The sequence below is a fragment of the Nymphaea colorata genome, chromosome 13 (assembly GCF_008831285.2).
Source record: "Nymphaea colorata isolate Beijing-Zhang1983 chromosome 13, ASM883128v2, whole genome shotgun sequence".
Lineage (NCBI taxonomy): Eukaryota > Viridiplantae > Streptophyta > Magnoliopsida > Nymphaeales > Nymphaeaceae > Nymphaea > Nymphaea colorata.
This window is the reverse complement of record NC_045150.1, coordinates 880,001-952,014: the sequence shown is the minus strand read 5'-3', so window position 1 is coordinate 952,014 and position 72,014 is coordinate 880,001. Positions and strand designations below refer to the sequence as shown.

Below are 72,014 nucleotides of genomic sequence, written 5' to 3'. Positions count from 1 at the left end.
ATTTAAGCAATTCTTCAAGAACCTTTTCAAAAGTTTGAAACTTCAAACTTTCAATATTTTCTACACCGTATATAGAATCAAAAAGATGTTTAAGTTAAAACGAAATGCATCAATGATAAACATAGTCCTTGGGTTGATTACCGCCGGTAAAGGCACCGGGAACGGTCGATCCTCGTACCGACGGGCGAGTCCCTTTCTTTCCTCTTTCAAAACAAAAACCTCATTTTTTTGTAGCACTCCAAAACCAATGAAAATTTTGGGATGCAAACAGATGGCGACCGTGATTGGACCCGTCATCGTTTAGCTATGATTATAATTGATGCATTTTCACTAATTTGAACATCTCATATATTGCCAATGCTAAAGCATGTCCCCTATTTTGGCGTCGACCCAATTGGCATTTCATTGCATTGTTTGGTGATTGTGATTGTTTTCTTGCACATAGGACTAATTGAGGAGGATCAATCATGTTCACATATATCTATGATCACATACCACCCTTCTCAATTTAGGATTTGTTTGAAAACCATGTTTGCTCTTCTATTTTAATCATCAAACTTAGGCAACATTGCATTAGAGACAACTCATTTTATATGATTTTTCATATTTCAAAATTTCTCATACCTATTTGTCCCGGTCATCATGTTGCCGGGTTTGGTCTTTGACGGTAGCACAAGACTAAGCCTTACAACTAGACCACACCTTGGGCGGGAAAGCCCCATCGTTAGTACCATGAGTGGTAATTTATGGTATATCGATGAGTGATCAAGAAGAAGTTGATGAACTCTACTCTTAGTTGCATAAGAAAGATTCTATGCTCGTTCTAAGCCATTTGGCTAAGGTATATAAGCATAACTTGATATCGGATTATCGTGACACAAAATTATCTCAATTAGGTTCCTATACCCAATTTTCTAAAAAAAAAAAATTATTTCATGATAAATGTTGATGTGCGTGAAACCTTATGTGATGATTTACAACCTCATTCCACACATCTACCTCATATTGTCTTTGTCAACCTAGTCAATGTTTTCCACTAATTCAATCTTTATCTTTTAGAGTCATCATTCAAGATGTATTCTTTCTAACGTGGTGTCACATTCCCTTATGATCACATCCTCTTTGGGGAAGGTTCCGAACAGTCCACCTACATTTCTCTTGAATCTAAATCTTTGGCTCCCGAATGGTATCAGACTTGGCATCCCAACTTCTCTCGGATGTTTCCTTCTTACTTTGAAGAATGTGGGCTAGAGACAGTGGCAGCTGGAGGAATGCAGTCAGTTGATGGAAATTTGGTACATGCAATCGCCGAGCGTTGGAATCCATGGACTTCCTCTTTTTTGTTTCCATGGGGAGAAATGACAATATTACTAGATGAATTTGCCGAAATACTAGACCTCCCTACCCCAACTTGCGACCCAAATGATATATTGGAAAAACAATTCCTTATGTACCCAACTAAGGTCAATGCAAATGACCTCATTGGTTACTTTACTAGACGAAAACTTGGTCTTTAGTAGAAAACCATGAAAATCAAAGCATCAACATGAAAAATTTGTATGAAGAATTTGGAACCTATGTTGAACCTTCTACCCTACCTCGAAAAGCCATAGGAAGAATTAAACATTGTATGATGCTCTGCACAATAGGAGTGACCCTTTTTACCGATGAAAGTGACCTTTTAGATATCCATATTGCCCAACTTTATCGAGTATGGGGGCATAGAGAGACCCGACACTTGTCAGTAGCAATGACTGCCTTAGCCTTCCTTTACAGAGGACTCACCCGCTTTACCATTGGAGATATCAACTTCATAGAAGGATGCACATATGCTTTACAATTGTGGTTCCTCAAGCATACGAGACCCCAAGCTAGTCTATTCAGAAACACTGATGGATCATTGACAACTTTGGAGCAATACCGTCGTTTGATCGAGCAATTGAATGAAGGAGAGATCATTTGGGACTATTGTGATCGTCAACAGAACCTACCCCGATACACTCACCATCATCATGGGTGTACCACACTCTTGGGCCCTTACTTCATAGTTGATTATTGTGCTGATAGATGTATGAGGCAGTTCTCTCAAAGGTAGAAGATGGTCTCTGTGCATGCACCAATTGGAGCTATTCCCGAATTCGACCTTAGTTCTCCTCAATGGACGACATTGTTTACAGTATCTTGACAAGAATGGAAGACACAGATATCATACACTTGGTTCATAGGCCCAGTGGTGAAGAAGGAAGATGCTGAGTGGTGGGGTGCCAACCGACCACCATCCATCCTTCCCTAAAAATTTTATGTTGTCAATTTTGTATTCCTTCTATCGTTGTCATCTTTATTAGTATCTTTGGATGTAGCTTTTAAAACTTGTAATGCAATATGAACCTTCATTTTGTTATCATTTCCATCCAATAACTCTATTTTTTTGTGTCATAGAGGTGAATACTTGAAAGCCAACAAGATGGTTGAAACTAGATCGCAAGCTAAGCAAGCTCCTCAGAACGAGGCTTCATCTTCTGAACTCCGGCCAGAAACAGTTGGCCTACCAGCAATCGAGCCAGAAGCTTACCATATGTTCCGTTTGTTCATGGAGCGATTCATGAAAGAGCAGGAAGAGCAAAATGCCTTGATGGTTACTCCAGAGCCAGAGAATGAAAAGGCTGCCAAGTAGAAAAGAAAGAAGAAGAAGAACAAGTCCTCTCCTACAGATCAGGATGAAGATTATTTGAGTTCGGATTCGGCAATTAGTAAGGAAGAAAAACCCGAACTGCTTCCTCTCAAAAAGAAAAAGACAACAAAGAAAAACAAAAAAGGAAAAGAAATTATGATAGAAAACAGCTCACCTAGTCCTATCACCACCGAAAGTTTGGAAGAGAAGCCCAAAAAGAAGAGAAAGTCTACCAAGAAAGGCAAAAAGACCAAGAAGTACATCCCTAGCAGTAGCTCAGACAGTGAGAGTTCTGATGAAAAAGTAAAGGAGATAAAGGGCAAGAAGAAGAAGACCAAGCCAAAATTGGTCGAATCAAGTGATGATGAAAGTCTGACTAAGCGCAGATTCTATGAAATGGAAAAAAGAATAAACAATCTTGAGCTTAGGGGGAAGGAGAAACGTTCATATTCATGTGAGGACTACTACCTTGGCATTGAGGGGGACGAAGACGTGAAAGGCCTGCCCAGAGAATTCATCAGATATGATGGAACCACTTGCCCACACGTTCATCTTTCAACCTTTTTCAATGATTGCTACAAAATTTAGACAAATAACAGAGCTTTGTTCCGATATTTTTCAAGAAGTCTTGAAGGCATTGCTGCACAATGGTACAAAGAAAATATCAATCCAATCAAACTGAAGGAGTTTGACAAGTTGATTAACATGTTTGTTGAAAGATTTGAACAAAATGCTCCCATGGCTCCAACCCTCAGTGCCATTTGCAGTCTTCGTCAGAAACAGGGAGAAAAGGCTCGGGAATTCATCCAAAAATGGAGAATTCAATGCAATAAAATGAAAGAGCCCATTTCTGAGACACAAGCCTTATCACTCATTAGGAAAAATCTTGCCCAACCCTTGAAAAGTCTCATCCGCAACGCCCCAATCAAAACCTTTGCTGAGTTGATTGAATAAGCAAACTCGACAGAAGAAGGGATTGAGGAAGGAGATTTTGATGGAATTATTGCTCCTAAGTACAAAGAAGATGAGAAGAAAGGATGAAGGATACAGCTGCCTGCACACTTCATAGCCAATGCTGGCATTAGAAAGGACCATGGCAATAACTACAAGCATGACAAGGAAGTCAATTTCAAGAAGAACACGCAGTTTCTGAAAGACAACGATGAAAGGAAAAACAAACACTCAGGTTGGAGCTACTACCGAAAATTCACTCTTCTGAGCCAGTCTCGGGAGAAGATCCTAGAATACCTTCTCACCAAAGGAACTATAGTCTTGCCAAAAGCATCAGAGCCTCCGAAAATGATGGAAGGAAATAAAGAAAAACTATGCAAGTTTCATCGTACCCCTGGTCATGACACTGAGGATTGTTTTGTCCTCAAAAATATTATTCAAGTCTTCATCAACAAAGATCTCAAGATTTGTGATGATAGCACCCCTGAGATACTAAGGAATCCATTCCCTGACCACGGAAAAGCGGCAGTGGCCATGATCACTACAGGCACACCACTTCTGTACCATCCACAAGAGCACATTCGACCTTATATTGGAAGCAGTTCACACAAAGTCATGGTGGTAGACCAAAGAAAGGAAGCTCTGGATTTCATTGCTATGATGAATGGCAGGATAGAAAGTTTGCCCAAGAAACGTCCCATGATTCCGAAGACTTTTATCTTACAAGGCGACGAATCATCAGATGACTCCTCAGATGAAGATCCATTCTATTTGGACGTTCTCCCCTTGAAAGAGTGTATGGATGAGGAAGACTCGGTTCAAGCTTCTAAAAATCAGTCAATTACCTTCTCATAAAAAGACCTCTCAAAATGGGGATATTTTCATGAAGATGCTCTTTACATCGTTGTTCAGGTCAATGGGATGACCGTGCCACATGTTTTGATTGATGGAGGAAGTGGTTTGAATATTTGTCCTGATCTCACGGCTAAAACATTGGGGTTTCGTGAAAACAAATATCGCTCAAATGATATCAAGATCTACGGATATGATGGCCGAAGCATGAACAGCAAAGGTACTCTCGATATGAACGTGACCATCGAAAATACTAGCCATCATATTATGTTCCATGTGGTAGATGTGCCACAATCATATAACTTACTTTTAGGACGACTCTAGGTCCACCAAATACGAGGAGTCCCATCCACTCTTCATCAATGCCTCAAATGGAATTTTGGCACATCAGTCATCACTATACGTGCTGAAGATCCAACCGAAAGGCTAGTGCAACCAATGCTCCCTAGGACAATTGATCCAGTGAATGTACCCATCATAAGAACAACGAATGACAGATCTTTGAAAGAATGGATGCAGAACATAAAGATAGGCGAATCATTTGAAAGTGCCCATATTGTTTTGAGCAATTATGCAAGTTACCAAGAACATCATTTATGTGTTCATTTCACAAAAAATCCTAAAGGTTTTCAGTTGCTTCTGAAAGGTGGCTACCGTCTATTCACTGGCCTCGGAAAAAATGAAAATGGCATCTTGCAGCCGATTAGCATCCCTTTTCAAATGAACACGAGAGGACTGGGATATCATGAAGGAATTTGAAGAAGATCTTGGGGGTTAATAGTATTCACTTTTGTTTCAAATCCTCCCATGAATTTTGTAATTTTAAACATCTTTTTGTCTGGTCTCATGAGAGGACCCATTCTATGAACTAAGAGCTTTTTTTTTTTGTATACAGTGCGAGTAAACTTTTGTTGTCAATTTTAATTTCGTCCAACTCTTTCCTTTATCATCTTTACAGGATGTCAGAACTCAATATGTCTCAGTTTATTCTTTTTCCATGGAAGTCCCCACAGAAAGCATTTATCAAACAAGTAGTCGGTGAAAGGGATTCTATGACAATACCCGAGCCAGAATTGCCAGAATTCACTTAGGTTCAGAAACAAGAACATCCCTCATCTTTGGTTAATGATCCAATTGAAGAGATTAATATTGGAACCAGTGAAGATCCTAAAATTCTTCAAATTGGCACCAGTTTGTCAGTAGATGAAAAGAAAAGATTGGTGGACTTTCTTATAAGTAACCAAGAAGTTTTTGCTTGGACTTACGAAGATATGCCAGGTTTAGACGCCCAGTTGGTCGAACATCGTTTGCCTTTAAATCATAATTGCAAGCCGATTAAGCAAAAATTGCGCAAGCTTGACTCTCGACTAGAAGGCCCTGTAAAAGAAAGACTAAAGGACCTGCTAAAGGCAAAATTCATTCGTGCCATTGATTACCCCGAATGGTTGGTGAACATCATGGTGGTCTCCAAAAAAAATGGCAAAGTTAGGTTGTGCATCGACTTTCGAGACTTGAACAAAGCCACACCGAAAGATGATTATCCTCTTCCAAACATTGATCTGTTGGTCAGGCCATGCAATGTTTTCTTTCATGGATGGATATTCGGGATATAATCAGATCAAATTAGCAGTCAAAGATCAACCTAAGACCGCTTTTACTGCACCCTGAGGCACTTTTTGTTACACGGTAATGCCATTTGGGTTGAAGAATGCTGGAGCAACCTATCAAAGAGCTATGGCCGCCATCTTCCATGACCAGATGCATAAAATCATGGATGCATATATCGATGACATATTGATCAAATCCAAGACAAGAGAAGATCACATTGAAACTCTTGCCCAAGTATTCGAGAGGCTTTTACAGTACAAGCTTCGCCTGAATCCTCAAAAATGTATGTTTGGGGTTGAGTCAGGCAAAGTGTTGAGTTTCATGGTTAGTAAGAAGGGAATTGAAATGGATCTTACCAAACCTAAGGCAATAATCGATATGCCACCACCTACCAATATCAAGGAGTTGCGAAGCTTGCAAGGACGAATCCAATCCATCAGTCGATTCATTTCCAATCTGGCCATGAGATGCGAGCCATTCAACCAGCTGCTGAGGAAAGGTGTCGAGTTTGAATGGGGTTTTGAATGCCAACAATCATTCGAAAGGATCAAGAAATAACTTCTAAATCCACCAATTCTAAAACCACCAACATTGGCTAGACCATTACTGCTTTACATCACAGAGAATGAGTCAGCATGTGGCGGTTTTTTGGCACAATATGAGGAAGGAAGTCACATCGAACATGCAATCTATTACATTAGCAAGACTTTTGTTCAGTACGAAAAGAAGTACTCTCTAATAGAGAAAACTTGTCTGGCATTGGTTTGGATGTGTCAGAAGTTGAGACATTGTTTATTAGCTTGTGAGGTCAAGATACTCTCCAAACTAAATCCTCTCAAGTACATCTTGGAACAACCATTCCTTAATGGGCGTATCGCCAAATGGCAAGTTCTGTTGATGCAATGTGATTTTGAATATGTGTCTCAAAAGTCAATCAAAGGACAAGCAATTGCGGATCAATTAGCAGACTTCTCTCAGTACGAAGAAATCAGAACAAATGATGAGTTTCTAGATGAGCATGTACTAAGATTGGAAACGATTCCGACATGGAAGATGTACTTTGACAGGTCCAGAAATGTGATGGGAGCAGGCATAGGCATCTTACTCATCACTCCAGAAAGCGAAATGATCCCGTACTCTTTGAAACTTGATTTTCCATGTACCCATAACATGGCTGAATATGAAGCCCTCATACAAGGACTTCGTTCTTTATTGAGTTTTCAAGTGAAAAGAGTGCATGCCTTCGGCGACTCTCAGCTTATTATAAACCAAGTGAATGGAGAATGACAAGTCAAAGATGAAAAGTTGGTGCCATATCAAGAAATTGCTACCTCCTTAATCTGTCAATTCGAAGAAGTACAATTGGCTCACGTAAAGAGAGAAGGTAACCCTATTGCGGATGACCTCGCGAGCTTAGGATCGACCATCACTTTTTGAACCAATGAAGCAATCCATTCTTTTGAGATTGGAAGATTAGAACACCCTGCTTTTGAAACGATGGCACATGTTCATCATATCCAAAGGGGGAATACGCCTTGGTACCATGACATCAAAAGGTACATTGAAAGCGAAGAATTCCCGGCTGAAATGCCTAAAAATGAGCAAAAAGCAATACAACGTATGTCAGCGAGGTACTTTATCCTAGCAGGGGTATTATACAGACGTGGATTTAGCACTGAATACTTTCGGTGCCTTGAAGAAGATGAGGCCAAGGAAGTAATCGAAGAATCACATCTAGAAGATTGTGGAGGCCATGTTGGTTACCAAACGCTCACCAAACAAATAATTCGAGCAGGGTATTATTGGCCTACCATGAAAAAAGATTGTCACCAATTTGTCAAAAGATGCAAAGAATGCCAACTGCATGCTCCAGTAATTCATGCCCCAGCCTCTCACTTGCATTCTGTAACATCTCCTTGGCCATTTTCAATGTGGGCCTTTGACGTAGTCGGACCGATATCCCCTGCAGCTTCTAACGGCCATAAGTATTTTCTTGCTGCAACAGATTATTTTACCAAGTGGGTAGAAGTCGTCACACTCAGAACAGTGGAAAGACGTCATGTAGTGTCCTTCATTCACAAAAATCTTCTTTGCAGATTTGGAGTCACTCATGATATAATATCAGACAATGGAACTCATTTCAAGAATGAAAAGATGAGGCAATTGTGCCGCAAGTACCACATCACGCACTATTTTTCAGCTCCTTATTACCCCTAAGGCAATGGACAAGCAGATCCTGATCCGCATCTTGGAACAGACAGTAGAAACTAGAAGAGATTGACATGAAAAGATGCACAACGCTCTATGGGCATATCGCACCAGTATGAGAACTCCAACAAATGCCACTCCAGCAGAGCTAGTCTATGGTACAGAAGTGGTTCTACCATTACATGTGTTGAAACCTACTTTGAAGTTCGCTTCTCTCATAGAGCTCCCTCTTACTCAATATCAATAGAAAAGGCTAATGCAACTTGATTTACTAGATGAAAAGAGGCTAAAAGCGGCTGAACATGCTGAAGCTTATCGTCAAAGGGTAGCCAGACAATTTGCCAAATCAGTTGTCGAGAGACAGTTTAAAGTGAATGATTCGGTCCTACGATCTGCAGTGTACCTGAGAGGACGACCACGAGGCAAGTGGGCACCAAATTGGGAAAGCCCATATGTCATTAAGGAAGCTTTGCCCCACAATTCATACCGACTAATTGATGTTGATGGGGTGGAACTTGCCGATCCTGTTAATGCCCTTCACCTCAAGAAATTTTATGCCTAGTTCTCTTGTATTCATATTCCAATCAATGTCAAACATTTGTGTTTCCACATCGACTATTCAATCTATATTCTTCCCAGTTGTAAAACATGACAATTACACTGGGGTATTTTTATTTTAATTTCATTATTATTATCTTTCAGGGCTTGAGAGCAACCCGTGTAGGTAAAGGGTTAAACCTACAATATGAGGGCAACTCATGCAGGCAAGGGGTTAAACCTGCAATGCTAGCCAAAGCAACCCATGCAGGCAAAGTGGTTAAACCTGTGCTACAAGCCAAAACAACCTACACAGTTAAAGGGTTCAACTTGTGATGCAGAGTCACGGCAACCCATTCAGGGGGGTTAAACCTGAATTTGAAATCGGCAAATTCATACAGGTAAGGGGTTAAACCTGCAATTTAAGCTCAAACAACCCATTCAGGTAAGGGGTAGAGCCTGAAACATTTCTATGAAAATGTCTTGTTTGAAAAATTTGTGGCGTTTATCTTTGTCACTAAGCACGGCTAACACCGGCTTATTAACAAAGAGGGGCATCTGTAATCACCCCAAATTTTTCCAAAATATTATCATGTTTTATCCAAGTGCGAAACTCCAATTTTAGCACAAGATTCAAATCCAAAATACAACTCTTAGATCCAAATGGAATCCAAAATACAACTTTCAGATCTAAATTAGATCCAAAACCCAAGTTCAGATCCAAATCAAGCATTTAAGACCAATTTGCCCCTTCTTTTGACCAAAAACCTCCTTTTAGAGAGTGATTTTAGTCTTTTTGGGTAAACAAGACCAATTTGCCTCTCATTTCGACAAAAAACATCCTTTTAGAGGGTGATTTTAGTCTTTTTGGATAAACAAGACCGATTTGCCCCTCCTTTTGAACAAAAACCTCCTTTTAGAGGGTGATTTTAGTCTTTTTGATTAAACAAAACCGATTTGCCCCTCATTTTGACCAAAAAACCTCCTTTTAGAGGGTGATTTTAGTCTTTTTGGATAAACAAGACCGATTTGCCCATCCTTTTGACCAAAAACCTTCATTTAGAGGGTGATTTTAGTCTCTTTGGGTAAACAAGATCAATTTGCCCCTCTTTTTGACCAAAAACCTCCTTTTAGAGGGTGATTTTAGTCTTTTTGGGTAAACAAGACCAATTTGCCCCTCTTTTTTACCAAAAGCCTTCATTTAGAGGGTGATTTTAGTCTTTTTGAGTCAAAAAATTCAAATTTAGGGTCTTGGCTCCAAAATCTTCTATAAATACATCTCATTCCTCCTCTTCTTGGGCAAGATTGGCCATTGGGAGAAACTATAGTGTATTCTCACTTGAAGACTTAGAGTTTCTCTTGAGCTCTCTCTGTCTCCCTCTTCCATTCTCCATTTTCCTCTCCAACTTGGAGCAAGCTACAACCCTCTTGAAGGCATCATCTTAGAGCTCCACTCAAAGGGGATCTTCAAGTGGAAGTGTTCATCTTCCTTAGGTCATTTCTCATTAGAAGTATGTAACCATCATCCCTCTCATTTCTCTTTCATTTTCTCTTCTCATCTTCATCTCCCTATGGCCAAAGGAGATAGCACTCAACCTCTTTTTAGAGACAAGAGGTTATGCTCAAGTGGACCGGGAGCAATGAGAAAATGAGATGATATTTTATTTTATGATTAAATCATGTTCTTTTAAGCATTCTTGTTGTTGTTGTTCTTTCTCTTCGTTAATATCTTTTTGCTCTTTCTTCTCTTCAATATATTCTTGTTGTTGTTGTTATTTTCCTTCATGAATATATTGTTGTTGTTATTGTTATTTCCTTTCTTCAATATAACCTTGTTCTTGTTATTTTTCTTTTCCCTCTTCCTCCTCTTCCCATAGCCAAAGGAGATAGCACTCAATCTCTTTTTAGAGACAAGAGGCTATGCTCAAGTGCATTGGGAGCATAAAAAATGAGAGGATCTTTCATTTCATGATTGAATCATGTTTCTTCTTTTATTGAATATAACATTGTCTTTCTTTCTTCGTTTTCTCATCTTCATCTTTTCATGGTCTCTTTTTAGGGACAAGAGGCTATGCTCAAGTGCATTGGGAGCATGAAAAGATGAGATGATCTTTCATTTCATAATTGAATCATGTTTCCTCTTTTATTGAATATAGCATTGTCTTTCTTTCTTCATTTTCTCATCTTCATCTTCCTATGGCCAAATGAGATAGCACTCAATCTCTTTTTAGAGACAAGAGGCTATGCTCAAGTGCATTGGGAGCATGAAAAGATGAGAGGATCTTTCATTTCATGATTGAATCATGGTCTCTTTTATTAAATATAGCATTGTTTTTCTTTCTACATTTTCTTCACATCTTCATCTCCCCATGACTAAAGGAGGTAGCACTCAATCTCTTTTTAAAGACAAGAGGCTATGCTCAAGTGTACCGGGAGCATGGAAAGATGAGATGATCTTTCATTTTAATCATGTTCTTTCTTTTCATGAATACATTCTTGTTGTTCTTTTGTTTTCTTTTATTTTCCTCTATTTCTTATTTCTCCAAGGCCAAAGGAGATAGCTCTCAATCTCTATTTTAGAGTCAAGAGGCTATACTCAAGTGTAGCGAAAATATGAGAAAATGAGGTGACATATCATTTCATAGTTACATTATGTCCTCCATTCTAATTGAACCTTGCACTATCCATCATCCTCTTTCTCGCTTTCCTTCCTTGAATGTTGTCTATATATTATCCATGTATAGTTGCTTGGTTTTGCTACTTGTATGTGAATGTATGGTGGGAATGAGAGTATGGTTTGGGGACTCTTTATTTTTATATCAATTTTTGAGGTTGGGATTTGTCCAACCTGGGATATACCCTCACGAAAATGTACATGTTAATATACATTTGCATGTCATTTTGTACTAGTTTTCTTCTTAATCATCCCATTAGGAACCCTAACGAGTGTCTCGTTATGTTGCTTGTTTTCTTTCATATGCAACGGTGGAAGAAATATATCCCTTACAACAAACTAAATAATAACATTCTATGCTCCATTTCCTCTCTTTCAAATATTTATTTCTCTTTTCAAGACAAATATCTTCTCTTATAAAATTTCTCATACCCATATATGCGTATGATATTTTTTTTTCCTCTAAAATCTCTCTTTATCTTCGAATCAATACATGTTTTTCTCTTAAGCTTTCATATATGTGTATATGTTATGGTAAGTATACATGTATGCATGTCTTTCTCTATCTCTCTCTCTTTCTTTTCATAAGAGTGTTTTATCTCTTGTATTCTTTTTAACATTCTCCTCTCACGAACTTTCTATTTACCAACTTCAATAAGACCACAAACCAAGTAATGACCCAATATTGGAATCATGCTTGATGGTCTACAATCTCTATCCCTTTTCAAAACTTTTCCTTCTTATGTATAATAATTATAATAACGAAATCTTAAATGTATGTTGTGGTAGGAATTACTTTAGATGAATGTTGTGGCAGGAATGTTTTACATTCTTTCAATCATATATGGTAAATACATCCATGCATTTTCATCCACTTTATTTCACTTATGATCACAAGCACCTCTCCAACATAACTTAAGCAAGAAGGGATGAAACTTTAGTTAGGTGGTAACCGAATTAGAGCAAAATCTCAAACCTACTTAAAGTCTTAAGAGAACACTAAAGTGATTTCAAAATGATTTCACAAGTTTTTCAAATGATATTTACTAGTTCCACTTTTTCTTCAAAACATTTAAGCAATTCTTGAAGAACCTTTTCAAAAGTTTGAAACTTCAAACTTTCAATATTTTCTACACCGCATATAGAATCAAAAAGATGTTTAAGTTAAAATGAAATGCATCAATGATAAACATAGTCCTTGGGTTGATTACCCCCGGTAAAGGCACCGGGAACGGTCGATCCTCGTACCGACGGGCGAGTCCCTTTCTTTCCTCTTTCAAAACAAAAACCTCATTTTTTTGTAGCACTCCAAAACCAATGAAAATTTTGGGATGCAAATAGATGGCGACCGTGATTGGACCCGTCATCGTTTGGCTATGATTATAATTGATGCATTTTCACTAATTTGAACATCTCATATATTGCCAATGCTAAAGCATGTCCCCTATTTTGGCGTCGACCCCATTGGCATTTCATTGCATTGTTTGGTGATTGTGATTGTTTTCTTGCATATAGGACTAATTGAGGAGGATCAATCATGTTCACATATATCTATGATCACATACCACCCTTCTCAATTTAAGATTTGTTTGAAAACCATGTTTGCTCTTCTATTTTAATCATCAAACTTAGGCAACATTGCATTAGAGACAACTCATTTTATATGATTTTTCATATTTCAAAATTTCTCATACCTATTTGTCCCGGTCATCATGTTGTCGGGTTTGGTCTTTGACGGTAGCACAAGACTAAGCCTTACAACGAGACCACACCTTGGGCGGGAAAGCCCCATCGTTAGTACCATGAGTGGTAATTTATGGTATATCGACGACTGATCAAGAAGAAGTTGATGAACTCTACTCTTAGGTGCATAAGAAAGATTCTATGCTCGTTCTAAGCCATTTGGCTAAGGTATATAAGCATAACTTGATATCGGATTATCGTGTCACAAAATTATCTCAATTAAGTTCCTATACCCAATTTTAAAAAAAAAAAAAAATTATTTCATGATAGATGTTGATATACGTGAAACCTTATGTGATGATTTACAACCTCATTCCACACATCTACCTCATATTGTCTTTGTCAACCTAGTCAATGTTTTCCACTAATTCAATCTTTATCTTTTAGAGTCATCATTCAAGATGTATTCTTTCTAACGTGGTATCACATTCCCTTATGATCACATCCTCTTTGGGGAAGGTCCCGAACGGTCCACCTACATTTCTCTTGAGTCTAAATCTTTGGCTCCCGAATGGTATCGGACTTGGCATCCCACCTTCTCTCGGATGTTTCCTTCTTACTTTGAAGAATGTGGGCTAGAGACAGTGGCAGCTGGAGGAATGCAGTCAGTTGATGGAAATTTGGTACATGCAATCGCCGATCGTTGGAATCCATGGACTTCCTCTTTTTGGTTTCCATGGGGAGAAATGACAATATTACTAGATAAATTTGCCGAAATACTAGACCTCTCTACCGCAACTTGCGACCCAAATGATCTATTGGAAAAACAATTCCTTATGAACCCAACTAAGGTCAATGCAAATGATCTCATTGGTTACTTTACTGGACGAAAAACTTGGCCTTTAGTAGAAAACCATGAAAATCAAAGTATCAACATGAAAAATTTGTATGAAGAATTTGGAACCTATGTTGAACCTTCTACCCTACCTCGAAAAGCCATAGGGAGAATTAAACATTGTATGATGCTCTTCACAATAGGAGTGACCCTTTTTACCGATGAAAGTGACCTTTTAGATATCCGTATTGCCCAACTTTTTCGAGTATGGGGGCATAGAGAGACCCAACACTTGTCAGTAGCAATGACAGCCTAGTTAGAGAGACCCGACAACTGTTCTCTTAAGTCTTTAAGTAGGTTTGATGTTTTCCTCTAATTCGGCTACTACCTAGTTAGAGCTCCATCTCGTCTTGCTTAAGTTCTTTTGGAGAGGTGTTTGTTATCATAAATGGTGTTAAGTGAGTATGAATGCATGAATACATTGACTCTATATGATTAAAGAGAATAAATCATTCATACCATAACATTCATCTAAAAACATTCCTACCATCACATACATCTATGTTTTTCACTTATTTTTTTATTTATAAGATTATCATAAATATTGTTATGAAAAGAGAAAAATTTTAGAAATGGAATGAGGTTGTAGACCATCAAGCATGATTTCCATATTGGGTCATTACTTATTTTTTTGGTCTTGGTGAAGTCGACAAAAAGGAAGTTAAAACCTTAGATCTTTAGAGAAAAATATCCAAAAGAATGGAAAAGATAAAATACTCCCATATAGAGAGAGAGAGAGAGAGAGAGAAAAGATTTCAAAGATCACTAAAAAAAAACTTCAAAAGAGGGGGGATACATATCTTTATATGTATTTTAAATGTATAATATGTATACATATATGTATACGTATCTATATGAAACTTTTGAAAATAAAGTATTAACTTAAATAGAGAGGAAAAGAAATTCTTAAAACAGACATAAAGAGAAGGAGAAATGCACATACACGTATACATACTATCACACATACATATATGAAAGTTTATAAAAGGAGGATATTGATTTGAAAAGAAAGAGAGAAATATATATATATATATATATATATATAAAAGAAAGAAATAAAAGATTCTAGAAAGAGAAAATAGAACACATATATATTTGCATTCATGTGTATATGAAAATTTGTAAACTAAAATGTGGAAACATAGAGAGAGAAAGATGAAGAACATCATCATGTGCACATATATGTATATAACATGTATATACGTATGTGTCTTCATAAGATTAAAAATCAATAAATGACTTAAAATATCCAACTTTAATTTTTATGCAAGCCGAAAATGAACTTGGGCTCACGCAATAGCCTAAGCTAAGCCTCCAAAGCCTCATTAGAGAGGGTTCTTGCTTTCAATTTTTTTTTGAAAAATATGATTTCTAATATTTTTATACAAAACCATAAAACGTAATTATTTTATTTGTTACAAGGGAATATGTTCCTTCCATCGTTGGGTATGAAAGAAAAACAATCATACATAAAATGAGGAGCAATGCAACAAAACACTTATTGGGGTTCCTAATGAAGGGATAAGCAAGAACTAAGCATAATACTGACATGAAAATACATTTTAACATTTACATATTTTTGAAAGGCTTTCTCGGGTTTGACAATCCCCAACCTCAAAAATAATATAATAATGTATAAAAATCCCAAACCAAACCCTCATTCTCACCGTTCATTCATATAGGAAAAACAATTAACTATGCATGTATAACAAAGCAACATTCAAGGCAAGAAAGAAACATGCTCCAATCATAAAATGAAATGTTATTCCCATTCGTATAGGAACACGGAACACAATCAACTAGGCATGTATAACAAAGCAACATTCAAGACAAGAAAGAAACATGCTTCAATCATAAAATGAAATCTTATTCCTATTCAATCATAAAATGAATATTTTGTTTCACCTTCTCATGTTTTCGGTGCACTCAAGAATAGTTCTTGACTCAAAAAGGAGGTTTGAGAGCTTTCTTATATAGCCATGGGGAGATGAAGAAGGGATAAAGCAAAGGAAAAAAATGAGTTGAGATCTTGACTACATACCTATAATAAGATGATTTTAGAAAAAATGAATATCCTTTCTTTGAATGATCTTAGATTCGTCTTGAGTAAAGCTCTAAGACGATGAAGATATTACTTCAAGAGGTCTCCTTTTGCTCTCTTGAAGAATTGAAATTTGTAGAAGCTTGCTCCCAAGGTTAGAGGAGAAGAAGAATGAGAAGGAAAGAAGAAGAGAGAAATGAAGAAAGAGAGCTTAAGGGAAAACTCTAAGTCCTCAAGTGAGAATGTACTACAGGTTCTCCAAAGGCTAGCTCCTATGCAAGAAGGAAGATTGTCAGGGTATTTATAGGGAATTTTGGAGCCAAAATTCAAAATTCAATTTTTTTTAATTTGGCAAGATTTTCATGTGAATTTCAAATCTTTTTGAATTATTTTCAATTTGTTTTATAGGTTTTGACTAACTGGGATTGGCCACTAGCTCTCCAAACACCCTTTTGGGGTGTGGGCATGGCTAATGCCCACCTAAAGAGTTCAAAATCGCCTTCTAACTTTTAATTTTTGAAGAAAAATGGGGCCTGCACAATGGGCAGGTCCTTGGTTCAGGCGCTATTGCGCTCCAGGTTGTTAACACCCCAAATTTTTCAAAAAAGGGGCTATTGTTTTAGTATTTGGATCTAAATTTTAGACTCAAAACAAATTTGCAACTATTTGATCTAAAATGAATTTTTAAACCGTATTTTAGATCCGAATCGAGCATTTGAAACTCAAAACTCAAAATCCAAAATCGAAGTCTGGTACTATAAGCATCGCACGTGCGTGCACAAAGCTCTCTATTGTTTTACGCTTCGTCCTCACACCGAAATATGTTTTGAAGCTTAAAACGAAGCCGACCACCCTTTATAACAAAAAAAAAATCAATTTTGTACACTTTTTAAAATAAATTAAATAAAAAAGGGATTTTTTATCATAAAGTTAAAAAAAAGAGAGACACGCTCGACAAGATGTCGCGCACCAGCGCAATATAAAATTGCACGCAAACGCGGGCTGCACGACGCGCGCTTGTGCGCTGAGAGACGCGCGATCCCACAGGCTGATAGGCACGATAGCGCGCGTGACCGATTTGATTAGGGATTAAAAGCTATAAATCATCTTTACAAAAGGTTCTAGAAATCGGTCTTTTAGCCCAATCATAATTGTTTATTAATCAAATTAAATTTATATCTATATGTCCATTAAAATAAGAACTAAAATCGTGTATGCCATGTGTTTGTCTTAAATCTGCTGGTACCGATTTGAATGGGGATGTCAACGGATCAGATTCGGATCGGATATACTTTTTACCATATTTGATTTTTCGGATATTCATATATTTGGATTCCGATTAGGATTCCGATTAGGATTCAAATTCGGATGAAAAAAAAGTTTATACCATATCCAAATCTGACTTTAAAATCTACATCTGAATCCAATCGAAATCCGATTTTTAAGTTATACTTGAATCCGATCCGAATCCGAATTTTAAGTTATATCCGAATCTGATCCGAATCCGATTTTTAAGTTATACTTCAATCCGATCCGAATCTGAATCCGATTTAAGTTATATCCGAATCTGATCCGAATCTAATCCGAATCTGATTTTTAAGTTATATCCGAATCCGACAAGACTAAAATTTCTATATTAGTGATTTAATGATTTTAAATGAAGATGTCTATTAAAAGTAGCCACACTAGGAAATGTTTTATGCCATCACACAACATAGAAATGAGCTAAAAACATATGTATATTTATGTAAATTCCCTTAAAGAAGTACTTGAAAAAGAAAATATAGTGCAAAAGGATTTCATCAAGTTCCAAATATGATATACAAGGAAAATAAATCTCACATTAACTAAAGCATGTATCCTGATTAATAAGATGGTAGTGAAGTTTTTACGGCAAATCATGAACACTAAAAATATAGTTAGGCCTTTCACCTAACACACACACACAAACCAATCTCCATATTCTGTAAATAACAAAGAAATTTGGATTTGTGAACTTATTTATTCAACTTTTAATTCCTTGTATTGCCTGCACCAAAAAGCAAGACTGAAGGAACCGAACCTGCAAATTGGAAAGGCCTAACTATATTTTTAGTGTTACATTAAGAAAAAACCATGTCATCTGATTCATTCTTGTGATTAAGAGCGATCACCACGTTGCTTTTGCAGAGGCATTCTCCAGTCCATTTTTCAAAGTTTCTGAACCTTCTTGGATAGTCATTGCCAGCATACAAACAAAGTGCAGTTGTTTAAATTGGGAATAATATGCAGAGTTCTGTGGTCTCCATTGGATCAGCAGTTTTCGCTATTTACATTTTCATGAATGATAAGGAAAAAGGCACTGCTGAACAGACTTTGATAGTAAGACATGATAAGTACGAAACAGAAACACAAACATGTTAATTCAGTGAGCTTGTATAAATCAGGGTGTTATCAGATCATGTAATATTCACTACAACAAGCAGTCCTTTGGCTACAGTTGATGCCCACCATTTCTAAGGACTTGCAGTCCGGATCCAGAAATCCAGAAATTGGATGTTTAATTTCATTTTGCACTAACATTTCTGAATCAAAGGTTTGAGAAGGGGAGAGAGAAGGGGGGTTCGAGAGGGAATGCAGAGAGGGATTAAGTAGATTGACAACCTGCAGGAAAACCATTTGCAAGAGAGAGAGAGAGAGAGAGAGTCATCATTGGAGCCGCTCTTCGGTCATCTGGTTCGTGCTCATCCTGAGTTTTTCTCTATTATCTTTAAGAAGTTAATTCTAATGTCTCTAAAAAGCTTGTCCTAACTTGAAGGTTATTTTAGTTTTCGACTTAAAAAATCTACTTCTTTTTCCTTATGTATGTAAATGGACAAATTTTCACATATTAACAACAATATTTTGGACTATAATTTTCTCTTCACTACTAGAGGCTAAGATGCACCAATGAACATAGATTTTGGGCTTTCTGATTTCACTAGACCAAGTAATACTTGGTTTCTCTCTCTCTCTCTCTCTCCCTCTGTGTGCTTTCCCTTCCAGTGGACTTCTTGAAAGTGTGTAATGTGTTTCTCCTTCGACATGGCCAGCTTAATTATTCTGCCATTTTGTGCTACCTACCACTCATATGGACTACTGTTTTATAGGTCATTTTGGGGCACTCTGTTTTCCCTTTCCAACTCTGGTTGACATTTGAATTTGTACTGTTTGGTGTTCTTGTTTCGCCTCTTGCGGATCAAGACTGTGATCAAGACTGTCTGTAACATCCACCCCTTCTCCCCCCCAGCTCCTTAACAGTCTTCTGGTTGGTAAACCCTTGGAGGTATCTGCTGCTCGTGGTGTACAGCACACACTCCTTCAACTTTATCCATAACACACTCCTTCAACTTTATCCATAAATTCGGAGAACTCTTAACATCCCATTAACTTGGTGACTTTACATGTACACGCTATATGTAAAAGAGAAAAAACTATCCACACAAAGTTTCTGCAACGTTTCCCAATAAATCAAAATAGAGCCCAAGTGCAGAATCATAGTGTGTGGCTTTATGGCACCCAGAGAATTCAACACTGCTTTTTTGTCTTCCATTTTTTAAACCAGCAGTCACCTTTGGACCACTTGTAGGGTTATTCTGAGTCTTGATCAGCCAGCCATCCATTCTCCACGCAATGGACGTGGAAGATGAAGTTTGGAAGTAAAGGGAAAGAAGATAAAAACAAGAGAGGACCAAAAGAAGCAGCAAGGACGAAGATGGAAAAGCTTACAGTGAATAATGTAAAAGCGTACTGCTTTCCTCCATCTGCCAGCAGAATGACAACATGGCCTATAAGCAGAAGAACAGCGAACTGCACAACATAGAAATAAAACATAAGAACGAAAAACACAAAAAGGAAAAATCAAATGAGACAGGAGGAATCAGGAGGAAAAGGAAGTGGGAAAGAGTTTGGTTACCATTAGTGCTACTGATCGGCAAAAGGTTAGAAGGAGCTTTCCCTGTAGTTGCCCTCTAGGAAATCGCTATCTGCTGCAACGATTGCAATCAAACCAGGATTTTGAAGCTCCAAGTCGTCTCTCGGTGAATGAGGCTAGCCCCTGCAGAATCATGTTGTTTCCATTGTCAATGGGACTGCCCACGAACTCAATATATTCTTTTTTTACTTTCCTTTGTTGACAACCTCAAAACGTGTAAGCAGAGAAAGAACGACATCTAGACCCCATTCGTGGAAGAGAAGAAAGAAAGGGAGGGGCCAAAAAAATCTATTTCCAAGTACCGAGGAAGAACTAGGAAGAGAAAATTTGCAGAATAACCAAAAAGAAAAAATTGTCAAAATCAAATAAAAGAAGAATTCATGGGAGAGAGGACGAGAAAGATGAAAGGAGTTTCTTTACCGAAGAATGAAAAAGGATGCAACAAAAAATATAGCAAAATCTAATGGGAAAAAGAAACGACACCCAATCATCTTCAATAACCTCTCTTAACAGCCAATCAAAATAATTTGTTTTACAAGTAAAAAAAGAAGGGCAGGAAGCTTTATTTTCATTTTAAATTAGGTCAACTGAAATTGGACTTAAAGGGGGAAAACCATGGTTTTCTAATTTCAATTTCATGTCCAACTTAAATCTATTTGAAAATTGCAATCATTATTTAATTTCATCTTATAAATTTATATCTTAATAGTTTATCGTAAAAAAAAATTAAAAATTATGTTTTCGCTTTACTTAAAATTTTAAAAGTATAGTTTGACTCTTGCACCAAAACAACTGGTAAGTATATCGTATATGAACAAAAATTAAAAAATTATAATTTGGCTTCACTTAAAATTTTAAAACTATAGTTTAACTTTTTGTAACAAAAAATTTCTTAATCAACTCTTACCCCTATGTATTAAAAAAATCAGTTTAAGTGTCTCATCTAAACATCGAACTAATTATTCAAAATTAATTAAAAACTATTTTTTCACATATCCAATTCTTTGACAACTTTTTATAAGGTATTGTATTCATTATAAATGACATTTTGAGTTTTGTCTCATGAGTTGGGATACAGAGTGATTATTATTTTAATTGAGTAAACTATTATTTACATAACTGACACTTTTTTTTTACTAGTATATTTGACTTGTACACTTTTTCTATAATAATTGTGCATATTGAACACTGATTGATTTATTTTTAAATAATAACATATTTTAATTGAGTAAATTATTATTTGATGATGATCATTTATTGTGAATTATTAAATTAGGTGACCCATTTATTTCTCATAAAAAAGGACATTATTTAATAATTTTTGCTCATTAAATTGAATTAATTAAAATAATTTGTGTTACATCCATAAAAAGAGTGTTCTATGATATATCAATAATTTATTAAATCGAACAATTTGTTATTTTGTTATTAGTTAAAGGTTTTTGTTTTTAAATTTATGAATTATGTGTTATATATCAAATACCTAAGACTTGTAGACAAATTATATAATTTACAAAATAATTTACTTGATTGATTAAATAAGTAATTATATTATTATATAAGAATTTATTTGATAAATAAAACTTTTTATGAGTTCAACAGTTTTTTCATATTAAATATATTTATTTGAGAGTATACATAGTGAAGAAGCTTTCAACTTAAAATGAATATCATAATGTGTTTAAGATTTTCTATTTATTATATAACTATATTTTCTTTTAAGTTGGTTTTAAAAAAAGTATGTTTTTTGCTACCAACTTTTTTTTCATAGGTGACATAAATGCCAATAGTTTTTCTTGACACATTTTATTTTTTAAATATATAATATAGCTATTCTTGGAATCATTTTGACATAACAGTCCATTAAAATTTATAGCTTTAAAAAGTGTTTTTTTATATTTTTAAAAATTCTCATTTTTTTGAACTTTTTGATTGAAGTTTTTTTATTATTTTATATTAAAAATATATTATTTAAGATTTCTTGCTAAAATACACAGTGAAGAAGCTTTCATACTTTCTTCGTAATAATTGTGCGTATTAAACATTAATTGGTTTATTTTTAACTAATAACATATTTTAATGGAATAAACTATTGTTTCATGATGATTATTTATTGTGAATTATTAAATTCTGTGACCCATATTATTTTTCATTAAAAAGACATTATTTAATAATTTTTTTCATTTTATTGAGTTAATTGAAATAATTTGTATTACACCCGTAAAAAGAGTGTTCAATAATATATGAGATAATTTGTTAATCCTCTTACCTTTATTACAATAATTATTTTTTACATAAAATTGTATAATTACTCCAATGATACATAAGATAGTTTATTAAGTCGAACAATTTGTTGTTTTTCTACTAGTTAAAGGCTTTTGTTTTCGAAATTGTGAATTATGTATTATATATCAAATACGTAAGACTTTTGAACATATTATATGATTATACAAAATAATTTACTTGATTGATTAAATAAATAATTGATAATTTGATAAATAAAACTTTTTAATGAGTTCAACAGTTTTTTCATATTAAATATATCTATTTGCGATTAATTTTCATATTTTTTAAAATACTCATTTTATTGAAATTTCTTGATAAAAGTTATTATTATTATTTTTAATTAAATAAATACATTATTTAAGATGTCATGTGTTTAGTTGATGCCTTAACTGTAATAGTTTGTTTATTTACACAAAAACTTTTAATTAAATACAAGATTAATTATTAATTAATTAGTTTTATATGATATAATTTAAAATACTTTAAGTTAAATGGTGTACATAGTAACTATTGACTATTATTATATGCAACTTCATAAAAGCCATTAGCTCTAAATCAAATTATATTTTTATATACAAATTATATTCTTTTTATGTCATAGTTTTAAGTTTGGTGCGTTTGGTTTAACCTTTTACCAAACCATTCATAAGTCGCAAACTCAAAATGTGAGGACACCAACTCAAGCTCTCGATCATATACTTGTTAAGATGAAGATGGTTAAATATCAATATTTACTTAAAACCGAATCTGTATCCGATCGGATGTTATTACTTAAATCCGCGATCCGATTTTCTTATTCGGATGTTATATTGCTTACCATATCCCATTTTTTAAAGGTAATTCAGACAGAGATCCGATCCATTGACATCCCTAGATTTGATCCAGTTTCAATTTGAGTCGTCCAATTTAATCAATATACTTCAAAATGATTTCAAATGATCACCGTTCTAGACCACCAGTTCAAAACTTGTGCATAAAAAAGCGAATGGGAAGGACGTCCTGTTGAAGAACCTTCATCTTGTCCCAGTTTTACTCATTTTGTTTGTTGAGCTTCTCTATACCCTTGTCCTCGATAAGGCTTGGCAGTTAGCACCCACCCTCACCTTTAAGAAAAGAAAAAGATTTTTGTAATTAACCATGAACGGATTTTAGGTATATTTTTAACAGTACCGAAAAATTGTGCTTTTCTATTACTGCCAAACTTTTAAGTGCTTATTAAAAGTTTCCCTTAAATGAAAGCATAAAGCTTTAATTTATTTTTTTATACTTTCTCCATTGTTAATCATCATATTCAAATCAAGAAAAAATATGATGAAGCTATAAAACCATGCACATAGAACATGTACATATGTCATATGAACCAGTTGCAGACACAATTATGTCGGTAACACAGGAAGTACATCAAAAATGTGTTTTTAGGCACTGTATACATATGAAAAATGAAATGGTGTCTTTTTAATGTCACTAAGCCGTCTAATCAGGAGTGTATAATCTATCATAATGGATAGTTAAGAGAAAATGGGATGGATATTTTGGTCATTTAATATCAATTTATAGATTTTTTTCTTTGTTTTCTCTCAACCATTGATCGGTCTCAGATGATTGAACCTAGTTAGCTAGAGTCATCGTTCTCTCTCTCTCTCTCTCTCTCTCTCTTTTATATATATATATATATATATATATATATATATACACACACATACTTTAAATATTATGGGAGCATGACTCATTTAATTGGGTGCATTACAGTCACACTCCTTGTTAATTAATACAATAATTGTGCATTAAAGTCACACTCCTCTCATTTACTCGTGCATAATGAGAAATGGTGCAAAATAAGCCGCATTGCTGGTAGGGCTGGGCACCTAACGGGTATAAGCATTTGCTAGTCGTGCTTGACTTGAACATCGGAGGGATATTTTGTCAACCTCCTTTTTTTTTTTTTTTTCTGAGTGCATATTTTGTTGCATGTCTGGAGTAAGCAACTCAATCTCGTATTTTTATACCTATTGAAAAAGTGAATTTATGTACTGATCTTTCAATTTATCATTAAGAGGGGGGTTCCTTCTTTTCACAATTTTATTAAGGGCATTTTCATCCTCAGTTTGGCTCATTATTACTTGAATCTACAGTACCTGTGAATTGAATCTATCGTAACACTCGCTGACCAGTTGATATTGACAATACTTGTTGATTCTCTTTGAAGGCCGATCGCAAGTACTAAACTTCTCCCGTCCTTCAATGTAAGGCCGTCAAGCGAAGTTAACGTAGCCAAATTGAACACGATGTTACCTTCTTGTTTTATCCTTTGTAAGGGTTTCGTGCAGAAGCAGGTCTCCTAGTATGTAAATGTATGCTTTGATAACTACATGGTCCAGATGATAATAATCTTAATGTAAATATAATTTTAATTTTAGGATCTTAAGACTAGTGGCCTTGATTTCGTTAATCGGATCACTTTTCTTTTTTTTTTTGCTTCTACAATTTTCAAGGCTCGATCAGGGTCTGCCTGCATCATGGTTGGATTTTTTGAAAAAATACTTAAAATCACTCAACCTCCCGATTATCGAATAATCTGAAATTTATTTGATTTGAGCCCCTCATAAAATTTGAAGTGTGTGCATATGTGGGTGTATTGGAGCTCATCTTCCTTGAAATCAGTACAACAGAGAGGTTGAGCCAAAGTAAAAGAGAGAGAGAGAGGAAGAGAGGGACTGATTGCCTCGTGTGGACCAATAAGGGGCAGATTTCAGCTTCCTAGCCTCCAAGGAGTCTGATTATTTTAAAAATCTTGTAGTTAAAAGGGAATAAATTGTTTTTGTTAGAAATGGGGCTAACTCCATTTTGAGTGACTTCATGCTCATTTTAGATCCGGATTGGGTTTATCAGCCACCGATGTGTTCTAGTGGGTGGTTTAAGCTCAAAACACATCTTGGCGTGAGAACGAGACATAAAACAAAGGGAATGCTTGCGTTATGCTTGTAGCATCAAATTTTGTTGTTTTGATCTCAGTTTTGGAATTTCAGTTTGAAATTCTTGATTTGGATCCAGACTTGGGTTTTGGATCTAATCTGGATCCAAGAGTTAGATTTTGGACTTGAATCTCGCCTCTGAAGTTGAGTTTTTAATTTGAATCTTGTGTTTGAGTTCAGACATGGGTTTAGAGACTTATTTTGGATCGAACAATCGTGAATTTGTTTTGGGTCTAGGAGAGGGATTAAGGCGAAATGAAATAACTGAGAATTTCATTTGGGTGAAAATGAAATACAGTCCTTTTGGAAAAATTTGGGATGATAACACTATGTTAATTTTCTCGATTAAATTGTTAACCAAAGGTGCCAGTTGGTTTTGTTTTTCCATTTGACTGAATTCTATATACTCTGTCCCAAAGAGTTCCGAACCTATTTGTGCTAGTGATGTTGGTTATTGACTTCCAGATGTCATCTTGAGTGAAAGAATAAAATTGTGAGATTGAAATGCAAGACCAAAACAAATCGTATTGATTGAAATTATTATCATTGTACATCAATGATATTCATAGCATTACAATGATTTTCTGAAAAAGCGAAAAGAAAGTGGTAGGGCTTTGAGCAACTAGTTTTTGGCTGGTGGTGAACATCCGACCATGGTGGCTCTCCTAATGAATGGTTCCATCTTCATTTCTTCTTCTTTCACCACTTTTTCATTAGTATGACATCCCAAAGTGCGAGGCCTCTTTGTCCTGGGATTGCTACTGGTTTTAGAATGCTTTCTTGTCGTCAAAGTTCTTTCTGAAACCGGTGAATGTTTGATACCCTTGGTGGAGAAAGAGCTTGAATCCCTTTTAATTTTGGAAAAATTGCTTGAATAAAGGGTGATATTTGTAGGTCAATATGGAATGAGTAGGCTTGCTGCCCTTGATTACCCACATTTGCTTCTTTGGTCTATGCAAAGATATCTTGTTGAAATTTTACATTAGCTCGTCTTCTTCTCAAACATGCATACTAGGTACTTCAATAGCATACGTGGGAACACACAATCTCATGTGGGAATGTCGTTCTGGATGATCCTCTGCTGTGGTTATTTGTATTACTCTGGCCCAATGAACGCACTGGTGCGATGAAAAAATTGCATTGGCCGAATGAATCCATGGTCTGCCCAACAACAAGTTGAAAGATGGTTCTATATCCATTATGTGGAATAGAACCTCAAATATAGTTTCTATAATATCTACTTCCAGACATACACAGCCAGAAAAGTGTTGATCTTGTTTGTCACACCTATGAATTGTGATAGGTGCGGGTGAGTAGCCGATCCTGTATCTCTAGTGCTTGTGTCGTTTGTAACAGAAAAATATTCACACTTGCCCCGCCATCGACTAACACATGGGTAACAATAGTGACCAATGTCTTGATTATGATATGGAGAGTGTCATTGTGCATTGCACATGGAGGTTTTTATCAGTGAACTATATTCTACGGACTGGTGTAATCTATGAGCTCACTGATCATCTCTACTTGGACTAAACTTTTCAGTTTTAGTTGTGGTTAGAGAATCTGGCCAATTGAAAGGTACTTCAGGGGATTTTGGATCACACCCCTTTTCCATGGGGACAGAACTAGTGGTAGGTATTAACCTTGCTGTTTCTTTCTCTCTTATTGCCAATAGTTTGAAGAAGTCCACAAGGGCTTCTTTCATGCGGGTCACCGTAACTTGTTATTTGGATGAGGTAGAGATGTGTCTAACCATTGACATTGTCTCCTTACTATATTTGGGAAGGGATTGCTGATTATTTCTGATTGCCCAAGAGTTATTTTGATCAACTCTTTATCTACTGCATCTTGAATTATATTTTTAAGTAGTAGACAATCTTTTGATGCTAGATGAAATTTGCAGAATTGGTTTTTGTTTGTCCCCAATACAGGAGAGGATCGGAAAATTTTGGCAATGATAATGTGCCCTTCGTTAGAAGCTCCTACATGGAAGTTTGCGCCACGATTGCCTTTCCCAACGGTGATGGCAGTGGGGAAGGGAACCTAAACTGGACATAGTAATCACTGTAATAGAGTTCTTTCTTCTACCAACATTGAACCCGGGGACAGAAGAACTAAGGTGGGGCTTCAGACTCTTCAGGCACTGTTATGGAGTGTATTAAAGTCATACTCCTCACATTAACATGTGCATTAATTGTGTCCATTAAGGTCACACTCCTCACTAACTATAATTGTGCATTAAAGTAACACTCCTCACAATAACTCGAGCATTAATTATCTGCCATAAAATAATGAGAAATGTGCTAAGTGCACGTATAACTGGTGACCTGCCATAGGAATGGGGGCAGTGCAGCTATATAAGCAGGCCTCCATACAGCTTACAAATTAACTGCATTTTCATTAGTTTGGGGTTGTTCCTTTACATCCAGTGGATATATATATATATATCGATGGCTCTAGTTATCTAGAGTCACCCAACCATCTAATTAAGACCATCAATCTAAAGTAGATGGTTGGTTGTGAGAAAAACAAAGAGAAAAAAACATTAACTAATATTAGATGATAAAAATGCCTATCACATTTTTCTCCTTATTTTTCTCTTAATCATTCATCATGTTGTATGAGACGGTACATAATAGATGGTTGGGTGACTAAAAAGCTAGAGTGACCATTCAATTTTCTGATAGCCATCTCCTCATAAAGGCTTGGTATTTGCTTGTGTAGCTTCTATATACCGTTGTCGTCATAATGGCTTGGTAGTTAGCACACGCACACCATTAAGAATTTTTGGTGTACTTTAACAATATCGATAAATTGTGCTTTTGTATTACTAATGCCAAAACTTTACATGCGTTATTAAAGGTTTCCCTTAAATGAAAATATTTGCTTTGAAAGTTTTTTTATACTTTCTCCATTTATTAATCACCATGTTCAAATAAAAAAGAATATGACGAAGCTATAACACAACGTTATTTCAATACTATTTCAGTTACAGGTGAAGTGCCTTGCGTTTTTAAAAATGTGTTACAGTGTGTGTGTGTATCCTACATCTCATCTTGTTTCTAAGCATATGTTATACATCATTAGCAGTTTTTGTGTTCCTAAATATAAAGATAGAGAAATTACCTTTGTTCATATTCTTTGTATTCGTTACTCTTTTGGAATAAAATCATAAGGATATAGGTTCCAGCAGGTTTGCATCGGAACTAAAAACAGAAACAACAAAGCCATATTATTATTCTACACCATATCATCTATGATCCATTAAGTTTGCCACCATGTGAAACTTAAAAAAAAAAAAGAATATTGACAATGAAGGGCGAAAAAAAAAAATGATACCATGTCTATGTGAGTTAGCTAAGCCTCTTACCTCTTTCAAGGGGTCGTTTAGAAGCAAGCTTAACGTACTACGTCCATGCTAAGGTTTTGGAGTCTAGCTGTTAAGGGAAAGAAGGATGTCGATAAAAGCAAAAGGTATGGAGGCTACAAAAGATATCAGATCCCCCTCTAAGAAACCTCATTGTATAAGGAAAGTCATCTTTATCTCAGGCTTGACAAAATAGAAGGCAAAATTTTCGAGTTGTCAAAATAGCCTCTCACTGTCGCTGTGATTGAATTCAATAGAGAATACACACTGTTCTTCTTTCTATCGTGCTCTATTTTTCAGGCCACCATTGACCTTGTCTTGGCGGAGAGTAATCAAAATATGTTAAACCCAACTAATTAATAACCAAGAGTTCAAAGGTCGAAGGAATATTTTTTATCACTTTGGTGCAAAACCTTAGATATCACTAACGTGCTTTTATATAACAGTATTAATTCGGTAGGCGTGTTGTTTAATATTTCCTTAAAAGCTATAAATCATCTTTACATAAGTTGCTAAAAATTGTTTTTTTTAGCCAAATCATAATCGTTTATTAATCAAATTAAATTTACATCTATATTTCCATTAAAATATGAACTAAATACGCCATCTGTTTGTCTTAAATCTGATGGTACCGATTTAATCCAGTTCCAATTTGAGTCGAAGTGATACAGATCCAATTTGAGTCGTCCAATTTAATCAATATAGTTCAAAATGATTTCAAATGATCACCGATCTAGGCCACCAGTTGAAAACTTGTGAATAAAAAAGCGAATGTGAAGGACGTCGTGTTGAAGAACCTTCAGCATGTCCCAATTTTACTCATTTTTGTTAGTTGAGCCTCTCTATAGCCTTGTCCTCGATAAGGCTTGGCAGTTAGCACCCACACTCACCTTTAAGAAAAGAAAAAGGTTTTTGTAATTAACCATGAAAGGATTTTAGGTATATTTTTAACAGTATTGAGAAATTGTTTTTTTTCTATTACTGCCAAACCTTAACCTTTAAGTGCTTAGTAAAAGTTTCCCTTAAATGAAAGTATGGAGCTTTAGAAGTTTTTTTTTTTTTTTTTGACTTTTTCACCATGCTCAAATAAATAAAAAATATGATGAATCTATAAAACCATGTACATAGAACATGTACATATGTCATATGAACCGGTTGCAGACACAATTATTTCAGTAACAGTGGAAGTACATAAAAAATGTGTTTTTAGGCACTATATACATATGAAAATTGAATTGTGTCTTTTTAAAGTCACTAAGCCATCTGTACAATCTATCATAATGGATGGTTAAGAGAAAAGTAAAGAGAAAATGGTTGATGGATATTTTGTCATCTAATATTAATTTTTTCTCTCAACCATTCATGAGTTTCAGATGAATGACCCTAGTTATCTAGAGTCACGGCTCTCTTTCTCTCTCTCTCTCTCTCTCTCTCTCTCTCTCTCTATATATATATATATATATATATATATATATATATATATATATATATATATATATATATATATATATATATATATATATATATATATATATATATATATATATACTTTAAATATTTATGGGAGCATGACTCAATGATGCCCGAAAAAAAATAAAGGTAACAGTATTAAAAGTGGTAGCTTTTGAGCTCCCAATTTCTTCTAGTGTAGTAAAAGCATGAGGTTAGTACATACACCAACATAGCCTGATCGAATAGAAAACGACTCAATTCTGAAATTCGATAGGTCCTTGTTTGATAGCCGCGGGTCTGGTATCTGCGGCGACCTCTAATCATCAAAGCTATAGATCCATGGATCTGAGGTCCAAGGCTACTGACATTAGTTCCACTCTTTTTTACATGTAGAGTGGATTTGAGCTTTGTTCTGCTGCAGAAATCAGAAGCACATATTTTTAGAGTAGATATTTTTAGATCAGCCTTGGAAATGAGATTAGATGCTAAGGAACATGTGTTAACAATCTTCAATAATGCTATTCGTCTTTTCGAGATATCCCTTCCACCCTCCTACAACTCATTAATTGCCTGCATTGAAGTCACATTCATCACAGTAACTCATGCATTAATTTGGCGTATTAAAGTCACACTCATTACCAATTAATTGTTTGCATTAATTGTGCATTAAAGTTACAGTCCTCTCATTATCTCGTGCATAATGAGACATGGTGCAAAATGAGACATGGCTATTGACCTGTCGTTTGAATGGAGGCAGCTGCATCTATATAAGCTGCCTGTACACAGCTTACAAATCAACTGCATTTTCGTTTGTTTGGGATTGTTCCTTTCCTTCCGGCAGAGTGATGGAAGAAAAGAATGTCAGAGAGAGTATTATGGATCAGCAGATAGCAGCAGCTCACCTGGAGACACTTTCGTGCTGCTACATGAAATCCTACTCCCTCAAGGCCGCCATTGAGCTCGGCATAGCAGACATCATTAACGGCCACGGGCAGCCGCTCACTGCTTCCCAATTGGCCGCCGAGATCCCCATCAACTCCTCCATGGATGCCTCATGCCTCGATCGCCTAATGCGCCTATTGGTGCATGATGGTGTCTTTGTTGAAGAGGAAAAAAAGACCGGCACAGGTGAAGTGCTGTATGGATTGACACCAGTGTCAAGGCTGTTACTAACGGAGGGCCGGCATAATCTGTCAGCAGTTACCATGCTGGGCCTCCATCCCTTGATTGTCTCTACGTGGGACAATTTGGCAGCTTGGTTGCAATCAGGAGAGGGTAATTGGCACCATACTGCCTTTGAGGCTAAACACGGGGAACCATTATGGTTCAAGGCGAGCCTTGATCCTAAGATGAACAAGCTGTTCAATGAGGCAATGTCCAGCATGTGCAAGCTGTCTACGGGTTGCATGGTTGAAAGGTGCGGTGAAGTTTTCAAGGGAGTGAGCTCACTTGTGGATGTTGGGGTGGGAATGGGACTGTGGCCGCCATCATAGCCAATGCTTTCCCACACATCAAGTGCATGGTGTTGGACTTACCCCATGTTGTGGCTGCATCACCACCACAGCCAAATGTTGTCGTCATTGGAGGTGATATCTTTGAGTCAGTACCACCAGCTGATGCAGTCCTTCTCAAGGTAACAATTTTCATTTTCAATTCTAATGTTTTACTTGGGGAAATTACTTATTGTACGTTTCAGAGACTTTTCCGTCCAACCAAAGAGAAAATGCCCCTAAGCCATCTCTAAGGCTGCACAACAATTAAAGCCAACTCGAGCTTGACTCGAACTAGCTAATTGGTTAAGCTCGAGCTCGAGCTTGCTTGTTAAAGGAGTTGATCTCGAGCTTAACTAAAAGGTCACGTGTATAGACCAGTTGAGTTTGGGTTATGAATTCGACTCGATTGAACTTGAGTAATTTCGTTTAATGTAGGTTATCGTTTTTTATTTGTAATATTAACTTAAAAGAAAAATGAATGATAAGAGATCAGCCAAATGGGGAGTTGGTAAACAAACCAAACTAGTTGACTTCGAGCTGCGACTTGGATTACCAAGTTGAGCTGAAACTGATGTTTTAAAACTTGACTCAAGCTTAAGCATTCCTTAGACAGTTCGACTCAAACTGACCTCAAGCTGAGCATGATACGAGTTGAATCAAGTTAGAGCTGATTGAGCGAAGCTTGACTAGGCTTGTGTGCAGTCCTAGCCATTCCCATGCCTTCTGTTTGAGCACACATTCATTTTCACAAGAAATAAGTGCTGATGAGATTTGAACCAGCTGACGATTGCACATTGTTGATCAGTTGATGCTGAAATGGCATATTTGTTGAATCTTTTCCAAGGCCAACCCCAAATACTAAACTCTCGACATTCATCCTTCAACTTAACACTGTCAATCCAATTAAACTTCAACATATTGATCACGTAGTTAGCTTTTTGTTTTATTCTGCCAATGAGAGGGTGCACGCTCACTAAAAAAAAATACTAGTTGTTATTTTTTGTTTTTTGGTGATAGTTGTAAATCGACTAGCAATTATTATAAAGGAGGATTAGGTGACCACCAGTGAACCTGGTTATACGCAACATACTGATACTCATGCGCCAGTATGTTTAATGACTAAAATACCTTTAGTTTACATTGAAAAAGAAAACTTTTTGTAAAGACAAAATTAGAAATGAAAAAAAGTAAAAATATTATGGAGGAATTTTTTTTTTAAATAAATTACCAAAATGTCATTCCCTACATTACTACGAGTGGTGTGCCTGCCGCATGCAACTTTCCCTTGATCACCAGAGGTAGAGCCATAAATGAACTGTATGCCCTTCAACCTTTATTTATTAATTTTATATCAACATTTTCAAATATTTGTCCAGTAGCCTCGCCTTAAAATTGAATTTAGACAATGAAATTTCAAGACATTTTTACTTCACTTTTCAAAACTAGATCTACATCTACATGCATGCCAGTTTTTTTTTTTATAAAGTACCTAAAACTGACTTAACCTCTCCACCTATAGAATAATCTAAAACTACTTAATTTGAGCACCTCATAAAATTTGAATTGTGTTTACTCTTGCAATTCGAGTTAATCCTTGAAATTTGAGCTGACATATATTTAAGAGGGCAGAGAGAGAAAGAGTGTGTGTAGATTAAAAAAATGTGTTAACAAAACAACTTGGTGAGAGAGAGAGAGAGAGATATGAAAGATAAATTACATATACAAGATCAATTTGCTTATTTCACCAATAACAACTTGAGCAGTTGTTGTAAAAAGAGCGCTTGAAACTGTTTCATATCGAACAAGTGCATAATGAATTTAGTTGACAGGCCAATAAAAAGGCTTCACGTATTAAAATTCCCAAATTTTTAAATATTTGTAAAATTTAATTTCTTATTTTTTGTTTCTTTATATTTTTTTTCAATTTTTGGAAAAATGATTATGCCAGTGCATCTTGCCGATTATCTTCAGTTGAGTAAGAAAATCAGCCGACTCATTGGATCAACGTCAGGGCCCACATATTTGAAATTTCTTCCCTAACATGAGTTTGACTCATGTCAGAAAAAAACTGAAACTAGTTACATGCACACCATTGTGGAAGGATGTATAATGATCAAAATGCGTTTGATAAAATAAAAAAGGAAGATTTTTAGAAAGATGAAAAAAGAATTATGAAAATGTTGAAAGTCTAAAATGTATATATCTTTACAAAAAGTTTCTAAAAATATCCCAACTCTCCTTTAAATCTTGAATCTATATTTGTTGCATGCACAGACTATGCCAACGACTTGATCTCAAAAAAACAAAAAAACGTTGGCATGAGGTGGTACCAAATGGTTTGGTGGCACATGGCAGATCCCATGTACACAGTCCATGGTGTGGGTTTGGGGGATAAACATTCGAGACCAATTTACATACGCCAGTTCATTGTATGCAATGAGCGTACGCCAGGGGTGGACCCTATTGACAACATGTATATTTACTTTTATGCTCAAACATTATATATGCATGTGCATGAGATAAAAATATGTGTGAAATAACAAACAAGTATGAAATAATGTTTATGAGATAACAAAATATTTATGAGATAATGAATAGACGAATGTATGAGATAACACCAAACATAAGTATGAAATAATGTTTATAAGATAACAAAAAATTGATGAGATAATAAGATAACAGATGGATGCATGAGATAACACTAAACATAAGTATGAGATAATGTTTATGAGATAGTAAAATATTTAAAAGATAATAAGATAATGGACAGATGAATGTATGAGATAACAGAAAAGATAAGTATGAGATAATGTTTATGAGAAAACAAAAAATTTGTGAGATCAAGAGATAACAGATGAATGTATGAGATAATGTTAAACATAAATATGAGATAATGTTTATGAGATAATCAAAAATTTATGAGACAATGAAATAATGGGCGAATATATGAGATAATACTAAACAAAAGTATGAGAATTTTTTTGGTTTTGTTTTATTAAGGAAAATTTGTCTTTTGCAAAAAAATAACTTTTTTCATTTTTCATTACCTACTTAAGAGGCATTGGGCAATAGAAACACTAAGTGTTCTATGGATCTATCATAAAGATTTGGTATATTTTATGTAATACTGAGTTTTAGCATTCCATGAACTTACCCTAACCTTTGTTATTATATTAGTGTTCTTATTGCCAAACGCCCCATTGGGTTTCTTCTTTTCTTCCTACCAAGTTCAATATAACAGACTACTAGATTGAATATACTTTAATTATTGTGAGCTGGTTGTTAGTGATATAGGAAGCTTTTTAATTTTCTCTTTCAATGTTTTGTGGTTTGTCGAGATGTAACGGTTCTATGAATATATAAATTTCATCCTTCTATATGCTTTACTGATATTGTAGATGACAAAAACAACTTTCTTAGAGAAGAAAAGAATGTATTTTAACTTTGAGTGTTTATTCCAATTATTAATGCTTATGCTAACAGGCAGTAATGCATGATTGGGGTGACGAAGAGTGCGTGAATATACTGAAGCGATGCAAGGAGGCCATTCCAAAACCAGGAGGGAAAGTGATCGTTGTGGAGATAGTGATGAAGAAATGGCCTCATCAAGCATTCAATGAACTGCAACTGGTCCTTGATCTCCTTATGATGGTTATGCACAATGGAAAGGAACGCAACGAAGAGGAGTGGAAGCAGTTGTTTATCGATGCAGGCTTCTCCAGCTATAAAATAGTTACGAGCATTGGCATCTACTCTCTCATAGAGGTCTTCCCTTAGTTGGGACTGCTGATCGATCATCTCGCTGAGTACTTGTCACTTGTGCTGCAGCTTGTTAACGTGATCAAATACCTCAATCACAGCACAATATGAGATACGATGCTAGAAGACCTGATCTCAATCCCGTAGTTGGTGGTGTGCCAACTTAAATAAAATCTCAGTTCCATTGGTGGTGGTGCACTAAACACTTTATGCACTTGGATGAACTCTTTTAGTATTACGTTCCAATGTGGGAATAAATATTGAGTTTTTTCCTTATTGATGCAGTGAAAGAGAGCATTGACTTTTCTCAATCACAAATCAATTAATTTAATTGAACGAGGATAATAATAATAAAAGGTTTTAGATAAAAAAAAAAGGGCCGGAAGAAAAGAACAAAGAGGGGAACACATTTTTCTTCTTCAACATCTAATTAAAGAAAGAGTGGATATGCATAATCCCACATTGTCAAGTAGTGAATGGATCACGAACCAGATTACAAATGTAGTATTTATCCTAATGTGAAATAAGGTGCCCAAAAAATCCGTCTACACCCTTGGAAGACCAAATCTGTTCCGCCTCTATCCTTTCATCATGCGAGTGGACCTCCTCAGCTGCAAGTCACCCTATCCTAGGCCTCGACTTCTACACAGATCCACATTGATGCTCTCTACCAATGCGTTCATTGGGGACAAATCCGTGCACATGTTTGGCAAATTTGGATCAACCGGGTCCAGCTCTATGAGTCCGCCCTGCATCATTTTTCCTTAACTGGAAAATATTCCAATACGACCAAGTTGAAGTTTCAACTTGAAGATAGGGATATTGAAGATGAGTGATATGCTCCAATGATCACCCATTGAGTCAATCAAATATGAATTGTCACTAAACTTTTAAAATACCCTAAATAGACCATATTTTTGTGAAGTCAACTTATGATATGTGCAATTGGGAAAGGTACATGATGCAAATAGATCATGACTAACTTCCAACATGAAAATTCCTGTGACAATGTGACTAATCGACCTGTTCCGTATACATTTAACAGCTCTCTTTTAACTTTGTGAATTTCCTGCATATGCTTAACAATTCAACTAAAAATAGTTGAGGGTTGAATGATTTGTGTTGTTGGGGTAAGATCACAAACATGCACAAAAGTCCCATCATAAAAAATATAAAAGGGATTGATATTTGTGGGCCTATTGAAAAAATCATTGTATGCAAATTCAGCTTGTAGCAACATAAGGTCCCAGGCTTTGATGCAAGCAACTAAAAGAGGTAACAATTGTACACTTACAGAGAATGAAAGGGGTCATCTTGGAATATCAGTCAACTGCCACAAGGATACAATAAAGTCCTTTAGGGGGCATTTGCTTCACAGGAAATATACTGTTCAACAGGAAATTTATTTCAAATTTTTAAAATTTTTCCATGTTATCAAACATAGAAAAAAAAAAATCGACCATTGGAGGCGAATCTGGAAATATATTTCCGGAAACATCTTTCCACCCAGCGAGGTGGAAAGATATTTCCTGGTTTCTTTTTCTGCCCGTTAGGGCAGCATCATCGTCTTCCTCTCCTCACGCCCAGCACCTCATGCCCACCACCGTCGTCGTCTTCTTCTCCTCATGCCCAGCATCGGCTTCCTCCTGCACAGCATTCTCACCAGCGGCTTGATTGGGCATCTCCTCACCAGCGCATCATCTAGCAGCGGAAGGGGAAAGAGGAAGAAAAAGGAAGAACGAAGGGGAAAGAGGAAGAAGGAGGAAGAACGACAGGGAAAGAGGAAGAACGAAGGGGAAAGAGGAAGAAGGGAACGAAGGGGAAAGAAGAAGAAGGAGGAAGAACGAAGTGGAAAGAGGAAGAAAGAGGATGAATGAAGAGGGAAAAGAGGAAGAAGGAGGAAGAACAAAGGGGAAAGAGGAAGAAGGGAAGAAAGGGGAAAGAGGAAGAAGGGAATGAAGGGAAAGAGGAAGAACGAGGAAGAACGACCATCATCTGTCGCCTTTCTTCTTCCTCCTCCCTTCTTCCCTTTTTCCTCCGCGTCACTTCTTTCTCCCTCCTTCCCTTCTTCCTCTTTCCCCTTCGTTTCCACCGATTCCAACTTTTTTTCATCAAACGATGAAATTTGTTTTCAGAAATATAACTCCAACTTAACAAACACAACATGGTTTTGGAAAAATAAAATTTTATTTCCCATTCATCAATTCCAGAAATAAATTTCTGGAAACTTGTTTCCGTTTCCACTTTTCCAGCCATCAAAGTAACCCTAGTACAAAGCCAGTAGCCACATGCTTGAAGGGACCTTCTGAAGCAGGTAAGGTGTGCTTACAAATTGACAGTTTGCTTTCATCCCTTACATGTCTAGCACATGCGACAACTTTCACGATGTAGTTTTGGCTAAGAGGACTACTCAGACACTTAAGAAATGTTTTGTCATGACCAAAATGACCATATAAACCATTGGAATATAACTCAGAAATGAGGAAAACCTAAATAAAGAATAGGAGATGCAAATATAACCATCATAAATGGAAGAATGGAGGTCACTTCAGGATGATTTCAAAACACAAGTTTCTCAAATTCTTTTAAAACCAGGATCAATGAGGGATGACTATTTACAAATATTGAATTCCACAACTTGAGTGGACAAGGTGCTAAAAACAATAGCCTTACAAATAAAAGGATGGGCTACTGATGCGTGAAAAAAATCAAGTAATCATTCATCTTTACAGATGTTTCATTCTAAATGTTAGTAAATGGGAATTATTAATGTTTCATGGAAAAAGTTAGTAAAGGTAGATCTTCAATCTTTAGTGGCTTCTTTCCAAGAATTGTCACTAAACATCTCAACTTTCATTGGTTTTCATTGATGTTCTTGTATAAAACTTCAATGAACATAGCAGGAAAATACAGTTTCAGCATTGGCAAAAATGTCAATAAACACATAAAAAATTTGCTAAAACATTTAGCAATGGTTCAAATCCGTTGCTAAAAATATCAAAAAACTGTGTCTATTTGCTCTGTGCCTATTGTGTGTGTATATATATGTGTGTGTGTGTGTATATATATATATGTAGAGAGAGAGAGAGAGAGAGAGAGAGAGAGAGAGATGATACTAAGCAATCTACAAAGAGCATTTTATTATAAAAAAATTGAATTGTGTACAACCGAAAAAACATGAAAAACAATGTTTTACAACTGAGATGAGCATTCACAAAAACTTTTTTTATTTGATTTAATCATATCCCTACTCTCGCAAAGTCAACAAGCAACCCCCTCTACAAGTTCAACTAATGCTCATCATCCATTAGTGTCATGGTCCATTGCAATGTATCAACAAAAGGCATGATGACTTGATGCAGAAATTGATGGGAATAAGCTGAACTCTAAGCAGCCATGTCTCCATGAGTCGCCATGTGCCCACCTCGTTACCAACCCATTCCGCAACAATCCTATAGGGGAAAGGCCCCCTAACCTTTTATTCCAAGAACAAATATATATAGAGCAAAAGAAAGGCAATCACTCTACCTTAAGGGCTAAAACGATCCAGGAAGAGAAACAAACCAAGAGGACACCAAAAGTTGAAGGAACGAGATTTACAATGTTTGGGTTAAAAGAAACAAAATATCATGAGCAGATTGTTGTTGCAGAATTTGCACTCTATGAAAGAAGTTGCCATAGTTGCTTTGCCATTTCTGAAAGGGGCAATGTCCTTCGAACGTGGCCTGAAGTCTTCTAAGCCAAGGCTTGTTGTTAGAAATCAGTAATATATTCTCAAACCTCTCCAAATCACCAACCATCAAGAGCTGACAGAGGATAGTGTGTTCAGGTAGGTCATTGTTGCTCTCCCACCACGCTACTCCTTGGACAAGATGCAGTACACTCGAGTCTTTAAGCAGAAAGGTGACCAGCTTTCTACCGTTAGAAGCTACAGAGGCAACTTGCAGGCAAGCTTGACCTGTCGATATAGTGGGGCAATTGTTAGGAACAATCCCAATAGTCAGCCAAACCTATAGGTCTTTACTGTCATCTACAAAATTCCTCAAGGTAGCATTGAAGCCATCAACACAGACCCACCAGATGGCATGAGAGTCTTGTTGAGGAGACAAAGCTTCTTCATTATGGATTTTCAAATTGCGTCTACACCATATTCTCCAAAGAACGAGGTGAAAGCAGATTTTCCATCACTTCATCTCTTTTGAAACTACAAGAGAACCAATGTTTTAACTCCATGACAATGGTGCGTTAGGGGGAAAGACTTCTCTTCAATTTACAAGCAACGAACTCCCAAATTTTTGAAGAGACAGGTAGGAAAAAAGAACGTGGTGAGCAGACTCTTCGTCCTTGAGGCAAAAAACACATCTGTTGGCTAAATAAATGCCACTTTTCTTTTGTCTATCAAAAGTAAGGAGACAATCACAATAGCCAACAAAACATACCACTGCGCTTTAGGATGAGATTGAGGGGACCAAATCAGCTTCCTCCAAGGCTCCTCAACATATTTCTTTCTCACCACCTCCCACACATCAGACGTGTTGATGTTGGAGGCAGGAGGGTTTTGCCAAAGAATGAGGTCTTGCTGCATTTCTATGTTAGGTCTCTCCATACCCACTCGAGAAAGAAATTCGTTGAAGTCATGAAGAATAGGCAGGTCAGAATCAAGGACCTGCTTAATGGATAATTTCAGCGAAAATTCAAAAGCAGATCTTTCCAAAGGATTCAATTTAGAAATTAGGAGAGAACCACCCCAATTATCCGTCCAGAACCGAATGGAGCAAATACCAATAGACCATCTGACTTTATCTTGGATTTGAATCCAGCTATTTCTAACACCTTTAAAAAGCCAAGACTCCTTTTTTGGGCACTTTAAGGTCCAGAGACTTTGGAAAGCAAGAAATTTCTTCCTGATAAAATTTGCCCAAGGGGCTTCATCCTGGCAGATGCGCAGCGTGATACGACCAATACAAGCTTTGTTCCAATCATCAAGACGTTTTAAACCAACACCCACCTCCAACACCGGGTGGCAGAGAGAATTCCAGGCAACCAAGTGCACACCTTTCCTAGCTTCTAGGCTGCCCCAAAGGAAGTTAGCCATAGCAGCTTCAAGTTTATGTTTAATAGACTTAAGGAGCATAAAGATGGAGTACCAGTAGCCGATGAGGCTTAAGAGAACATACCTTATCAAACAAAGACACCCTGACCAAAGCGCAACCTTGTTTTCCACTTTCAAAACTAGAGAGTCACATAAGCTATCCTGCATATTACCCGCAAAGAAGGGAACATCCAAATAAGGAAGAGGCAGTGAACCTTGCAGCCAGTCAGAGTTGTTGATGAAGGAGAGAGGAACTCTTTGTTCCCCCAAAGAGATAGCATGAGATTTATGTGGGTTAACACATAACCCAGAAGAAAGCTTAAGGGCCTCGAGAGCTTGCATAACCTCATTATAAGAGTGGTGGTCACCTCTAGAAAAGATGATAAGGTCATCGGCAAAGGTAGGAAGAGAAGGGCACGCCCCAACCCAAGGGATATAGGGAGGAACCAGGGATTTGTTCCAGTGTCTGTACTCCAAATTTCTAGAGAGCTCTTCCATAACAACTAAGGAGACATGGGATCCCTTGCCTCATGCCTCTGCGCATTGGGTGAAATTCTCATGGAATCCCAACAATAAGAACAACAAAAGAAGCTGAAGAGACACACATCATAACTTTCTCAACCCAAGCCATGCTGAAACCCAAGTCGATAAGAGCATTCTTAAGAAAAGCCCAGCTAACCCTGTTGTAGGCTTTGGAAAAGTCAATTTTAAAACAAATGTTACTCTGACGTAGACCCTCAGGTAAGTGAATACATTCATGAGCAAAGATAATATTCTCTATGATAGATCGACCTAGAAGGAATGCACTTTGGTCCTTGCTGATGACTTTCTGCAGGCAAATTTTCATATGGTTAGAGAGAAATTTAAATATAATCTTATACAACACGTTGCATAAGGCAATAGATCGGAGGTCATCAACTCTGCAAAGACCCTCCTTTTTGGGAATGACAGTAATATAGTTATGATTAATTTTTTTGACCAATTTCCTGGTGATTAGAAAGCTATTAATAACCTACTATAAGTCAAGGCTGACAATGCTCCAATGGTGCTGATAGAATGAAGCTAGGAAGCCATCTGGACGCAGTGCACTATTTCCATCCGTGGAGAAAACCACACGCTTCACCCTCACAAGAGTTGCCGAGAGAAGCAAGGTGGCATTATCCTCTACCAACAGTCAAGGGGCATCAGCCTTCGTATTTAGACAACAGCCTGAGCCATCCTTAGAACCAAGAAGATCACAGAAAAAATCATCGTCGATTGTTCTAATGTGATTCACATCGTTAATTCTAGTCCCTGCATGCTCTAAGGCAGATAAAGAATTCTTCATTCTATGAACTTTGACTATTGCTTGATAGTAAGCCATACTATGGTCGCCCTCAACCATCCACCTGACACGAGCTCTTTGCCTCCTTAAGCTATCTTCATCTTCAAGGGAGGCTTGCAATTCCTTTCTGATCAAAATTTCATGATTTATGTCTCTAACAGTAGAATCCAATTCAAGAGATTGGATTTTGTCAAGTTCATCCCTTAAAGCTTTGATACGGATTGAGATGTTACCCACACAATCCCTATCCCAACTAGAGAGAGTATATCAAGTGGAGTCCAGTTTCTTAATCACTCTCACAAGGGGGCAGCCAAAAACATGCGAAGTCCTAGCCTCTTGTACTAGGTAATTGCACTGTCTTGCCCAGAAGTGGAAATATCTGAACTGAACAAAATGTTTGGGAGGGTTTGGAGTGAACTGTGTAGACACTTTGAGATCAGAGTGGTCCGAAGTTGATCTAGGAAGGATCCACAGATCAGTAGAACTGCCCCATTGAGCCTTCCAAACATTATTAATAAAAGCCCAGTCTAACCTGCACAAAATTTCACTCGCACCTTTTCTGTTATTGCTCCAAGTGAACCTACAATTAGGGACAGACAATAGAAATATATGGCAGTTCGAAGCAAACCTATTAAAGGAAGAGCAAGAGTTAAGATTAGGTTGGTGGCCAGTTTTGTCTGACCTATCCAGCATAGCATTGAAATCTTCGACTAATAAAATCGGTCCTTGAAAACTAGATATGATGTTCTATAGATACATGTGAGCCCAAACTCTATCGGCATAATGCGGAGGAAGATAAATACCCCCAGCCAGGAACTTGACATGAGATTGTTTATCAGTGACCTCCAAAAGAATCCAATACCTATGTAGATTAAAGACCAACACAAAAAATTTTTGTGGTTTCCACCCACAGAGGATACAAACCACACTATTGCACATATCAACATTGGACATGGTAGCGTATGAGCCAAGCAAACCAGGGTTAATGTGGAGCCGATCAACATGAATAAGGGTGCCAAAAATGAAAAAGCTATCAATGGCCTCATGCTGCACAGTGAGGAGCAAGTCATGTCTAGCAGAATATCTAGCTAGGCCACAGATATTCTTGGCTAAACACTTCATTGAAGAGGGGGAGAAGCAGTTACCTGGTCGGGAACATTAGCTTCACCGACAAGAGTAGGAAAGTCAATGGTCTGGTGTGGTGGAGAGGTGTTTGAAGCAGACTCTTTCTGGCAGTGGCTCACGTGCTTATGCTTTCCTGTTGGCCCCACTGGTTCCGGATCAGCAAAACTGTGATTAGTAGTACCCTGTGCAATTTTCCTATGGCCAAACAATCTGTTGTCCCTTCCACAGCTTTGAGTGATACCCCCTGTTGAGAACATAACTTTAAAATTACCGGCTTGTGATTCAACATTATCAACCTCTTGGGCATCACAAGGAGCTTTAGCTAGGAGCTGAGATCTGTGTTTAGGGGAAGATTTGAATGAAAAACCAGGGGGTATATCAGTAGGCAAACTATCGATCTGAAAGAAGTTCCTTGTCGCATCCTTGATGATATCTTTGCCTTTCGCTCTCTTTATGGGAAGGTCATTTCTAGGCTTATGGTGGGACTTATTCACACGTGCTTTATTAGTTTGATCCACAAGAGGCTTGTCGTCGTTGATGGTTACAGAACTCCTCGCTAGTTCCTCATGAGTATAATCCAATTCCATTAGAGCTGAGAATTGTTTTTTGGATGTAGGTAAACACTTCTGTCCTTCCAATGTAGGCCCTTTGTTGGAACTGGATGCCTTCGACAAATCTTTGCCATTTGCCACATCATGTTGGTAAGTCCCTTGTCTACGAGATTCACGCTTGGGGCATTTGTCGGGTGGGTGAGAGTTAACACCATAATTCCTGTAGAGCCATAATCTTCCCTCATAGACTAAGGGTTGGGAGACGGTGTGGCTATCCTAACTGAAATTTAGGGGGGAAGAGGGGCACTCAGAGGAAGTTCAACTCTGATTCTGGCAAAATCGCCTCAATTAATGTCTCTGATCTGAGTGTCCATTTCCAAAAGTTCACCCTAAAGGCACTTGGCTATGCAGTTAAAGATCTTCGCAGTCCACATATTCAGAGGCATATTTGGGAGGCGAATCCACGTGGGGCAAAGAGCTCAGGCGGCATGGTGAGAGGTTGCCCTAGCTGCCATTGGCAAGTAACAAGAGTCCTACCTCCAACCCTCCAAGCTTGCTAATGCATAGTAGCTGTTGTTTATCCTCAACCCTAATGAGAAAGGTGCCACAAGCGAGAATGGTGAACTTTGGGTTGGCTTTCCCTGTTCATTGCCTGGTTAGTTCTAGAAGCTCAAAGGAGAAATTGGTGCGACCCATTAGGGGAGGAGCCTTGCAACCGAGCCAAAGCTGCCCATTGGAACGGGTGGTTCATCTCTTCATAAGCTTCTTCAGGGATGAAAAGTTTGAATCTGCCATCTTGAATCTCCACATCCAGAAGTTGTTCTGGTTGGCTGCCAGCAGAAGTCCCTCCAGTAACCAATGAAACCCATGATGGTTCCTAGGGGAAGACGTTAGTTCCCTTTTATCTGATAGAATGGATTATGATCCTTGCAGAGGGGGATAATCCTCGCCAGATGCCATTGGCATCTCCATGGCCCACGGTCCCTCACCCACCCAACATGAGGGGAAGAAAAACCCTCGGCCTGCCTAAACCCTTCGACCAGCCAAAAGCCCTAGCGGAGTCTCTCTCTCCAGTTTTTCCGACTACATGCTCCACTTGAAACTTTTGCCATCGCCTTTGTATTCGTCGTCTCTTTACGAACCCATTATTTTCCAGTTTTGCACATGTCTAGGTCCATAGGAAAGAAAATCACCTCCCCACTCTCTCATTTCCATTGGAAAGGTATTGCAGACTCCAACAAAAACATCTATTATCATGGGATTCGGTCTCAATGGCATTATGACAAGGAGTTTTAGGCATCCCCAACCTTTATCTCCACAATTTGGCTTTGCTGATTCAATGGCTGCTGGGAACCATGACCAGTAGTTTAGATGTGCTAACCTCATTCATACCAAATGGAAACTTTTAGTGGCTGATTTACACCTCTCTCTCATTAGATTGTTGTCGGGCATCTCATATATGGCGTTCTTGGATATACATCATTTTGAATCCAATTTAAGTCAGACCTCGATCCAAAATCCAAAATTTAGCTAGATCTAAATCTTTGTTCGGATCCAAATCCACGATCTAGATCCCAATTTAACTTTTAGATCCAAATCCGAAATTTTGGATCTAAGTTTGACATTCATAATCAAATCTGATATCCATATCCAAATTTGAGATTCAAAATCAAATCTGATATTCAGATCCAAAACTATGATTCTAGATCAATTTAAGTATTTGATCCAGATCTAGGTCCAAACATGTGCCCTGGATCCATTGCCAGACTCAAATCCACATTCGAGATCCAAATTTATCATTTGTATCAACTTCCAACTCCAAAATTCTAAATTTGACCTACCCCGCATTTGGATCTAGTGCCTCAACTGGTTCTATCAAGTCTGCCCATATCGACGACTTTTGGGTGCCCCTCTCTTTTGACGATGTGCTACCGACGAACAAAATTGCCAGAGTTTCGATGCCTGTCAACCTCCAGTAGCTACCCCAACTGCCACTCATAATCATCTTTCCCACACTGACCAACTCATCCCTCACTCCACATCCTTCCTTGCCTCTGCTGCCAATCTCTAGAATGGCGATGGTTTCCACAGACTTTCATCCTTCATCGACTTTCCTAACCACCAAATCCCTCTTCCCTCCACAACCTTGTCTGACTATTCTCCTCTTGTCAACAACTTGAATTCCCCATCTGCCACCTCTTCTACCTGTGGTGACGTAAATCCAATAGTGGACTCTAGGGTCTTTGAGGAAACCTTGTCTCCTCCTTGTACCACCCTTTCTGTCCCATCTTCTCTCACCCTCTCCATTACTCATCCCTCCAGTTCCATTTCTCTCTCTTTACCTCGGTCATTCCCCACCGTTTTACTCTCCTCTTTTCCTTGCCCCTCTCTCATCTTTCTTCTCTCCACATGACCCTCATCTTCTGCCTCACCCATTACGCACCCTCCTTCAATCCTTATTATCATCTTCTGTCTCACCCTTCTTGCCAATCAAATCTGATCAGGTTTCATCCATTTGGTTTCCCTTCTTCAATCAAAGATGGAACAAGTCACTCTTAGGGACATCCAAAATCCGTGGCGAATGGTTCGTTTTGTTTACAAAGCCACTACACAATACCATGGTGGCATATAGCTCTTTTGACACCATTCTTTATAGGCTTCTATAATTGATATTGGTAGATTTTCCATTACAATCGAATGTCGGGACCATTTAGGGCAACTTTCGTTCTATAATTTTTTTTATGGTCCACATATCGCATGTATCCCAGTCTGAGAGTCCTTTATTGTGTGCTCATTAATGTGCCCTTCAACGAAAGTGTTCCCAATAGTAGCCACTTCTTTCTTTTCAGACCTCTTTAGTCATTCTAATCAAACAACCAGCGTAGATGGATTTAAACGTGTCTCACAGTCTCAAGCTGAGCAACTTCATGCCCTATTTTCAGCCTAAGAGATTCACACCCATCTGATTATCTGGATTGATGCACCAGGATTAGATGGATTCCTAGTTGATTTTTTGGACTAGTTTTGGACCAAAGTTCAAGGTAATTCCATGGCAGTGTTTGTGAAATTTTACTACAATGCTTGGCCAACAACATTGATCTTATTACTCCAAAAAAAGAACAACTCTACAGAGACTGCTGTTTTGTGGACCATATATTTAATGATGGCTTTCAAGAGAGTTATAGCCAAAGTGTTGGCAAATCGACTCCACCCATTTCTTACTAATCTATCCATTACAGATGCCATTCACTCTTGGTCGTTCTATCCACACTCACTATATTGTAGCTTTAGAAATTGCTCACTCAATGGCATTTTCTAGCTCTTCATTTTATATGCTCAAACTTCACCTACATCAAGCTTTCAACTCTGTTTCATGACAGTTTTTATTTCAGCTTATGGAGTTTATGAATTTTGGAGATTGTTGATATCTCGGATCAAGTAACTCACTATAGATGCCTTAAACTTTTCATTGCCAAATGACCCTTTCGCCTATTCTAATGGAGATTTTGTGCTATTCTTTTCAATTTCTCAAATGCAAAGGCCAATGATAATACGTACATGGATTTCATAATCCAAATGTTAAGCCACTAGACAAAGATCACCCAACCTGTTGCCAGTCAAAAAAATGAGCCCAAATTTTGTCTAATTTTCATGAAATAGCTGTGTTACTTCTGAAAGTTATGTTTTATTGATTAAATTATGTACATACTCATATTTGCATATCAATAGGAGCTTCTACAACCCATTTTCTAGCACTAATTTGCTCAAATTTGGCTTAAAATGGCTCATTTTCACTATTGTTCAACAATTTCTTCACACCAGCACATCTATTGGTCTCAATAACTTTCTTTTCACATCTTTTTCAATATCATCTTACTATTTTAAGTGATACCCTCAATTTTTGAAGCGAAACTTCCATGATAAACCCTCCATTCTTCTCCATTTTGGCTAAAATGATCTCATTTAGTCCCTGCTTTGCAAAATTCTCAACGGTGACACCTTATCAATCTCAACTAAGCTCATATTAAAGTCTTTTCAATGCCAGGAGAGTATTTTCAAAGTTACTTTTTCATCCTAATTTAAGCTTTAGGTAGTTTTCCTAACATCAAGTTCACTCTCTAACCTTCATTTTGGGTACCTCAACTGAAATTTTCTTAATCTATGGCTAGTTATCTGTTATCACCCCAAATTTTTCCAAACACGAATTCAAAACTCAATTTTAGACGCAAGATTTAAATCTAAAATCCAACTCTCGAACCCAAATAAGATCCAAAATACAACTCTATAACCGAATTCATTATTTTAAACTCAAAACCCAAAACTGAAATCAAGACAACAAAATTTAAATTTATGAGCACTGCGTGCACATACACGGACCTTCCCTTTGCTTTGGGTTTCACTCTCACGCCAAAACCTGTTTTTAGGCCTAAGTCGCTCACTACTCAGCATCGGCGATTAATTGAACCCAATCTAAATTTAAAATGAGCCTGGAGTTATTCAAAACAGAGTTGGCCCACCTATTTGCAACAAAAAGTATTTTTATACACATTTTAAATTAAAAAATGATTTTATGCTCTTTATGAACAACCTTTCATTTTTATTTATTTATTTAAACAAAAGAGAGTTGGCCTGGAGTTATTTCATTTATTTCATATTAAAAACAAAAACAAAAAAATATTAGTTTCATGTGTTGCGCGATGCGCAGCCACGTGACACCACGTTGCGTGACCGCGCGTTGCTCACCGTGCCCACACGATCACGTTACGCGATCGGTGCACCGATCGCTGCAGCACACGACAGTGTGTTGCACGCTGCTGCACATGTTTTTTCGAGATGCTGCCCGAGCTGGGGCCAGCCCGCTGCATTGGCCCCATTTTCCTTCAAAAACCAACCATTGGATGGCGGTTTTAAACTTTTTAGGTGGGCATTAGCCCTGCCCACACCCCAAAAGGGTCTTTGCAGGGCTAGTGACCAATCCCAATGGTCAAAACCTAAAAGAAAAATTGAAAATAATTCAAAAATATTTAAAATTTGCATGAAAATCTTGTCAAATTAAAAAAAAAATTGAATTTTGAGTTTTAGCTCCAAAACTCTCTATGTATATCCCCACAATCCTCCCTCTTGACTCTTGGGGGAACCTCTAGTGCTCTCACTTGAAGATTTAGAGCTTTTTTTACCTCTTTGTCCCCATTTCTTCTTTTATGATCATTCTTCTTCTTGTTCTTCTTCTCCAACTTGGGAGCAAGCTTCTCCAAGATCCAACTCTTCAAGGAAGTACAAGGATATCTCTTGGAGAAATATCTTCATTATCTTGGAGCCTCACTCAAGGTAAATCTAGATCATTCGGATAAAGGTTATTCACTTTTCCCAAAATCATTCTTGTTAGAGGTATGTAATCAACATTCCAATCATTTTTCTTTCCTTACTTTCTCCCTTCTTCATCTCTCCATGGCCATATAAGATAGCCTTCAAACCTCATCTTCAGAATCATAGCTATTCTTGAATGCACCAGGAGCATGAGAAGATGAAATAAGATTTCATTTTATAATTTAAGCATGTTTCTTTCTTGTCTTGAATGTTGATTTATTATACATGCCTAGTTGATTGCTTTTCCTATACGAATGGAAATAAGAATTTATTTTATGATTAAGGCATGTTTTTTTCTTGTCTTAAACGTTGTTTTATTATACATGCCTAGTTAATTGTTTTTCTTATATGAATGAATGGTGAAAGTGAGTGTTTGTGTTGGGATTCTTCTCTATTATTATGTTGATTTTGAGATTGGGTCTTGTCCAACTCCGAAAGGTCATTCACGAATATGTATATGTTAAAAATGCATCTTCATGTCATTATTATGTTTAGTTTTCTTCTTAATCACCTGATTAGGAACCATAATGAGTGCCTTATTATATTGTTTTATTTTCTTTCATATCCAACGGTGGAAAAAATATATTCCCTTGTCATAAACAAAATAATTATGTTTTGTGTTCATATATAAAAATATTTAAAATCATGTTTTTCAAAACGTTTTTGAAAGCAAGAACTCTTTCTAATGAAGCTTTGGAGGCTTAGCTTAGGCTCTTGCATGAGCCTAAGTTCCTCTCTGGTCTATATAAAAATTGAAATTGGATATTTTAAGTCATTTTTTGATTTTTAATCTCATGAAGGCACATACATATAATACGTATATGTGCATATGATGATGTTTTCTATCATTTTCTCTCTATGTTTCCATATTTTATTTTACAAATTTTCATATACACATGAATGCATATATATATATATATATATATATATATATATATATATATATATATATATATATATATACATATTCCATTTTCTCTCTCTAGAAGCTTCTATTTTTCTTTTCAAGTTAAATGTCTTCTCCTGCAAATTTCTTATACACACGTACACATACACACACATATATGTATATATACTTCTCTATTTCTTTTCCTCTAAAAATCTCTCTTTTTTTTTTAATCAATATCCTCTTTTTATAAACTTTCGTATATGTATATGTGTGATAGTATGTACACGTATATTGTGCAGTTCTCTCTCTCTCACTCTCTCTTTTAAGAACTTATTGTTCCTCTCTATTTAAGTTAATACTTTATTTTCAAAAGCTTTCACATACCAGACCCCATGCTTACTTTCCTTTTTATTTCTCTCTCTCCCTCTCTTTCTCTGTCTCTGTCTCTCTCTCTCTCTTCCTCTTGTTTCCTCTCCACCGAAGCTGCCATTGCTGCTTCAGGCTGTCTCAAGCAAGCCTCCGGCTGCCAGCAACAGAACGACAGTGAGATTTATTTATTTATGACATGTATACATATATTTTTCCATTTTTGCAACAGTAACCTCTGGCATTAAGCACTGGCCATATAATATGTTACTAATCTTCCCAGTTCTTTTACTGTTGAAAAACTGTAAAAGCGTGAAGTTGGTTCAGAATGTGGCCTGATCTAATAGGAAACAATGACTTGTTTGTGTTCATTCCCCTTTTGAAACCATTCATATGTAACCCAGTCTCACACTCTGCCTACTTTTCAAGTGAAAATGATTGGGGAGTAAATAAAAGATCGGCCCTCAAAACATACTTACTCGAAAAGACCAAAAAAGTCCAATAAGGGAGCCGTTGGGGACACAAAAATACAGCGAAAGTATTGAAGGAAGAGAAAAAGCTTTTATAAAGAAAAAAAAATGAAGGAAAAGACAAAAAGTAGGACAAGAACTCCCACATGTTTGAGGAGGGTAGCTTTGTATGCAACCAATTTGGAGGCCAGCAGTTACTCTAAAGAACTAGCTACAATAATATTCATAGTATCTACTGACAGACAATAAGATAGTTGCGGGTCTGGATATGCAGTGATCTCTAACCCTCGATATCTAGATTCACGGATCTGAGGTCCAAACCAGACCAAAACTCCTCTTCCTCTCCCTCTCCCACCCCAATCTCTTCAAAATCAGACCTTGGCTCCACAACTTTTTAAATGTAGAGTGGATTTGAGGTATGTGCTGCCAAATCAACGGCACAGATTTCAGATCAGCCTTGGATATGAGACTGACGCTAACAAATTACATGGCTTAAAAGCCTTAGGTTGTGTTTGATTGTCTCAGATCTTATATCTATGGTATATTATTTTAGAACTTCTGATCTGAGATATGAGGTTTTAAAATCTTAGGTTTTAAAAGCCCTTCTTTGATGCACTCCTTTAGCCTTCTCTTTTTCTCCTCCCCTCTCTACCTTCAGGTGAGGATCTGAAATCCACACTGAAGTCAGACCCACCCCCTTGCCCCGGCTGTCTCTCCTATTTGAGATCCATGGATTTCAGCATTCTCTGAAATCTATGGTTCTTAAATCAAAAGTTCGATAAACTTCAGACCCACTCACCAAATCCGATCTCAGACCTGAGATATGAGGCCATCAAAGGCAACCTTAGACAATTGTATTCCTACCATTCCATCGATGTCATAAGCGCACTTGCCATTAATCTTTTTATTCCTACCAAACCACTAATGTCAAACGCACCTGCCATCAATACTTCTATTCCTACCATTCCACTGATGGTCATACATAAAGCTACCACCACTTGCATAAATAATTTTGCTACATATAGCGTTACATAGGTCACTCTGTCAACTCTATTTTCGTTTGTTTGGGATTGTTTCCTTCCTTCCAGCGAGCGATGGAAGAAAAGAATGTCCAAGAGAAGCCTATGGATCACCAGACGGCAGAAGCTCATCTTGAGACCCTTTCGTGCTCGTACCAGAAATCCTACTCCCTCAATGCCGCCATTAAGCTCGGCATGGCAGACATCATCCGCGGCCATGGGTAGCCGCTCACTGCTTCCCAATTGGCCACCGAGATCGCCATCAACTCCTCCGCAGATGCGTCATGCCTCGATCGCCTAATGTGCCTACTGGTGTCTTTGCTGAAGAACAGAAAAGAACCAGCACAGATGAGGTGCTGTATGCATTGATTCCAGTGTCATGGCTGTTGCGAAGGGAGGTCCAGCATAATCTGTCAGCACTTACCATGCTGAGCCTCCATCCCTTGATTGTCTCTACGTGGGACAATTTGGCAGCTTGGTTGCAATCAGGGGAGGGTAATTGGCACCGTACTGCCTTTGAGGCTAAACACGGGGGATCATTATGGTTCAAGGCGAGCCTTGATCCTAAGATCAACAGGCTGTTCAATGAGGCCATGTCCAGTATGTGCAAGCTGTTCATGGGTTGCAAGGTTGAAAGGTGCGGTGAAGTTTTCAAGGAAGTGAGCTCACTTGTGGATGTTGGGGGTGGGAATGGGACTGTGGCCGCCTTCATAGCCGATTCTATCCCTCACATCAAATGCATGAAGTTTTCAAGTCTAGTGGCCTTGATTTCCTTCGCTTGAAATTGGGTTTGGACATTGGAATTTCAAAACCTTTTTACTTCACTTTTCAACGCTAGATCCGCCAACTATAAAATAATCCAAAATTATTTAGTTTGAGACCGTCATCAAATTTGAATTGTGTATATTTATGCAATTCGAGTTGATCGTTGAAATATGGGCTGACAAATATGTAACAGAGACAGAGGGAGAGAGAAAGAGCATGGATGAAAAAAAGCATTAACAAACTAACTTGGTTATCAAAGAGAAAAGAGAATAATCGAAATGAGTATGTATGCACGAACAATTATCTTATTCACGAATAACAACTTGAACCATTGTTGAAAAAGGAGCACTTGAAACTGTTGATTCACATCGAACAAGTGCACAATCATTTCAGTTGAAGTGCTTCACGTCTAAAAATTGTCCATTTCTTTAATATTCCTGAAGTTTAATTTCTTATTTTTTGTTCCTTTATATAGTTTTTTCACTTTGCAGCTTTTTTGGAACATGATTATGCCAGTGCGTCTTGCCGATTCTCTTCAGTTGAATAGCAAAATCAGCGGACTTACTAGATATCAGGGCTGACATAATTGAATTTCTGCCTTAATTTCACAATAGACCCTGCTTTAATTTGACCCATGTGCCATTTCATGAAAGACACATAAGCAGTGGCGGAACTATTTTTGTCAAAACCAGCCCCTCAACATTTTTTTGTTTTCACATTACCATCTTCAAATATTTGCTCTGTCTTATATATATATATATATATATATATATATATATATATTTGAAGATGGTAATGTGACAAAAAATCTGTGAAGAGTACCCTTCCAAAAAATGTTTTTTTGCTCTGCTCGTGCTCATAGTGGTTTGATTTCATCTTTTAGGGGCATTTAGTTTCATTATTTCGACCACCCATGGATGCAAAGTTTTGAACATTTTACCAGGTATATTGTAGTGCAAAGTGCATACAACGTTCGAAGGATTAAAGTCAATCCTTCAGGTGTGCAGGTGCACTTTTCCTTTCATTTTCACAGTATTTTTTTTGTTTCATTAAGGATAATTTTGTCTTTTTCAGAAAAGGTAACTTTTTTATTTTTCCATTATATACTCAAGAGGAGTTTGAAAGCAGGAAAACTAACAACATGACTCTACCACTACAGAAAACCTAGGTATTATGGATGGCCAGAAAAATGTCGGTGAAACAAAGACGCTCGTCGGTGTAGCTATTAGTGTTCATCTTGCACTTAGGGGGATTCTTTTCTTCTTCCTGCTCAATTCAATCCAACAGACAATCAGATTGAATATACTTTAATTACTTTGGGCTGGTAGTTAGTGATATATATAGGAAGCTTTATAATTTTGTCTCTCAATAGTTGGAGGGTTTTGAGGTGCAACGGTTCCTTGTTTCTTCATGGTGTGAATATATAAATTTCTTCTTTTTATATGCTTTCCCGATATAGATGATAAAAGCAATTTTCTTAGAGAAGAAAAGAATGTATTTAAACCAAGAATTTTTTTTTCAACCATTAATGCTAATGCAAACAGGAAGTAATGCATGATTGGGATAATGGCGCGTGCGTGAAGATACTGATGCGGTGCAAGGAGGCTGTTCCAAAACTAGGAGGGAAGGTGATCGTTGTGGAGATAGTGAGGAAGAAATGGCCTCAACAAGTGTTCAACGAACTGCAACTGGTCCTCGATCTTCATATGATGGTAATGAACAATGGAAAGGAATGCAATGAAGAGGAGTGGAAGAAGTTGTTTATTGATGCTGGTTTCTCCAGCTATGAAATACTTACGAGCGTTGGCATCCTCTCTCTCATAGAGGTCTTCCCTTAGTTGGGTCTGCTTATTGATCATCTCGCTGAATACTTGTCACTTGTGTTGCAGCCTATTAACGTGATCAGACACCTCAAGCGCAGCACAATCTGAGATAGGAAACTACAAGACCTGATCTCAATCCATAGTTCGTGGTGTGCAACTTAAATAAAATCTCAGTTCGGTTGGTGGTGGTATACTAAACTCTTTATTTCCTTGCATGGTGGACCACCATAATTTTCGATCTAAGTTTGATATTCATAACCAAATCTGATATCCGTATCCAAATCTGAGATTCAAAATCAAGTCTGATATTCATATCCAAAACTATGATTCTAGATCATTTTGAGTATTTGATCCAGATCTAGGTCCAGACATGTGCCTTGGATCCATTGCCAGACTCAAATCCACATTCGAGATCCAAATTTATCATTTGTACCAATTTCCAACTTCAAAATTCTAAATTTGGCCTACCCCGGATTTGGATCTAGTTTGGGATCCATATCTAAGTTCCAAATTATTTTCAGGCTCAAGAATAGAAGCATTATGGTCATTTCTAAAATACTCAAGTTCCTTTTCAAGTTGCTAAAATACCGTTATATTTTGAAAATATGTTTGAATTTTCCAAAATACTCTTGATTTTCTCTAAATATTCTTCATTTTTAAAAAATACCCTCATTTTATAAAAAATACCCTTGCCTCTCTCCGTAGGGCCCACCGTTGATGTGGCAGAACGGGCCTGGTCTGGCCCAGCCAGCTATGGCCAGGATGACCTATTCGAGCTGGGCCTACGCTGGCCTATGACTTGGTCAAGCTAGACTTACAGCGGGCCACAATGGACCGGGAATGGCCTGTGGCGGCTAGAACCGCATTTTTAGGCTTGTCCTTCGCCCAGCTGAGGCTAGGCAGGCTTTTGAGGTAGTCTACTCCTAAAGCAGTCAAACCCGAGTCAACCTATTTTTGTATAGATTTGACTTTGTTAGAGTAATTAAGTATTTTTTAAGCCCATAATGACTAGTTAGTGGCTTATTATATTTTAAAAATAACGATAACGCCATTGGGCCTCTTTCTTTCATAAATACCTCACCATTTCCCTCCTCTTACATGATTCTCAACCCGTTGAGCTATTTCTCTTTTTCTCAGACCTTCTTTCGCTATTTCTCTTTTTCTCAGACCTTCTTTCTCTTCCTTCAAAATTTCTCTCTTCCTCTCATTCTCTACATCTATTCTATTTTGTTTATCTTCATCTTCAATATCAAACATTCATTTTCAATTGGAAAGGACCTTGAAGGTGTTTTCGGTGGACTCATGTAAGAGTCTAAGAATTAATCAAAATAATCCAATAAATTCAACGAATGCCTCAACTGGTTCTATCAAGTCTGTCCGTATCGACGACATTTTGGTGCCCCTCTCTTTTGACGATGTGCTACCGACGAACAAAATTGCCAGAGTTTCGATGCCTGTCAACCTCCAGTAGCTACCCCAACTGCCACTCATAATCATCTTTCCCACACTGACCAACTCATCCCTCACTCCACATCCTTCCTTGCCTCTGCTGCCAATCTCTAGACTGGCGATGGTTTCCATAGACTTTCAACCTTCATCGACTTCCCCAACCACCAAATCCCTCTTCCATCTACAACCTCATTCTCCTCTTGTCAACAACTTGAATTCCCCATCTGCCACCTCTTCTACCTGTGGTGACGTGAATCCAATAGTGGACTCTAGGGTCTTTGTTGAAGCCTTGTCTCCTCCTTCTACCACCTTTTCTGTCCCATCTTCTTTCTTTTCCGACCTCTTTAGTCATTCTAATCATCAAGATCAAACAAACAGCCTAGACATCTACAATTTTTATGACTCCAAAAAAAAAAAAAAACATCAACTCTACAGAGACTGCTGTTTTCTGGACCATATATTTAATGATGGCTTTCAAGAGAGTTATAGCCAAAGTGTTGGCAAATCGACTCCACCCATTTCTTACTATTGTAATCTATCCATTACAGATGGCATTCACTCTTGGTCGTTCTATCCACAATCAATATATTGTAGCTTTAGAAATGCTCAAACTTGACCTACATCGAGCTTTCAACTCTGTTTCATGACAGTTTTTATTTCAGCTTATGGAGTTTATGAATTTTTGAGATTGTTGATATATCGGATCAACTAACTCACTATAGATGCCTTAAACTTTTCATTGCCAAAATGACCCTGTCGCCTATTCTAATGGAGATTTTGTGCTATTCTTTTCAAGTATATCTCAAATGCAAAGGCCAATGATACCACGTACATGGATTTCATAATACAAATGTTAAGCCACTAGAGAAAGATCACCCAACCTGTCACCAGTCAAAAAAATGAGCCCATATTTTGTCTAATTTTCATGAAATAGTTGTGTTACTTCTGAAAATTATGTTTTAGAGATTAAATTATGAACATACTCATATTTGCATATCAATAGGAGCTTCTACAACCCATTTTCTTGCAGTCATTTGGTCAAATTTGTTTTAAAATGGCTCATTTTCACTATTGTTCAACAATTTCTTCACACCAGCACATCTATTGGTCTCAATAACCTTGTTTTCAGATCTTTTTCAATATCATCTTACTATTTTAAGTGATACCCTCAATTTTTGAAGCTAAACTCCCATTATAAACCCTCCATTCTCCTCAATTTGGGCTAAAATGATCTCATTTACTCCCTGTTTTGCAAAATTCTCAACAGTGACACCTTATCAATCTCAATTAACCTCATAATAAAGTCTTCAATGCCAGGAGAGTATTTTCAAAGTTACTTTTTCATCCTAATTCAAGCTTTAGGCAGATGTCCTAACATCAAGTTCACTCTCTAACCTTCATTTTAGGTATCTCAACTGAAATTTTCTTAATCTATGCCTAGTTTTCTGTTATCACCCCAAACACGAATTCAAAACTCAATTTTAGATGCGAGATTTAAATCCAAAATCCAACTCTCGGATCCAAATAAGATCCAAAATCCAAGTCTATAACCGAATTCATTATTTTAAACTCAAAACCCAAAATTTAAATCAAGACAACAGAATTTAAATTTATGAACGCCACATGCACATACATAGACCTTCCCTTTGTTTTAGGTTTCACTCTCACGCCAAAACGTGTATTTAGGCCTAAGTCGCTCACGGTGATTAATTGAACCCAATTCGAATTTAAAACGAGCATGGAGTCACTACTTAGCGCACGATCGTGTTAGCAATTGTGTGAGTGATCATATTACGCGATCACTGCACTGATTGCTGCAGCACGACAGGGCGTCGCGTGATGTGCAGCCACACAATAACACGCCGCACGACCGTGCGTCGCGTGATGTGCAGCCACACATGATTGTATTAAGCATTCGCGTGAACAATTGTATTAGGCGATCGCCGCAATGATCACTGCAGCGCGCGGCAGCGAGTTGCTTGCTGCTGTGGACGTTTTTCCGAGACGTTGCTCGAGCCAGGGCCTGCTCACTGCGCTCTCCCCATTTTCCTTCAAAATGCATCTTCATGTCATTATTACGTTTAGTTTTCTTCTTAATCACCTGATTATAAAACCTAATGAGTATCTTGTTATGTTGCTTTATTTTCTTCCACAACCAACGATTGAAGAAATATATTCTCCTGTCATAAACAAAATAATTATGTTTTGTTATATATGTATATGTGCACATAATGAAATTTTTTATCATTTTCTTTCTATGTTTCTACATTTTGTTTTACAAATTTTCATATAAACATGAATGTATATATATATATATATAACTGTGTTTTATTTTCTCTATAATCTTTTCATATACACATGAATGTACATATATGTATATGCGCATTTTATGGAGCAGCAAATTTTTGGAAGTGACCGATTGGGATGAGGAGATCATGTCCCTTCAGGCCTCTGATAATATTTCTGCGTATCAGTCTTCCCGTCTCCTTTGTCTGCAGTGTCTTGCCCAGGAGTGGCGGATTAGAGAGTCTATCCATTGGCAGCAACGCTCTAGGCTGGGTTGGCTCGCGCATGGGGACCAGAACTCTAGATTCTTCCACTTGGCCGCCTCTCAGAGGCGCCGACAGACGTTGCTCCAGTCCATGGGTATCGGGGGCAGGATTTTTCTTGGTGATGACATCCTTCCGGCCCTGAGCGCTCATTTCCAGGATTTCTACTCTAAACCTCTTCGCTTCCGTGCCACGCTGCCGGGTTTTCACCTCTCCTCTCTCTCTGTCTCTTGTGCGATCGCTCTTGAGCGGCCCTTCCAACACCAAGAGATCAAGAACGCGGTCTGGGCCCTTGGCTCGGGTAAGGCGCCTGGCATTGATGGTTTCCCAGTCGAATTTTTTCGTACTTTTTGGGAGGTTTGTAGTGCGGATGTGTTTGCGTTTTGTGATGAGTTCGCCTCCAATTCTATTTTCCTAAAGGAATTCAATCAAGCTACCTGCGTCCTGGTACCTAAGCGCCCTAACCCTACGGACGTCACCCACTTTCGCCCGATCTCCATCCTAGGCACACCGTACAAGATTATTGCTAAGTTGCTCTCTATGTGGCTTGCGCCTGTCATGCCTTCAGTCATTAACCTCTTCCAGGTTGCTTTTGTCAAGGGTCGGCGTCTGCAGGACGCGGTTGTCCTAGCCAATGAGGTTGTTCACTCCCTTTACTGTCTTCGGCTACCTTCATTCATCCTGAAGTTGGACATCTCTAAGGCTTTTGACTCGGTTAGTTGGGAGTTCCTTTCTGACCTCCTCACCCGTCTTACGTTTGGTCCTTCGTTTAGGCAGTGGATCATGTCGCTTGTCACTAGGGCCCAGCTTACGGTCTCCTTCAGTGGGAAGTGTGGTGATTTCTTCTGTCTCGAGCGTGGCCTCCGTCAAGGTTGCCCGTTATCGCCCTTGCTTTTCAACTTGGTTGCTGAGAGCTTTTCTGCGCTTTTCCATCACGCAACGGTCGTTGGCTTCCTCACACCTCATTCGCTCCCCCACTTATCGTCCTTCTCCACCCTTCAGTATGCTGATGATTTTCTCCTGTTCGGCAGTGCTTCTCGCCAGCAGGTTGTGAGAACGTGGCTCATCCTTCGGGTCTTTGAGCTCATCTCGGGTCTTTCTATCAATTCCGACAAGTGTCACCTCTCCCTCATTCACGCGGATCTGGCCACGGTACTTCTCGCGGAAGCTTGCTTTGGGTGTAAGGCTACTAGCCTGCCCATGGACTATCTGGGGCTTCAGATTACGTTGTCGCCTCCTGCTCCTTATTTTTGGGATGGGGTGGAGCAGAAGCTTACGGATCGCCTTCATTGTTGGCAGGGAAAGCTGCTTTCTCTTCCAGGTCGGATTACTTTGGCTAAGCACTGCCTTGCGTCGGTTCCTCTCCATGCTTTGTCTGTCTTTCGGCCTCCTGTGGCTGTCTTGCGTAGGTTTGATAAGCTTATTCGTAAGTTTGTTTGGGATGGTGATCGACCTTCAGATCGCCTTGCGCATTGGGATGTGGTTGCCTTTCCGCGTCTTCTTGGGGTGCTAGGGTTACCAACCTTAGTCGGGCTTGCGAGTCTTCCCTGTGTTCTTGGTGGTGGCGGTTAGCTACTGAACATTCTCCCATCACCCAATTCATTAGTTCAAAATTCGACCTGCCTTTTCCTAGCGTCTGGCATAGTTCTATATCTCACATCTCCCCCTCTCACTTTTGGTCCGACATGCTTTCTGTCATCCCTCTTTTCCTCCGCCTTGCTGACCTCTCATCGTTCGCGTCCCCATCCTGGCCCCTTTCACCTACCCGTGAGTTCACTGTTTCTTCTTGCTACCTGGCCTCCTTTGGTCCTTCTGTCGCGTCACTCCCCCCCCTCCGGTCTCTTTGGTCTCCTGGCCCATCTCCTCGAGCCATTGTTTTTGTCTGGCTTCTTCTGACTGTCTGACTGGTCATATTCATATCAACACTTTTGATCACCTACAGCGCCTTGGCATCAGTTTGGCTAACCAGTGTCCCCTATGTCTTGTTGCGACTGAGTCTCGGGTCCACCTTTTTACTTCTTGCCCTTTTTTCTCTAGTGTCCTTGCTTCTACTTGGCCTTCCCTTGTTAGTAATCTTCCAAACTCACAATCCATTCGTCTTTTCTTCCTCTTTTGTCCTTCCCCCTACCTGACTGCTTCCTGGGGTAATGTCTGGAGGCCGTGGCTTATTTCAGCTTGGTGGTGCATTTGGGGGGAGCGCAACAACAGGGTCTTCAGGGGCACCTTCTCTTCACCAGATTCTGTGGCTCGTATTGTGCAAGGGGATATCCAGTTCGCCATTCGGTTAAAGCGCCGCCGCCTGACTGCGGTTGGATGACTGTGCCGTTTCGTCTTTCCTCTTCTCTCCTATTTTTCTGTGCATTGTATTGTATATTTGTTCCTCCTGCTTGTGTTTTTTGTGTAATTTTGTTCTTTGCGGATTGTTTTTGCATTTAGGGGACCTCTTGTCCTCAAATTTTGTTATATATTTCCATTTTATCGGTTCTCTCTCTCTCTCTCTCTCTCTCTCTTTCTCTCTCTTCCTTTTGTTTCCTCTCCACCGAAGCTGCCACTGCTGCTTCATGCCGTCTCTAGCAAACCTCCGGCTACCAGCAACAGAACGACAGTGAGATTTATTTATTTTTGACATATATACAGATATTCTTCCATTTTGCAATGTTGGTGGACTTCGGTGTCTACAGCTGTAACCTCTGGCATTTACCACTGGCGATATGAAAAACTGTAAAAGCATGAAGTTGGTACAGAACGTAGCCTGATCTAATAGAAAAGAGTGACATGTTTGTGTACATTCCCCTTTTGAAACCATTCATATGTTACCAGTCCCTCTCCCTGCCTACATTCAAGTGAAAATGATTGGTGAGTAAATAAAAGATCGGCCCTCAACACATACTTACTCGAAAAGACCAAAAAGTCCAATAAAGGAGCCGTTGGGGAAACAAAAATACAGTGAAAGTATTGAAGGAAGAGAAAAAGGTTTTATAAAGAAAAAAAATGAAGAAAAAGATAAAAAAAAGTAGGGCATGGACTGCGACATGTTGTGAAAGGGTAGCTTTGTATGCAACCAAATTGGAGGCCAGCTGTTACTCTAAAGAACTAGCTACAATAATATTCATAGTATCTATTGACACTGACAATAAGATAGGTGCGGGTCTGGATATGCAGTGATCTCTAACCCTCAAGATCTAGATTCACGGATCTGAGGTCCGAACCAGACTAAAATTCCTCTCCCTCTCCCACTCCAATCTCTTCTAAATCAGACCTTCGCTCCACAACTTTTTATATGTAGAGTGGATTTGAGGTATGTGCTGCCGAATGAACGGCACAGATTTCAGATCAGCCTTGGATATGAGATTGATGCTAACGAATTACATGGCTTAAAAGCCTTAGGTTGTATTTGATTGTCTCGGATCTTATATCTATTGTGTATTGTTTTAGAACTTCTGATCTGAGATATGAGGTTTTAAAATATTAGGATTTAAAAGCCCTTCCTTGATGCACTCCTTTAGCCTTCTCTCTTTCTCTTCCCCTCTCTACCTTCAGGCAAGGATCTGAAATCCACACTGGAGTCAGACCCACCCCCTTGCCCTGGCTGTCTCTCCTATTTGAGATGCATGGATTTCAGCATTCTCTGAAATCTGTGCTTCTTAAATCAAAAGTTCGATAAACTTCAGATCCACTCAGAAAATCCAAACTCAGATCCGAGATATGAGGCCATCAAAGGCAACCTTAGACAATTGTATTCCTACAATTCCACCTATGTCATAAGCGCACTTGCCATTAATAATTGTATTCCTACCAAACCAATAATGTCATAAACACACCTGCCATCAATACTTCTACTCCTACCATTCCGCTGATGGTCATATATAAAGCTACCACCAATTGCACAAATAATTTTGCTACATATAGCGTTACATAGGTCACTCTGTCAACTCTATTTTGGTTTGTTTGGGATTGTTTCCTTCCTTCCTGCGAGCGATGGAAGAAAAGAATGTCCAAGAGAGGCCTGTGGATCAGCAGATGGCAGAAGCTCATCTTGAGACCCTTTCGTGCTCGTACCAGAAATCCTACTCCCTCAAGGCGGCCATTAAGCTCGGCATAGCAGACATCATCCACGGCCATGGGCAGCCGCTCACTGCTTCCCAATTGGCCACCGAGATCCCCATCAACTCCTCCGCAGATGCGTCATGCCTCGATCGCCTAATGCGTCTACTGGTGCATGCTGGTGTCTTTGCTGAAGAGAAAAAAAAAACCGGCACAGGTGAAGTGCTGTATGCATTGACGCCAGTGTCAAGGCTGTTGCTAAGGGAGGGCCAGCATAATCTGTCAGCGCTTACCATGCTGAGCCTCCATCCCTTGATTGTCTCTACGTGGGACAATTTGGCAGCTTGGTTGCAATCAGGGGAGGGTAATTGGCACCGTACTGCCTTTGAGGCTAAACACGGGGAACCATTATGGGTCAAGGCGAGCCTTGATCCTAAGATCAACAAGCTGTTCAATGAGGCCATGTCTAGTATGTGCAAGCTGTTCATGGGTTGCATGGTTGAAAGGTGTGGTGAAGTTTTCAAGGAAGTGAGCTCACTTGTGGATGTTGGGGGTGGGAATGGGACTGTGGCCTCCATCATAGCCGATGCTTTCCCTCACATCAAGTGCATGGTGTTGGACCTACCCCATGTTGTGGCTGCATCACCACCACAGCCAAATGTTGTTGCGATTGGAGGTGATATGTTTGAGTCAGTGCCACCAGCTGATGCAGTCCTTATTAAGGTAACAATTTGCTTTTTATATTTTAATGTTTTACTTGGGGAAATCACTTCCCGTTCAGAGACTTTGCCGTTGGCCTAAGGTATCAAATCCCCAAGACCATTCTTAGGGCTGTATAGTGAGTACATCCAATTGGAGCTCGACTCTAACTCGCTTGGTTAAGCTCGACTCTAGATTTACTAGTTTGTTAAAGGAGTTGAGGTCGTGCATCCTTCAACTTGATGCTGTCAATCCAATTAAACTTCAACATGTTGGACACGCGGTTATCCTTTTTCTTTTCTTATGCCTATGAGGGCGCACCCTCCCTCATTAAATAAAACAAAATACTAGTTTGTTTTTTTATTGACACGTGTAAATCCTTTAGCAATTAGTATGAAGTGAGAATTTAGTGATCACCTAGTTGACAATATATAAATATATGCACTGAAAACTATATGCTCGTTAATGCATGTAAAATGAGTTTTTAATTTGAGGTTTTCAAGTCTAGTGGCCTTGATTTCCTTGGTTTGAAATTGGGTTTTGACATTGGAATTTCAAAACCTTTTTACTTCACTTCTCAAGGGTAGATCCACCAACTATAAAATAATCCAAAACTATTTAGTTTGAGACCCTCATAAAATTTGAATTGTGTATATTTATGCAATTCGAGTTGATCGTAGAAATATGGGCTGACAAACATTTAACAGAGACGAAGGGAGAGAGAAAGAGCATGGATGAAAAAAAGCATTAACAAAAAACTTGGTTATCAAACAGAAAGAGAGAATAATCAAAGATAAGTATGTATGCAAGAACAAAGATCTTATTTCACCAATAACAACTTGAACCATTGTTGAAAAAGGAGCACCGGAAACTGTTGATTCACATCGAACAAGTGCACAATCATTTCATTTGAAGTGCTTTCACGTCTTAAAATTGTCCATTTTTTTACTATTCGTGAAGTCTAATTTCTTATTGTTTGTTCCTTTATATAGTTTTTTCACTTTGCAGCTTTTTTGGAACATGATTATGCCAGTGCGTCTTGCCGATTCTCTTCAGTTGAATCGCAAAATCAGTGGACTCACTAGACATCAGGGTTGACATAATTGAATTTCTGCCTTAATTTCACAATGGACCCTGCTTTAATTTGACGCATGCGCCATTTCACGAAAGACATATAAGCAGTGGCGGAACTATTTTATCAAACCAACCCCTCAACATTTTTTTGTTTTCACATTACCATCTTCAAATATTTGATATATATATATATATATATATATATATATATATATATATATATATATATATATATATATATATATATATATATATATATATATATATATATATATATATATATATATATATATATATATATATATTTGAAGATGGTAATGTGACGAAAAATCTGTGAAGAGTGCCCTTCCAAAAAACGTTTTTTTGCAATGCCTGTGCTCTTAGTGGTTTTATTTCATCTTTTAAAGGCATTTAGTTTCATTATTTCGACCATCCATGCATGCAAAGGTTTGAACATTTTACCAGGTATATTGTAGTGCAAAGTGCATACAACGTTCGAATGATTAAAGTCAATCCTTCTGGTGCGAAGGTGCATTTTCCCCTTTCATTTTCACAGTTTTTTTTTTTGTTTTATTAAGGATAATTTTGCCTTTTCCAGAAAAGGTAACTTTTTTATTTTTCCATTATATACTCAAGAGGCGTTTGAAAGCAAGAAAACTAACAACATGAGTCTCCCACTCTAGAAAAGCTAGGCATTATGGTCGGCCAGAAAAATGTCGTGGAACAAAGACATGCGTCAGTGTAGCGATTAGTGTTCATCTTGCCAGACGCCCCTTTGGGGGATTCTTTTCTTATTGTGCTGAATTCAATCCAACTGACTATGAGATTAAATATACTTTAATTACTTTGGCCTCGTAGTTAGTGATATATAGGAAGCTTTATAATTTTGTCTCTCAATAGTTGGAGGGTTTCGAGATGCAACGGTTCCTTGTTTCTTCATGGTGTGAACATATAAATTTCTTCTTTTTATATGCTTTCCCGATATAGACGATAAAACCAAGTTTCTCAGAGAAGAGAAGAATGTATTTTAACCAAGAATTTTTATTTCAATCATTAATGCTAATGCAAACAGGGAGTAATGCATGATTGGGATGATGAATCGTGCGTGAAGATACTGATGAGGTGCAAGGAGGCCATTCCAAAACTAGGAGGGAAGGTGATCGTTGTGGAGATAGTGAAGAAGAAATGGCCTCAACAAGTGTTCAATGAACTGCAACTGGTCCTCGATCTCCATATGATGGTAATGAACAATGGAAAGGAACGCAACGAAGAGGAGTGGAAGAAGTTGTTTATTGATGCTGGCTTCTCCAGCTATAAAATAGTTACTAGCGTCGGCATCCACTCTCTTATAGAGGTCTTCCCTTAGTTGGGACTGCTGATCCATCATCTTGCAGAGTGCTCGTCACTTTTTTGCAGCCTGTTAACGTGATCAAACACCTCAAGCACAGCACAATGTGAGAGACACATGAGGACCTCATCTCAATCCCGTAGTTGGCCAACTTCAATAAACTCTTAGTTCCATTGGTGGTGGTGCACTAAACTCTTTATTTCCATGCATGGTGGTGCGCCACTTCACTTAAAACTCTTTTAGTATTATGTTTCTCTGTTCCAAGTTGAGAATAAATATTGGGTTTTTTCCTAATTCATGTAGTGAAAGAGAGCAGGGACTTTTCCCAATCACAAATCAATTAATTTAGTTGAATGATGCTGACAATAATGATGAAAGGTTTAAGATAAAGAAACAAGGGAAGAAGAGAACGAAAAGGGGGACACATTTTTCTTCTTCAACATTTAACTAAAGAAAGAGTTGATGTGTATAATTCCACACATGACAAGTAGTGAGTGGATCATGGAACCGATCCCAAATGTAGTATTTATGCTAATGTGAAATAAGGTTTCCATACCATCAGTCTCCCTTGAAGGACTGAATCTCTGCCACCTCTATCCTTTCATCATGCGCATGGACCTCCTCACCTGCTAGTCATCCTATCCTAGGCCTTGATTTGCATGTGGAACCACATTCGTGGTCTTGACTGATGCTTTCATGGGGCATGAGTCCCTTGACGTATTTGGCAAATTCTGATCTACTGGGTCTAGCTCCCTGAGTTCACCCTGCATCGTTCTCCCTTAGCCGGAAAATATTTGGCTCCAATGAATTTGAGGCTTCATGATAAGCCGAAAGATATGGATATTGAAGATGGGTGATATGCTTCAATGATCACCCAGCAAGTCAATTAAGTATGCATTGTCACTAAACTTTTGGAAAACCCTAAGTGGACCATATTATGTGAAGTCAACTTATGGTATGTATCAAATGGGAATGGTACTGGATTCAAATAAACTATGACTAGCGTCCAACATCAAAACTCATATGACGATGTAACTAGTCAACCCATTCCTTATACATATATTAGCTCTCTTCTAACTTTGTGAATTTCGAACAAACAAGTGAAGGTTGATTGATCTGTGTTGTAGGGGTAAGATCACCGACATGCACGACTCCTATCGTAAAAATCTGAAAGGGAGTATACCTGTTGGTCTATTGACAAAATTATTGTATGCAAATTCAGCTTGCAGCCACATGAGGTCCCAGTCTTTGAGGCAACCAAAGAGGTATAAATTGTATACTTGACGAGAATGAAAAGGGCCATCTTGGAATATTAGTCGACTACAACATGATAGAATAAAATCCTTTAATGATCTTAGGTAACCCTAGTACAAAGACAATAGACACATGCTCAAAGGGACCATCTGAAACAAGTAAGTTGTGCATAGAATATGACAGTTTGCTTTTGTTCCTTATATGTCTATTACACGCGATAAGTTTTAACAATATTACCTATATCATGAAGTAGTTTCAGCCAAAAGCACCGCTCAGATATGTACTAAAGCAAATGTTTTTTCATGACCAAAATGAGCATATAAACCATCAGCATATAACTAAAAAGTGAGAAAACCTAAGTAAAGAATAGGTGATGTATAAACTGTTTTCAAAACAAAGATAATCATCATAAATAGAAATTTGAAGGTCAGTTCAGGATGGTTTAGAAAAAAAAAAAGCTTTCCATATATTTACAAAATAGAGATCAATAGGTATAAATAGTTACAAACAATGAATTCCCCAATTTGAGTGGACATGGCACTAAAAATGGTAATCTTACAGCTAAGTATTGATTCATGGAAAATGTCGCGTCAGTAAACACTCACCTTTACTGATGTTTCAGTCTGAATGTCAGTAAGTGAAAATTATTATTGATGTTTCATGAAAAATGTCAGTAAAGGTACCTAAAGGTCCAAAAAAATCAATAAAAATCTCATCTTTTGTTGGTTTTCATTGATATTTTTGTAGAAAATGTCATTAAACTAGGAAAATATGTTTTTTAACCAATGACAAAAAATGTTGCTAAAAACATAAAAAATTGCTAAAAACATTGAACAACGGGTATATATGTATATATATATAAAGAGAGAGAGAGAGAGAGAGAAAAAGAAAAAAAAAGAGAGAGAAACAATACTAATTCGTCCACAAAAAATATTTTATTATAAAAAATTCAAATTGTTTACAACTGAAAGAAAAACAAAGAAATTCTTTACAATTGAGATAAATATTCACAACCATTTATTTATTTGATATGATCATTTCCCACTCTTGCACAGGCAACCAGCAACCCCCTCTACCAATTCAACCAATTCTCATCATCCATTAGTGCCAATGTCCTTGTCTTCATGTAGCTTCATCTAGGCATCTGCACAGCCGTATCATCTTCTACTATTTGTCATGCTAGATCAATGAAACATCAAACATTCTGTGAGGAAAAGTTACCATCGTAGATAATCAGATTAGAGTGAAGCGTTTATTGGTTGTCCTCAATGGCTTCATTGTTTACATAGTTGAACCAAGTTGGTCTCCTCAAGCTGCATTCTTGGATCTACAACAGTGTTTTATAGTTATCAATTTGAATGAATTCACAAGGAAGAACAAACATGTTTTAGGGGCTTTGACTTACCTGTAAGGCATGTCCCATAGATAGTAGAGCTTCACAATCTTCAACCATTGCTTTGTCACTGTTTACTTTGGATGCTAGTGCTGATGTATTTGAACTTGCTGCTTCCATCTGCTCATAAAAGTGTGTATAAAAGCTTCAGTTGGAGTCTATCTTTGCTACCTTAAAGATGGAGCATGGGATATCCTAGCTTACCATTAGCATGAATTTTCACACCCAGCAAGAGTTCTCACATGACATATCACATTAGAAAAATCCTAGAAAATCACCTCCATGCTCTCTCATTTCCTTTGGCATGGTATTGCATATTCTGATGAAAACGTCAATTATCATGAGATTCAGTCTCATATGACATTATCAAAAGGAGGTCTAGGCATCCCCAAACTTTATCTCCGCAATTTGGCTTTGCTCATTTGGTGGCTGCTTGCCACCATAACTAGCAGCCTCGATTGTGCCAACCTCATTCATACCAAATACAAGCTTTCAGTGGCTGATTTACATCTTGCTCTCATTAGATGGACAACTTGCATCTCATATGTGCGGTCTTGATGAAAATCTTACATATAGTGGACGATAGCTCCTTCATGTCGGCTTCTTATCTCCGTGCACCACTTCAATGCATGCAGTATCTACATCACATACCCCTTTCTTACCTCCAGTGCAGCTTCGTTTCCATATCAAACCATTTGGGGATCAAGCCCTCCACCATGGACATGTTCCCTTGCTCTACTAATCCATTTGGGACAGGTTTTGACTCGATCAGTCCTTTAAAGGTGAAGCCTTAGCAAGCCACTGCCCTTTTTGAATGAGTAGTGAGAAGATTGTCACCTATTTGTTTTGGGTATGTATTTTTACTCAACAACTGGTAGTGGAAACTTGGGTAACTCTTCTTTCTATCAACTTGCCACTTTCTATTATCAGTGACCTTATTTTGGAGTTCACACAAGAATTATGATATATACCAATGCACAAATAGGTTGTGTTGCTATTGTTTTGAACTTTTTCCAACAAAACTCATGATTGCATTACTAAAGAGCTTTTCGTCAATGCACATTCAATGATGTACCAGCGTTGGAGAAGTGATTATCATTTGGGGCTTTACAATTGCACTTTCTGATTTGTTTGGGAATATCCATCTTTCCAAACATAGTTAACCCCCGAGCTATACACACTCTCCAAATGCAGTTTTCAAGCTGACTCCTGCGTTAGCTGTGTACTGACTTTTCAAACACATTTTTCACCTGCACCAAGTCTGATCGTTATCTTGATCCACTCCAATGTGTGTTACTCTATTCTTACTTTAAGGTCAAAACCTACTGAGCATAGGCACTATACTTTATTGACAAAAAATGATAATTATATACAGTAAAAGTGGGTAATGAAACAATGTACAACGGAGGTCTTGGAGGTGTAGTTTGGTGAAAATCTACAAAAAGTACAGACCAGTGGATAATTGTATCAGACATTGCAAAATCTCAATTCTTGAAGACCAATGGAGGAGTTTTATTTGACACTTTGAAACTAAATGATCAAAGGTAATTGTACTTAAATTGATTATATATATATATATATATATATATATATATATATATATATATATATATATATATATATATATATATATATATATATATATATATATATATATATATATATATATTGTATTGTGATTGTAACATATATTACTTAGTTTACTTCATTGTGATAATTTATAGCTTCTAACTTTAACTCTTCATTGTATGAACAAAGTAAAAAAAATAAATAGAACTGGGCTATGTACAAGACTCCTCATACTATGGGCACAAAAAGTTTAGACCAATTTCGAGAAGAAAATACAATCTTTTTTTATTAATCAAAATGCTATTGCTTGTCATTATTGACTTATTTATTGTTAATATTAAATATATTATATTTTGTGCAAGGTAGAGAGGGTGAACCAGAGCCTTCTTGTGCCAAAAACTTCACTATGATGCGAATGAATAAAAAAAGAGACTATAACAACCAAGCCACAAATGAAGTGATTGTAAGTCATAATATCTAATTGTTATTTACAATGACTGTAATTGAAAAATGTTAACTACATTCTACTAATTTATAGGCTCAACTCAATGAAGCAATGCCTCAATTACTTGAAGGTGTTAGAGATGATCCATATCCAACTGATGTTTTGTCGCACATGATGGGGCCAAAAAGATTTGGAAGAGTGTGTACTTATAAAATGGGGGTAAAACCATCACACTTTTTTTATACATCTCCTAGTAGAAGTGAGCTAATGGCACAAAATGTGATATTGCATGGGGAATTGGAAGATTTAAGCAATAAGGTGAATAAAATAGAAACCGACCACACTGACGAAATGCATGAATTGGATACTAGGCAAGCTGAAAAATAGTTAAGTTGGAAGGCAGACATGCAGAACAAACAGAGATACAAGCCCAAGTCAAAATGTTGATGACAATGTTGAAAAAGAAAAACTAATTGGTAAATATTCGATGAAATATGATAACTTTTTAATTTCTATGATTTGTTAGGCCTAACATTACTTTTCTCTTGTTTTTTTTATACGTTTGAAGATGGCTTTATACATCACATACACCTTGGCAAGAAGATTCTTTTTTGTGGAAAAAAAAATGCTTGGTGTTACTAATTTGAACTTTACACGTTAATTGTAGTTTGTAAATATGTTTGTGGAAATACATTTATCTTTTTGATATGTAAAAGCCAACCATCAGGCCAACCTCTTTTCATTGCCTTCAACTTCATCCATCTCTATGATTTATGATTTGTAACTATTCTTTATGAGCTTTTCTTACTTTCCTAGTGTTCAAAATGAGTCCCTTTTCCAATGCTTAATTAATAGGTCTTCCTCTAATTATTTTTAGTTACATAATTAATAGGAGCCTATGCCTATGTAGGATACTTTGAAAGTCAATTGTCAGAAAGATATAAGGTGTCCAGTTTTGAAACTTCTTTTGGAAGGTTTCTTTTTAATAATTGTATTTATAAGTATTCATTTGATATGTACTTGACTGCAATTCCCATGGCTGATAATTGGGTTTGACATTAGGGTCTGTTTTGGATGTGATGCTTGTGCAACAACATATCCTTAAAGGGTCTGTGCCATATAATTTTCTACTTTAATTAGAAATTTATAATGTAATAATTTTCTACTTTAATTATAATGTAAAAATGCATTACTTATTGATGCCTTCACCCTTTGCTAGATATGTTTTCTAATATCATATGTACTAGCACGACCATTCTTTTCATGGAAAAATCTGTTACCTGATTAGCAATCTTTGGAATCTTACAAAGTCTGTAGTTGTTAGTATAATTTATTGAGGGAATGTTCGTAGTACGGCTGCCATAGAACTATTGGATAAATTAAGACTTCCTTTTTGGTTTTCTGATCATCTTCATTCTATGTTTTTTGTTATTATTCAACATGGAGAAGGAGGACCTACCACAAAATTTCTTGCTTTGGATAAGTGTCTTACTAGCCAAAATTTTTACAGGTATATCTTGCTTACGTTGAGTGTAATTTGACTATTTAATATTTTTTTTTGAAACTAGGATAAGACTCTTCTCAACTTTTTTCTTGAAAGTTCATTATGTTTCTTGGTCATCTAGATTTAACTCAATGTTATTGACATTGAGTCAGAATCTGGACCATTTGAGCTTCTATATGATGAAGAGTGGCTTGCTATAACAAGAAACTGTAACTCCATGTTCCCTTTGAGTAGGCAACCAACACTATTTAGGTTTGTTTCTTCAAAATTTTTATACTATCCTCTTTTTTTAGTGATTCATTGGTGTTTGTAGTTACCAGGGACATCTGATGCCTTCTACCTTTTGTTTTATTAGTTCTTTTTTGCTGCTTCCTCCCCCCCTTTAGTCATCATTTGGGTGAGATGATGATTGGCAGGAAGAAAAATATGAAATAACATCTTTTAACTTTGTGATGTATATTGTGGACCACCTACCAATCTGGCATCATCCATTC

The 72,014-nt window shown here is 37.5% G+C and overlaps 3 protein-coding genes and 1 pseudogene across 3 annotated transcripts; 3 read left to right on the top strand and 1 right to left on the bottom strand.

The window, feature by feature from the left end:
- Window positions 1–30,974: 30,974 nt before the first annotated feature.
- LOC116266986 (trans-resveratrol di-O-methyltransferase-like) lies at window positions 30,975–35,496 on the top strand (annotated as a pseudogene).
- Window positions 35,497–39,770: 4,274 nt separating this feature from the next.
- Window positions 39,771–40,991, bottom strand: LOC116266985 (uncharacterized). Its single transcript, XM_031648532.1, has one exon. The coding sequence runs from the start codon at window positions 40,989–40,991 to the stop codon at window positions 39,771–39,773; it is 1,221 nt and encodes a 406-aa protein (XP_031504392.1).
- Window positions 40,992–51,888: 10,897 nt separating this feature from the next.
- On the top strand, window positions 51,889–54,207 carry LOC116266983 ((RS)-norcoclaurine 6-O-methyltransferase-like). Its single transcript, XM_050081238.1, has 3 exons — window positions 51,889–52,241; window positions 53,313–53,376; window positions 53,914–54,207. Exons 1-3 carry the CDS (start codon window positions 51,889–51,891, stop codon window positions 54,205–54,207), a joined length of 711 nt encoding a protein of 236 aa, XP_049937195.1.
- A 7,904-nt stretch (window positions 54,208–62,111) lies between these two features.
- LOC116267209 (trans-resveratrol di-O-methyltransferase-like) lies at window positions 62,112–65,584 on the top strand. Its single transcript, XM_031648817.2, has 2 exons — window positions 62,112–62,957; window positions 65,080–65,584. Exons 1-2 carry the CDS (start codon window positions 62,169–62,171, stop codon window positions 65,371–65,373), a joined length of 1,083 nt encoding a protein of 360 aa, XP_031504677.1. The 5' UTR covers window positions 62,112–62,168; the 3' UTR covers window positions 65,374–65,584.
- Window positions 65,585–72,014: the final 6,430 nt, after the last annotated feature.

Bases quoted from the DNA above. Each gene is read 5' to 3' on its own strand.
- LOC116266985 (XM_031648532.1), bottom strand. From the start codon at position 40,991: ATGGAAGAGCTCTCTAGAAATTTGGAGTACAGACACTGGAACAAATCC.
- LOC116266983 (XM_050081238.1), top strand. From the start codon at position 51,889: ATGCCTCGATCGCCTAATGTGCCTACTGGTGTCTTTGCTGAAGAACAG. The intron at 52,242-53,312 runs GTGCGGTGAAGT...ACATTTTACCAG, and splicing joins ATGGGTTGCAAGGTTGAAAG to GTATATTGTAGTGCAAAGTG. The intron at 53,377-53,913 runs GTGCACTTTTCC...TAATGCAAACAG, and splicing joins TCAATCCTTCAGGTGTGCAG to GAAGTAATGCATGATTGGGA.
- LOC116267209 (XM_031648817.2), top strand. From the start codon at position 62,169: ATGGAAGAAAAGAATGTCCAAGAGAGGCCTGTGGATCAGCAGATGGCA. The intron at 62,958-65,079 runs GTAACAATTTGC...TAATGCAAACAG, and splicing joins CTGATGCAGTCCTTATTAAG to GGAGTAATGCATGATTGGGA.